General features: G+C 37.8%; 3 non-coding genes across 3 annotated transcripts; 2 read left to right on the top strand and 1 right to left on the bottom strand.

Annotated features, from left to right (window-relative positions):
- The first annotated feature begins 1,961 nt into the window (after positions 1-1,961).
- Positions 1,962-2,069, top strand: LOC112745750 (small nucleolar RNA R71). Its single transcript, XR_003173662.1, has one exon. It is a non-coding gene; the product is annotated as a small nucleolar RNA R71 (small nucleolar RNA).
- A 31,527-nt stretch (positions 2,070-33,596) lies between these two features.
- On the bottom strand, positions 33,597-33,700 carry LOC112746749 (small nucleolar RNA R71). The gene has a single exon (XR_003174616.1). It is a non-coding gene; the product is annotated as a small nucleolar RNA R71 (small nucleolar RNA).
- A 32,078-nt stretch (positions 33,701-65,778) lies between these two features.
- Positions 65,779-65,886, top strand: LOC112746711 (small nucleolar RNA R71). The gene has a single exon (XR_003174580.1). It is a non-coding gene; the product is annotated as a small nucleolar RNA R71 (small nucleolar RNA).
- The last annotated feature ends 6,203 nt before the right edge of the window (positions 65,887-72,089 follow it).

Raw genomic sequence — 72,089 nt, 5'->3', positions numbered from 1 at the left:
CAAGGAATGAATCCACCTTAGTGATGGTGGCGTTTCCTTCTTGAGAAACCAATGATGTCCTTGAGCTCTTCTATGTCTCTTCCTTATCTTTGTTGCTCCTCCCTCATTGCTTTTTGAACTTCTCTTATTTCATGAAGGATGATGGAGTGCTCTTGATGTTCCACCCTTAATTGTCCCATGTTGGAACTTAATTCTCCTAGGGAGGTGTTGATTTGCTCCCAATAGTTTTGTGGAGGAAAATGCATTTGAGGCATCTCCGGGATCTCATGGTGATGAGCTTCATGCGCCTCTTGAGCTCCATGAATGGGCTCTCTTGCTTGCTCCATCTTTCTCTTAGTGATGTGCTTGTCCTCTTTAATGAGGATATCTCCCTCTATGTCAAACTTAGAGTTTAACTGTGGGAGCTTTGTTTGACTCTGCTTTGAGAGAAGCTTTTTATGCTTCCTCTCCATGGATGCAGAGAGAGATCCTTGAGTTGTAAACACAAGGTTGTCCTCATTTAATTGAAGGATCAATTCTCCTCTGTCCACATCAATCACAGCTCTTGCTGTGGCTAGGAAAGGTCTTCCTAGGATGATGGATTCATCCTCTTTCTTTCCAGTATCCAGGACTATGAAATCAGCAGGGATGTAAAGGCCTTCAACTTTTACTAACACGTCCTCTACTTGTCCACAAGCCTGTTTTCTTGAATTGTCTGCCATCTCTAATGAGATTTTAGCAGCTTGTACCCCATAGATTCCCAGTTTCTCTATTACAGAGAGGGACATGAGGTTTATCCCTGAACCAAGGTCACACAGAGCCTTAAAGATCATGGTGCCTATAGTACAAGGTATTATGAACTTTCCAAGATCCTGTCTCTTCTGAGGCAATGTCAGTTGATCCAGATCACTTAGTTCATTGGTGAACAAGGGAGGTTCAACTTCCCAAGTTTTAATGCCAAATAATTTGGCATTCAGCTTCATGATTGCACCAAGGAAATTGGCAGCTTGCTCTTCAGTAACATCCTCATACTCTTCAGAAGAGGAATACTCATCAGAGCTCATGAATGGCATAAGGAGGTTCAATGGAATCTCTATGGTCTCTAGATGAGCCTCAGAGTCCTTTGGTTCCTCAGAGGGAAGCTCCTTATTGATCACTGAACGTCCCAGGAGGTCTTCCTCCTTGGGATTCACGTCCTCTCCTTCCCTTACAGGTTCGGCCATGGTGCTTATGTCAATGGCTTTGCACTCTCCTTTTGGATTCTCTTCTGTATTGCTTGGGAGAGTACTAGGAGGGATTTCAGTGATCCTTTTACTTAGCTGGCCCACTTGTGCTTCCAAATTTCTAATGGAAGACCTTGTTTCATTCATGAAACTCATAGTGGCCTTAGATAGATCAGAGACTAAGTTTGCTAAATTAGAGGTATTTTGTTCAGAGTTCTCTGTCTGTTGCTGAGTGGATGATGGAAAAGGTTTATTATTGTTAAACCTATTTCTTCCACCATTATTAAAGCCTTGTTGAGGCCTTTGATCCTTCCATGAGAGATTTGGATGATTTTTCCATGATGGATTATAGGTGTTTCCATATGGTTCACCCATGTAATTTACCTCTACTATTGCAGGGTTCTCAGGATCATAGGCTTCTTCTTCATAAGAAGCCTCTTGAGTACTGTTGGATGCAGCTTGCATTCCATTCAGACTCTGAGAAATCATATTCACTTGCTGAGTCAATATTTTGTTCTGAGCCAATATGGCATTCAGAGTATCAACTTCAAGAACTCCCTTCTTCTGAGGCGTCCCATTACTCACAGGATTCCTCTCAGAAGTGTACATGAACTGGTTATTAGCAACCATGTCAATGAGTTCTTGAGCTTCTGCAGGCGTTTTCTTTAGGTGAATGGATCCACCTGCAGAAGTATCCAATGACATCTTTGATAGCTCAGATAAACCATCATAGAATATATCCAGGATGGTCCATTCTGAAAGCATATCAGAAGGACACTTTTTGGTCAGCTGTTTGTATCTTTCCCAAGCTTCATAGAGGGATTCACCTTCTTTCTGTCTGAAGGTTTGAACATCCACTCTAAGCTTGCTCAGCTTTTGAGGAGGAAAGAACTTGGCTAAAAAAGCCGTGACCAGCTTATCCCAAGAGTTCAGGCTATCTTTGGGTTGAGAATCCAACCATACTCTAGCTCTGTCTCTTACGGCAAAAGGGAAAAGCATGAGCCTGTAGACTTCAGGATCTACTCCATTAGTCTTAACAGTATCACAGATCTGCAAGAATTCAGTTAAGAACTGAAAAGGATCTTCAGATGGAAGTCCATGAAACTTGCAGTTCTGCTGCATCAGAGAAACTAGCTGAGGTTTCAGCTCAAAGTTGTTTGCTCCAATGGTAGGAATGGAGATGCTTCTTCCATGTAAATTGGAATTAGGTGCAGTAAAGTCACCAAGCATTCTCCTTGCATTATTATTATTTTCGGCTGCCATATCCTCTTCTTGTTCGAAAATTCCTGACAGGTGCTTGCTGGATAGTTGTAATTTAGCTTCTCTTAATTTTCTCTTCAGAGTCCTTTCAGGTTCTGGATCTGCCTCAACAAGAATATTCTTGTCCTTGCTCCTGCTCATATGACAAAGAAGAGGGCACAGAAAAATAATAATAATAGGGATCCTTTTTACCACAGGTATAGAGGTTCCCCTGTGTGAGTAGAAGAAAAGAAGGAGATGAGAGAGAAAGAGAATTTTCAAAAATAATTTTTGAAAAAGAGTTAGTGATTTTTGAAAATTGTTTTTGAAAAAGGTTGGTAATTTTTGAAAATTAAAATAAAAAATTGAAATAATTAGTTAATTAAAAAGAAATTTTGAAAAAGAGGGAAGATATTTTCGAAAATTAGAGAGAGAGAGTTAGTTAGGTGGTTTTGAAAAAGATAAAAAACAAACAAAAAGTTAGTTAGTTAGTTGAAACAAATTTGAAAAGATAAGAAGTTAGGAAGTTAGAAAAGATATTTTGAAATCAAATTTTTGAAAAAGGTAAGATAAGAAGATATTTTTGAATACATATGATTGAAATTAGTTTTGAAAAAGATTTGATTTTTAAAATCACAATTAATGACTTGATTCACAAGAAATCACAAGATATGATTCTAGAACTTAAAGTTTGAATCTTTCCTAACAAGCAAGTAACAAACTTGAAAATTTTGAATCAAAACATTAATTGATGATGTTATTTTCGAAAATTATGTGATAAAGATAAGAAAAAGATTTTTGAAAAATATTTTTGAAATTTTTGAAAATAACTAAAAAAAAATTGAAAAAAGATTTGATTTTTGAAAAAGATTTTGAAAAAGATAAGATTTTTAAAATTCAAAATTCGATTTGACTCATAAAACCAACTAGATTTTAAAAATTTTTGAAAAAGTCAACTCAAATTTTCGAATTTATGAGAGAAAAGAGGGAAAGATATTTTTTTTATTTTTGAATTTTGAATGATGAGAGAGAAAAACATGAAAATGATGCAATGCATGAGATTTATGGATCAAAACAATGAATGCATGCAAGAATGCTATGAATGTCAAGATGAACACCAAGAATACTATGAAGATCATGATGAACATCAAGAACACATTTTTGAAAAATTTTTAATACAAAGAAAACATGCAAGACACCAAACTTAGAAATCTTTGATGCTTAGACTCTATGGATGCAAGAATGCATATGAAAAACATCATACAACACAAAATAAGAAAACATCAAGATCAAACAAGAAGACTTACCAAGAACAACTTGAAGATCATGAAGAACACTATGAATGCATGAATTTTTGAAAAATGCAAGATGAGTATGCAATTGACACCAAACTTATAACATGACACATGACTCAAACAAGAAACACAAAAATATTTTTTTGATTTTTATGATTTTCTAAATTTTTTGGAATTTTTTTTCGAAAATTGATTTGAAAAAGAAAATTAAGGATTTCAAAATCTTTAATATGAATTCCAGGAGTCTTGTACTCTTTAGTCTAAAGCTCCAATCTGAGGGTTAGACATGGCTTAATAGCCAGTCAAGCTTTAGAATGGATTTACATCCATTGAGGTGATTAGTTGAAGACCAATCCTAAAGGAGTTTGGGTATGGCTTTTCAGCCAGATAGGATTCAACATGTTACCATGAAACTGTAGAATTCATTCTTGAAAGTTTTGAAGCCATAGAATAATTTATTTTTGAAAAAATTATTTTTATTATTATATTTTTTTTTCGAAAACAAAAGAAAAATTTTTGAAAGATTTTTGAAAAATTTTTGAAAACAAAACAAAAAGAAAATTACCTAATCTGAGCAACAAGATGAACCATCAGTTGTCCATACTCGAACAATCCCCGGCAACGGCGCCAAAAACTTGGTATGCGAAATTGTTACTCAGGTTGTGAATTATTGTTCGAAACATATCTTCACAACTTCGCATAACTAACCAGCAAGTGCACTGGGTCGTCCAAGTAATACCTTACGTGAGTAAGGGTCGAATCCCACGGAGATTGTTGGTATGAAGCAAGCTATGGTCACCTTGTAAATCTCTGTCAGGCGGATATAAAATAGTTATGGAGTTTTCGAAAATAAATAATAAACTAAGGATAGAAATACTTATGTAAATCATTGGTGAGAATTTCAGATAAGCGTATGGAGATGCAATCGTTCCTCTGAACCTCCGCTTTCCTGCTGTCTTCATCCAATCAGTCTTACTTATTTCTATGGCTGGCTTTATGCAAGGGCATCACCGTTGTCAGTGGCTACATCCCCTCCTCTTGTGAAAATGGTCCAAGATGCCCTGTCACGGCACGGCTAATCATCTGAGGTTCCCGATCATGCTGGAATAGGATTCACCCTCCTTTTGCGTCTGTCACTATGCCCAGCACTCGCGAGTTTGAAGCTCATCACAGTCATTCAATCATTGAATCCTACTCAGAATACCACAGACAAGGTTTAGACTTTCCGGATTCTCTTGAATGCCGCCATCATTTTAGCTTACACCATGAAGATTCCGATTAAGAGATCTAAGAGACACTCATTCAATCTAAGGTAGAACGGAGGTGGTTGTCAGGCACGCGTTCATAGGGAATGATGATGATTGTCACGTTCATCTCATTCAGGTTGAAGTGCGAATGAATATCTTAGAAGCAAAATAAGATGAATTGAATAGAAAACAGTAGTACTTTGCATTAATCTTTGAGAAACAGCAGAGCTCCACACCTTAATCTATGGAGTGCAGAAACTCTACCGTTTGAAAATAAATAAGTGAAAGGTCCAGGCATGGCCGAATGGCCAGCCCCCAAAACGAGATCACAGGATCAAAATACAATCCAGGATGTCTAATACAATAGTAAAAAGTTCTATTTATAATAAACTAGCTACTAGGGTTTACAGAAGTAAGTAATTGATGCATAAATCCACTTCCGGGGCCCACTTGGTGTGTGCTTGGGCTGAGCTTGAGTTTTGCACGTGTAGAGGTCCTTCTTGGAGTTGAACGCTAGGTTGTAACGTATTTCTGGCGTTCAACTCTGGTTTGTGACTTGTTTCTGGCGTTTAACTCCAGACAGCAGTGTAGAACTGGCGTTCAACGCCCTTTTACGTCATCTAAACTCGGCCAAAGTATGGACTATTATACATTGCTGGAAAGCCCTGGATGTCTACTTTCCAACGCAATTGGAAACGCTTCATTTTGAGTTCTGTAGCTCCAGAAAATCCCCTTTGAGTTCAGGGAGGTTAGAATCCAACAGCATCAGCAGTCCTTCTTCAACCTCTGAATCTGATTTTTGCTCAAGTCCCTCAATTTCAGCCAGAAAATACTTGAAATCATAGAAAAACACACAAACTCATAGTAAAGTCCAGAAATTTGAATTTAACATAAAAACTAATGAAAACATCCCTAAAATTAACTAGATCCTACTAAAAACATACTAAAAACAATGCCAAAAAGCGTATAAATTATCCGCTCATCACTTAGTCATCCTCTTTCAGTTGTTCCTTTCTTGGCTTTCTGCTGCCTTGAGTTGAGATATTCAATGTCTTTCCACTCCTTAATTGAACAGCTTGGCATTCTTCTGTTATCTGTTTAGATAACTGCTGTCTTGTTTAATTTAATTATTTTTCCATACTCTGGTTAGCATATTTGGTTTCTTGCATCATCTCTTTAAATTATGTGAACTGTTTTGTTATAATAAGCAATTGCTGATTGATGCCAAGGCATCTTAGGCTAGTTTCACTAGCATTTTTCTGTTATTTTTAGTTGTTTTATGCAGTTTCTTGAGCCTTAAGTAATCATTTGGGCCAAATAGTCATGCTTGTCTTAAATCATTCAAACATGAAGATTTTGATGCAAATTCCATGAGTTTTTAGTTATATTCCTTGAATGCTATGAATGAAAGATTTCTCATGAAATTTTGCAAGACTTTGATGCAGTTGTTTGGATGATTTCAGGGAAGAAGAGGCTAGGCAAGGAAGCAACAAAATCAATAAAGGAAGCTTGAATATCACATGTGGAGTTTAAGTTCCAGTTTAAGCTTAAACTGGAGCTTAAACGCCAAAACCATGAGAGCTAAGGAAATGCTGAAAGTGGCGTTTAACCTCCAGTTTAACCTTAAACTGGAAGTTAAACGCCAGAATTAGAAATGCACCAGGGAGCATTTCCACGTTTAAGCTCCAGTTTAACCTTAAACTGGAGCTTAAACGTGTTCGACTATTTTTTCTCCTCCAGGGTTGTTTTCTCATTTCCACGTTTAAGCTTCAGTTTAACCTTAAATTGAAGCTTAAACGTGCTCGAGCTTGTGCCTCCAGGGAGTGCCAGCGTTTAAGCTCCAGTTTAAGCTTAAACTGGAGCTTAAACGTGTTATATGGAACAGCTTGACCATCCCTTCTTCAAACATAAATAACTTGAGCTACAAAACTCTAAATGAGGTGATTCAAAATGCATTGGAAAGAAGACATCTAGAGCTTTCCAAGCATATATGACATGCATGGTGGATACTAAAAATTGAGGGAGAAAACAGCCCCGTAATGTGCATAGAAGAGCATAGTACCAACATGCAATCAGGCCAGCTAACCTCTTCACCTTCCATGGAGTATAACTCGAGTTGTAGAATTCCAAATGATGCGCTTCTAGTTGCATTGGAAAGTAGACATCTAGAGCTTTCTAACGATGTATAGAAGTATGGGGTGGACAATGCAACTGAGCTCCCAAAATTGGCATTTTCGAGCACGTTTAAGTGACTTAAACGTTGGCTTAAACGCTGTCAAACCAACCAGCAACCTTGTCACCTTCAATCAAGCATAACTTGAGCTATAGAGATCCAATTGAGGTGCTTCCAGTTGCGTTAGAAAGCTGACATCCATAGCTTTCCAACGAGGTATAATAGTCTATATTTGGCATCAAATTGGCAAGGTTGACAAGAGAACAAAGTGACGACTCAAGAAAGGGGGGTGCAACGTTTGAGTGTAGTTTAATGGATCATTATCCTTTTTGGATCAATTATGTCACTCTACCCTTCAAGCAAGCAAGGCCCATCAACAACACCAAATCAAGGCCACAAGAATCATCTAGAATAGTTTATTTTCATTTGATTGTAATTTGCTTTGAATTTCATTTTCATTTTGTAATTTAGGGAGCCTATTTAAAGGCCTTAGTTTCTGCATTTGAGACACGGGGGGGGGGGATTGAAGGGGAATCCAGCCCCTGAGGGGGAACTTTTAGACGGAGAACTTTGGATCATTTTTCTTTGAGTTTTGTAATTGAATTCAGAGCTATGACTCACTAAACCCCTTTCATTGGGTTAGGGAGCTCTATTGTAATTCAATGAATCAATAATAGTTTTATCTTCTTCTTCAATCTTTTCTCTTGAATTTTGTTAGAAAGCTTCTCGATCTAATTCCATTGGGTAGTTGTCTTGGGAAAGAAACTACCCATAATTGGAATCCTTCGGAACCTTGGGAAAGGAATGGAGGATTCATGCTAGAGAAGCTTTCTCACAGTGAATTGGATTGGGGTTTGGATGGATATTGTGACATGTAATCCTACCAAATTGTGGTTCATGAAACTGTGTGGTATAATCAGTGATCGAGCATCATCTCTTCTTATGAACATTTAAACCAAGGGATTGGGAATTTGTTTGTTTTTAGAGAGAATTGGTGAGCCAAGGGATTGGGATCCAATCATATAAGATTGCCAAGCAAAATTCAATGAATGCATTGGTTGAGGAAGGGATAAAAGTTGTTGTGATTCGGAGATCTCAATATCTCCTAACACCCAATGAACTTCCCATTTCTGATTTACCACTTTCTCTTTACATTCTGCAATTAAATTCATGCAATCACCCCATCCCTTTTAATTTCAGCAATTTAGCTTCTCGCTCTTTAATTCATGCAATTTTACATTCCGCAATTCTCATCTAAATCTTGATTCCGCTCAACTAGAACATACTTCTAATCCGAATTGCTCACTCAACCAATCCTTGTGGGATTCGACCTCACTCTATTGTGAGTTTTTACTTGACGATAACCGGTGCACTTGCCGGAGGGAATTTTGCCGATCGTGCAATTTCCTAAATCGTAGCATATCAAGTTTATGCAGCACCAAGTTTATTGAGTTCAACAACTTGTTCTTGAGGACTAAGTTCAGTGGATACTGCTTTAGCTACTTCTTTCATGGAGGACCCATCACTTAAGTATAGGTATTGATTTCTAGCAACTGTATCAATGAGCTCTTGAGCCTTTTCAATTGTCTTTCTCATGTGTATAGATCCACCAGCTGAGTGATCTAGAGACATCTGGGCCTTTTCTTTAAGCCCGTAGTAGAAGATGTCTAACTGCATCCATTCTAAAAACATTTCAGAGGGGCATTTCCTTAGCATCCCTCTGTACCTCTCCCAGGCATTATATAGAGATTCATTATCCTCTTGATTAAAGCCTTGGTTGTCCAGCCTTAGCTGTGTCATCCTTTTTGGAGGGAAATATTGATTCAGGAATTTGTCTGATAACTGTTTCCATGTTCTTATGCTTGCTGTGGGTTAGTTATTTAACCACCTCTTAGCTTGATCTTTTACAGCAAATGGAAACAGTAATAATCTGTAGACATCCTGATCTACTTTCTTATCATGTACTGTATCAACAATTTGTAAGAACTGTGCTAGAAACTCAGTAGGTTCTTCCTGTGGAAGACCAGAATACTGGTAATTTTGCTGCACCATGACAATGAGCTGAGGATTTAGCTCAAAACTGCTGGCCTTGATGGGGGGTATACAGATACTACTCCCATAGGAAGCATTAGTGGGGTTAGCATATGACCCCAGAGTCCTTCTGGACTGTTCATTTCCACTTAGGTCCATGATGGAAAAGGGAGATGATGTGGATTGCAAATAAAGTATATTTTTGTTTTTATTTAATTTAATTAAGGATAAACCGAATAAAAAGAAAATAAGATAAAATAAAATAATTGGAAAATAGAATATAAGTTTCGAAAACAAAAAAAATTAAAATAAAATAAAATTAAATTAAAAAATTAAAAAAATTCGAATACTAAAGTGGCTAATTAATTAAAAAGAATTGAAAAATTTTGGATATGATTTTCGAAAATTGAAGAGAGAGAAAGTGGTTTGGGAGTTTTGAAAAAGATATGTCTTAAAATTAAAGATACTTGTAAAAATAAATAAATGAAAGAAAATATTTGAAAAAGATATGATTTTAAAATTTGAAGATTGAAACTTTCTCAACAAGGAAACACCAAACTTAAAATTTTTCAATCAAAATAATAAAATAGTACAAGTAATTCGAAAATTATGAATAAGAAAAAGATTTTGAAAAAATTTATAAAAGATTTTCGAAAAATAATAAAAGAAATTTGAAAAAAAATTGTTTTGAAAAAAGATTTAAGAAGATATATTTTTAAAATTGAAATTTTAACTTGCCTAACAAAAAACTACCAAAATTTTAAATTTTGACTAAGTCAACCTAAGGAATTCGAAAATAATGAGCAAAATAAGGGGAAAGATATTTTATTGAATTTTTGAATTTAATGAGGAAAGAGAAAAACAATAAAATGACACCAAACTTAGAATTTTTAGATCAAAACAAGGAAAATAAACAAGAACAACTTGAAGATTAAGAAAGAACTAAGAATATATAATTCAAAAAATTGAAAGAAAAATAAAATTATGCAATTGACACCAAACTTAAAATATGAAACTAAACTCAAACAGAAGACTAAATTATGAGGTTATTGGTTTTAAAAATTTTCGAAAATAATTTAGAAAAAGAAAATAAGGTTTTTAAAATTTTGACCAAAAACAATAATAGAAGACTCAATTTTAGTGGCTCTAAACCAAAAAAAGATAAATTTTTCCTAATCTAAGCAACAAGATAAACCGTCAGTTGTCTAAACTCGAACAATCCCCGGCAACGACGCCAAAAACTTGGTGCACGAAATTGTGATTACACTTTTCACAACTCCACACAACTAACCAGCAAGTGCACTGGGTCATCCAAGTAATACCTTACGTGAGTAAGGGTCGATCCCACGGAGATTGTCGGCTTGAAGCAAGCTATGGTTATTTTGTAAATCTTAGTCAGGAGATTCATGATGAGATTGATTGTATTTATGAATAATAAATAACATGAAATAAATAGTACTTGTGATTCAGTAATGAGAACCAGGCTGAGGTTTCAGAGATGCTCTGTCATCTGAATCTCTGCTTTCCTACTGTCTTCTTCTCCAAACACACATGGCTTCCTTCAATGGGAAGCTTTATGATCCTCTCGGATGAAAAATACCAGGTACGATCTCTTCACGGCTAATCAACTGTCGGATTTCTCGTCTCGGATGAAAAATACCATGTACAGCTACCGCACGGCTAATCATCTATCGGTTCCCACTAGCGTCGGAATAGGACCCTTGTCCTTTTGCACACTGTCACTGTACCCAACATTCGCAGGTTTAAAGCTCGTCACAGTTATCCCTTCCCAGATCCTACTCGGAATACCAAAGACAAGGTTTAGAGTTTCCGGATCCCAGGAATGCTGCCAATTGGTTCTAGCCTATACCACGAAGGTTCTAACCTCCGGACTCGGTCCGTAGATTAGAAACCCAAGAGATACGCACTCAAGCTGTCGCCCAATGACTACGTTCAGCTCAGATAGAATGGAAGTAGTTTTCAGGCACGAGTTCATAGAATTGAGAATAATGATGAGTGTCACGGATCATATCATTCTCATGCCGTAGAAGATAAAATATGAGGTGTAAAAAATGTCATATGTTCCAAAATGAATCTCTAAAAGTAGTTTTTATACTAAACTAGTAACTTAGGTTTACAGAAAATGAGTAACTAAGCGCAGATAGTGCAAAAATTCACTTCCGGGACCCACTTGGTGCGTGTCTGGGTTGAGCTTTCAAGCTTTCACGTGCATATGCCTAAGGTTGGAGTTAAACGCCACCCTGGGTGCCAAAATGGGCATTTAACGCCAAGAATTATGCCAGTTCTGGCGGTTTACGCTAGAAAGTTTTAGGCTGGCTTTCAACATCAGTTTGGGCGATCAAATGTCGAAAAAAGCATAGACTATTATATATTGATGGAAAGCCCAAGATGTCTACTTTCCAACGCAATTGAGAGCGCACCAATTGGGCTCTGAATCCAACAGCATCTGCAGTTCTTTTTCAGCCTCTGAATCAGATTTTTACTCAGGTCCCTCAATTTCAGCCAGAAAATACCTGAAATCATAAAAAAACACACAAACTCATAGCAAAGTCCTTAAATGTGATTTTTGAATAAAAACTACTAAAAATATAATAAAAAGTAATTAAATCATACTAAAAACTATGTAAAAACAATGCCAAAAAGGGTATAAATTATCTGCTCATCAGTGCTTAAGTGTGAAAACATGCTTTTTAGGCCCTTAATTGCTAATTTTGATTCACCTTTGACTCAACTAGATGCTTTGATATGTTTGTTAGTGAATTCAAATTGGAAAGGCTAGGAATGGGTCAAAGGGATGGAGAGGAAAAGCATGCAAGAGGAGAACTCATGAAGAAATAAGGATTTGGGATGCTGAGATCGACGCGCACGTGTAAAATGATGAGGTCGCATGGCAACGCATACGCGTACATGACGCGTACGTGTCGACTCTCGCATGTGACTCACTTAAAGGCAAAATGCTGGGGGCAAATTCTGGGCTTCCCAGCCCCAAATCCAACTCACTTTCTGAGCCTATTTACATGCAGAAGTCAAAGGGGATCACACACATTACACATTATATCACATTAGTTAGTTTAGTTTAGTTTTGGATGGAAAGTTAATTTCTAGAGAGAGAAGCTCTCTCTTCTCTCTAGAATTAGGATTAGGTTTAGGTTAATTTCTTAGATCTAGATCTATTTCTTCTCTTGCTTCAATTTTCCTTTTGCTTTATGAATTCCTATGTAAATCTCTATTTCTCTTTCAATGCAATTTATGATTTCTATGTCTTTTCATGTTGCTTTGATTTTCTATTATGGATCTATTGGCTTTGTAGTTAAATCTCTCTTTAATTCTTGCAATTCATGTTGTTTACCTTTATTGCCTTCTATGTGTTTGTTGAAATGCCTCTTTTAGTTATGAGTTAGATTTTGTTCCTTTTGGCCTAGGTAGAGTAATTGGTGACTCTTGAGTTATCAAACTCCTTTGTTGATTGATAATTAGAAGTTGCTAATTAACTTGAATGCCACTAAAGCTAGTCTTTCATCATGATTAGGCTAGGACTTGTGGAATTAAGTTGATTCATCCACTTGACTTTTCTTCATAGTTAGAGGTTAACTAAGTGGGAGAAATGGACAATTTTTATCACAATTGAGGAGGATAATGAGGATACGACTTCTAGTTCTCATACCTTGCCAAGAGCTTTGTTAGTGTTAGTTTATTTCCTTTGCCATTTATATTTCTTGTCTATTACCTCAAAAACCTCAAACATACTTCGTAACCAATAACAAGAACACTTTATTGTAATTCCTATGGAAAATAACCTGAGGTTTGAATACTTCAGTTATTTTTATAGGGGTTTGGTACTTGTGACAACCAAATTTTTGTGTGAAAGGATTCATTGTTGTTTTAGAAACTATACTTGCAACGAGATTTTATTTGTGAAATTCTAAACTATAAAAAATCCATTCATCAAAATGGCACCGTTGTCGGGGAATTGCAATGGTATTGTGTTATTGGATATTGTATATATGTGAATATTGTGAATAGCTTGATTTTTGGATTTCTTGTTAGTTTTTGCTAGCTTAAGGACTTTGTGTCATTATTTCTTATTATCTTTTGTTTCTATTTTCTCTTTTCATTATGAATTCTCACTTTGGCTATGAGTTTGGTTCTAACTATGTTGTAGGAAATGATGGCTACAATGAGGACATACACTAAGGATGGAACAATCAAAGTTGGGAGGAGCCATATGTATATGATCAATCCTCTTGGCAACAACCCCTACCAATGCACTATGAACAAGAGCCATTCTATGATACATACCAATCAAATGGCTATAGTGAGTCCCCTTGTGACTTTCAAGAACCACCACCATATGCCTATGAGCCATATCCTGAACATAATCCTCAACCACACTCACAAGCCCCTTTCCACCAAATACCTCCATATGACCCTAACCCATATACACCATACCAACCACCTTTCGAGCCATATAAGCCACATATAGAACCACCACTATTCCAACCTCAATACTTCTAAGAACCACTTCCTCCATACCATGACCAAGATGAGCCACCTCCAATGTGTGTAAATTTTCAACCTCAAGATGAATTCTATCTCCCACCACAACCCTCCATGGAAGAATATCAATGTCCATCTCTCAAGGAAACCATGGATCGGCTTCAAGAAATCGTCCATCAAAAGTTAGATGCATGGGACTCATACCACATGTCCACGGATGATTGCGGGAGAGTAATCGAAAAGGGTAGTTTGAAGGGGATCGTAGAATCTCAACTTGAGAACAATGCATGGGACTCATACCACATCACCACATCCTTATTATAATGAATTACTTTCCTACTATGAACCCTTCCCCCAAGACAATGAACCTTCTCATCCACCCCAACTTCCAATGGATGATATCCTTGGTCTTCTTCTTCAAGGGCAAGCAGAGATGAAAAGTGATGTACAATAATTCACGGCCGCCTTGGACGAGGTGGTAAACCGGTTAGCATCCCAATGCTTGGGAACCCAAAGTACTCCCATGGCTACATGTGAAGAATCCAAGGAAGAGCATAGCATGAAGGAGAGATTGGAAACTCTGGTGGGAAATGAGGGAAGTTGCTTTGTGTTGGAACAATGGGAGGAAGCTATAATTGTTAAAGAAGTGGTTGAAGACTTAGGAGATGCGGAACCTCCATGGGAACCTAGAGTTGAAGAAAATTCCTCCAAGATGATTGAATTTGATGCTATGGGGGAATGTGCATAACCTCCAAGGCATATTCCATATGAAGAATTGGACGAGATAGAGCAAGAATTGAGTTCCCTTGGTGATGAAGATCAAGCATCAAGTCTTAGTGGTGAAGAATCCTTTGAGCATGAAGAATCTTCCCCCAGTGGATTTGAAAGCGTTGTGGAGGTAAATTTCTCTCACCCTCCCATTTATAGTTCGAGTAAGGGAAAAGGTTTAGATAAAATTGTTGAACAAATGATTACATTTGAGGAATCTTGTGAAGAGGTGGAAGTCCTTAGAAGAAGAAGGACGGGAGTTGGATACGCTTTGTCAAGATCCTTGGAAGCCTCTTTACCTAAGTTGTCATCTACTCCTTTACTTGAGTGGGTAAAATTCATCTCTATTAGCTTTATTGTCCCACTTGAGTATGGCTTGCTTGAAATGGATGGTCAACTTAGGATGCTTTACGGGATGAAGTAGAAGAGAAAGATGTTTCGTGGTTGGCGTTGCAAATCAAGGCTCATTTTGGTTAATACTTCAAGGGTTAAATACAAGGGTTGGACTAGTGCTCAATTAGGTGGGTCTAGAAGGATGTTTGGTCACTTCATTGAGAATTCATCTTGCTTGCCACCCAGATGGACTAATAATGATCAACTTCAAGACGGGTGTGAAAATAAAGTGTGGGATCCTGGATTACAAGAAGCGGATCGACTTTGGGAGCCCCAAGCATGTGAAGAACTCCACCAAGATTTGGTGTAACTCATGAGAAATCTTGGGGCACAATGGAGAACCAAGCATTGGTGGGAGTTTCACGAAGAATTTAAGTGTGAAAACATGCTTTTTAGGCCCTTAATTGCTAATTTTGATTCACCTTTGACTCCACTAGATGCTTTGATTTGTTTGTTAGTGAATTCAGATTGGAAAGGCTAGGAATGGATCAAAGGGATGGAGAGGAAAAGCATGCAAGAGGAGAAATCATGAAGAAACAAGTATTTGGGATGCTGAGATCGACGCGCACGCGCAACAGACGCGCACGCATGAAATGATGAGGTCGCATGGCGACGTGTACGCGTACATAACACGTACGCGTGGAACGCGAATTGCCAATCAACGCGTACGCGTGACCCACGTGTACGCGTCGACGCTTGCACGTGACTCACTTAAAGGCAAAACGCTGGGGGCGAATTTTGGGCTTCCCAGGCCCAAATCCAACTCACTTTCTGAGCCTATTTACATGCAGAAGTAAAAGGGGATCACACACATTACACATTACATCACATTAGTTAGTTTAGTTTAGTTTTGGAGGGAAAGTTAGTTTCTAGGGAGAGAAGCTCTCTCTTCTCTCTAGAATTAGGATTAGGTTTAGGTTAATTTCTTAGATCTAGATCCACTTCTTCTCTTGCTTCAATTTTCCTTTTGCTTTATGAATTCTTATGTAGATCTCTATTTCTCTTTCAATGCAATTTATGATTTCCATTAGGTGGGTCTTTTAATGTTGCTTTGATTTTCTATTATGGATCTATTGGCTTTGTAGTTAGATCTCTCTTTAATTCTTGCAATTCATGTTGTTTACCTTTATTGCCTTCTATGTGTTTGTTGAAATGCCTCTTTTAGTTATGAGTTAGATTTTATTCCTCTTGGCCTAAGTAGAGTAATTGGTGACTCTTGAGTTATCAAACTCCTTTGTTGATTGATAATTAAAAGTTGCTAATTAACTTGAATGCCACTAAAGCTAGTCTTTCATCATGATTAGGCTAGGACTTGTGGAATCAAGTTGATTCATCCACTTGACTTTCCTTCATAGTTAGAGGTTAACTAAGTGGGAGCAATGGACAATTCTCATCACAATTGAGGAGGATAATGAGGATAGGACTTCTAGTTCTCATACCTTGCCAAGAGCATTGTTAGTGTTAGTTTATTTCCTTTGCCATTATATTTCTTGTCTATTACCTCAAAAACCCCAAACATACTTCATAACCAATAACAAGAACACTTTATTGCAATTCCTAGGGAGAACGACCAAATTGTTATTGTTATAGGGGCTTGTTACTTGTGACAACCAAATTTTTGTATGAAAGGATTCATTGTTGGTTTAGAAACTATACTTGCAACGAGATTTTATTTGTGAAATTCTAAACCGTCAAAAATCCATTCATAATGATGACATGTCATTTTGTGCATGTTTCACTAGGCATTTTTACCTGTTTTCATTAGGTTTCATGCATTTTCTTGCACAATAAGTAATTGATTGGAGTGGAATTCCATGTTTATCTTGATTCAATCAAATATTATTAATTTTATACAAAATCATGAGATTTATTTAAGAATTAAGTGATTATTATGAATGATGCAAAACGTTATGATTTTGGTGAGACTTTGATTGCATGTTTGATTGATGGCAGGTGAAAAGATGAAAAGAAAAAGCAGATAAATAAGCATTGCAGAAGAAAGCTGCGCTCAATTGAAGAACGCTACGCTCTCTAGTGACGCGCACGCGTAGGGCAACAATTCTGGAAGAACCACGCGCACGTGTGCATGACGCGTACGTGTGCATGACGCGTACGTGTGGGTATGATCAACGCTCGTTAAATAAAAGAGCGCTATGTTCTCTGAACGAGGGCCTGCAACAAAATTTAAATTTGGAGTTGAAGTTTTGCCACTGACGCGCACGCGTCGATGGAGCATCTGGGAAGAAGAACGCAAACGCATGGATGGCGCAGAAGCTGGGAATTACTATTTTGACATCCACGCGCACGCACAAAGGACGAGCGCGCGCAAAGGACGCGCACGTGTGAGGAGCGCTCATGACGCGAACGTAGCGCTCATTTAAAGAACGCAACCAAGGACGCGGACGCATGCTTGATACGCGCAAGCATGGCTGAGGCTGAAGATAGTATTGACGCGCACGGATATGTTACGCGTACGCGTCGATGTGCAAAAATGCAAGGGACGCGCATGCACAAGGGACGCACGCTTTGATGAATGAGCGTTGCGCTCTCTTTGAGAACGCTACGTTCTCCTGAAGCTGCAACCAAGTACCTTTTCTGACTCACTTCATCAAAGGCCAAAAAGTCCACTCCAAGTACTTGATAACTGAATTGGAAAGTGTATAAATAGAGGATAATTTGATTTCATTAGGATCTTCTTTCTTTTACCTTTTCTTTTAGTTCTTCTCTTTAGGAGTTCTTTAAAATTTTAGATATGATTTTGGATTTCTTTCTATTCTTCAAGTTTCTTCAATTTTTCTTTCCTATTTTGGTACTAGAGCAATGATGAACTAAACCCCAATTTCATTAGCGGGAGGAGCTCTATTGTAATTCCAATGAATCAATGAAATTCTTCTTTTTCTCTATTTATGTGTGTAGCTATTGGGTATCTTCTGTTTTGATTTTGAATTACTCACTCCAGAAGGGGGTTTAATTCAGTAAATGCTTGTGTGAGCCTTCGAAAGAGGAATCACTTGCATTAGAATTGGAGCTCTATCCTTTACTACTCTCTTGATCAACACCATTCGGGAGGAATTGTGATCCTGAGAGTTAGTGTGGCTTATGGATGAGAGAAATGCACTAACCTCTTCTCATGACAATTAGATCAAGGAATGGGCAAGATTGATTGTGATTAGAGAGATTGGATTACCAAGGAATTAGGATTCAATCAATTTCAATCCGCCATAGATCTACTCAAATGATTGAGAAAGGAGTTGAGACCCAATTGATTCATGATGGATTACAATATCTCCAATCCCTGATGAATCAATTCCTTTGAATTTTCTTCAATTTAGATCTCTCTGATTTACTGTAATTTACATTGTTCATTTCTATTTTGATTTCCCAGCACCCAAATCCCTTTATAATTTATGCAACTTAAGTTTCCTTGTCATTTAAATTTCTACACTTTTACTTTCCTGAAATTTAAGATTCAGATATTTACCTTTCTTGCAATTTAAGTTTCATCTCTTTTAATTTCTTGCACTTTAAGTTTCAGCCATTTAAGCTTCCTGCAATTTACTTTTCTGTCAATCTACATTCTGCGCTCTAGTTTTCTTGCAATTTACATTCTGTCAATCAAACTTCACTCAATTCATCAATATTAGCTTAACTAAATTCATCACCATACTAAAATTGCTTAATCCATCAATCCCTGTGGGATCGACCTCACTTTTGTGAGTTTTACTACTTGATGCGACCCGATACACTTGTCGATGAGTTTGTGTGGAATCGATTTTCCCTCATCAAGTTTTTGGCACCGTTGCCGGGGATTGATTTAGATTGACAATGATTAAGTAGGTGATAATCTAGATTAAGCATTTTTTTTCTTTGTTTTTGCTAAGCATATTAGCTATTTGTAATTTTTTTCTGCTAACTTTAACTTTACTCTAGCAATAGAGTGTTCTGTCTTTGTTTTCCTTTGGTTTGTAAGTGTTGTATGCCAGGAGGGAGAAGAGGTGCATCTACTTCTTTTGATTCTGAGCCAGAGAGAACATTCTTGAGATTGAGAAGAGAAGCAAGAGGGAAGGGAGTGATTGGAGAATAAGAATCAGAAGGGGAAGATCAAGAGATGGAGGGTAATTTCCCTAATCCACCAGAAGAGGTGGCCAACAACAATGGCCAACCTCCAAGGAGAGTTCTAGCATCATACACCTTCCCCAATCCAAGAAACTGTGGGAGCAGTATACTCACTCCTAATGTTCATGCAAATAACTTTGAGTTGAAGTCTCAACTTATCACTTTGGTGCAAAAGAATTGCTCCTATGGAGGAGGTCCCCTTGACGATCCGAGCCAGCACCTATCTGTCTTCCTAAGGATATGTGAAACTGTCAAAACAAATGGTGTGCATCCAGATATCTACAAGTTGCTACTGTTTCCATTTTCTTTAAGGGATAAGGTATCTCAATGGTTGGAGACACTCGCCAAAGAAAGCATTAACACTTGGGATGATTTGGTGAACAAATTCCTAGCCAAGTTCTACCCACCTCAAAGGATCATGAGATTGAAGACAAAAGTGCAAACATTCACTCAAATGGATGGAGAATCACTGTATGAGGCATGGGAGAGATACAAAGCTCTAATTAGGAAATGTCCACCTGAAATGTTTAGTGAATGGGACAGACTTCAGAATTTCTATGAGGGGTTGACTCTAAAAGCTCAAGAGTCCCTGGATTACTCTGCAGGAGGTTCACTATAGCTAATGAAGACAGCTGAGAAAGCCCAGATCTCATAGACACTATGACCAACAATTAATACTTTTATGCTCATCAAAGGCAACGCCAACCAGCTCCAAAGAAATGTGTATTAGAACTTGAAGGAGTGGACACTATCTTGGCACAGAACAAGTTGATGCACCAGCAAATCCAATAGCAAATGGAGATGATGGAAAAGAGGATAGATGGTCTTCAAATGGCTGTAGTGAACACAGCAGGCCAACCTTCAAATGGATGGAGCCAAAGTGAAGAAGCTTTTGAGAAAAGCAACTGTGAGCAGCAAACAGAGCAAGTTCAATACATGCATTACACCTCAAGCTCTTTTCAGAATGACTTCTATGGGGATACTTATAATCCATCATGGAGGAATCATCCCAACTTGAGGTGGAAGGATAATCAGAATTCATGGCAGAAGAACCACAATTCCAACAACTCCTGCAACACAAATAGCCAAAATCATTCATCCAATAACACTAACCAATATAGAAAACCACAAAACTCATATCAGCAACCCTACAACAACTCACAAATTCACCAAAATAACTTCTCCACACCACCTTTCAACTGCCAGAACAACCACATCAACAACCCAAATAACTTCCAGCAACAACCATCATGTTCCAACATACCACCCATTGACCATCAGGAAACCAGGATCTCAACTCTTGAAGCAACATTACAAGCACTTGCTCAGACTACACAAAGTCTAGCCAAAGGGCAAGAGAGTCTAATCAAAGGACAAGAGCGACAAGAGGCCACCATGAGAAATCTTGAAAGACAAGTAGGGCAATTGGCCAGACAAGCTGAACGGCCAACTAATGTTTTTCCAAGTGATACAATCCCCAATCCAAGGGAGGAATGTAAAGCTGTGCAACTAAGGAGTGGAAGGACTGCGGGAAATGACAAAGGTGCTGACAAGAAACAAGCAGAAGAGGATAAGAATAATCAAGAATATTCCAAGAAGGAGGAAGAGCAACAAACTCCAAGGAAGGGAAAACAAATTATGGAAGAGTAAGTATAGGAGAAGAAAAGGGAGGTGAAGCCATATATTCCACCTCTGCCATATCCTCAGAGGTTGAAAAAGGAGGTCAAGGACCAACAGTTTCCCAAGTTCCTAGAGATTTTTAAAAAGCTGGAAATTAACCTACCACTTGCTGAAGCATTATAGCAGATGCCTTTATATACAAAATTCCTCAAAGAACTCATTAATAAGAAGAGAAGCTGGAATAAAAAGGAGATAGTGGTCTTGACGCAAGAGTGCAGTGTAGTAATTCAAAAAGGTCTCCCCTCAAAGACCCTGGGAGCTTCATCATATCATGCACCATAGGCAATATGACATTGGAAAAAGCTCTCTGTGACTTAGGTGCCAGCATCAATTTGATGCCTCTCTCACTAATAAAAAGGCTTGCAATAGAAGTCAAACCCATGAGAATGTCACTTCAAATGGCGGATAGATCACTCAAAATACCCAATGGGGTTCTGGAGAACTTATTGGTTAAGGTTAGAGGATTCATCTTCCTTGCCGATTTTGTCATTTTGGACATGGAAGAAGAAAGACACAACTCAATTATCTTGGGTAGACCTTTCTTAGCAACAGCAAGAGCTATCATTGATGTGGCGAAAGGGGGAATGATCCTCAGGGTGTATGATGAACAAATGATCATTAATGTCTTTAAGGCCATGCAATATCCCCCTGAGAAGGAAAAGCATATGAGGGTGGAAATGATAGAAAAATTGGAGGAAGAGATACTTGAAGCCAATGGTCAGGAGGAACAAGAAGAGGAAATAGAAGTAGAACAAAATGTCTCAGAAGAACAAGCAACTGAAATCTCTTTTGAAAGCAAGAAAGTGGAGGTGCCAAAGCAAGAGTTGAAGCCCCTCCCTCCTCATCTCAAATATGCATACCTTGGTGAAGAGGGTAGTCTTCAAGTGATCATCAATTCATCCTTGAGCACACAAAATGAAACCAAACTGATTGAGGTGCTGAAGACTCACAAGACAGCTTTAGGATGGACAATTGATGACATCAAGGGCATTAGCCCTGCTATTTGCATGCATAAGATCCTGCTAGAAAAGGACTCAAGAACTTGGGTACAACCCCAAAGAAGGCTTAACCCAACCATAAAGGAAGTGGTTCAAAAAGAAGTGAAGCTATGGAATACTGGAATCATATACCCAATCTCTGATAGCTCTTGGGTAAGCCCAGTTCAAGTGCTGCCAAAGAAAGGTGGCATGACTGTCATCTTTAATGAGAAGAATAAACTCATTCCCACAAGGACAGTGACAGGGTGGAGAATGTGCATTGACTATAGAAGACTGAATGATGCCACAAGGAAAGATCACTTTCCTCTCCCCTTCATTGATCAGATGCTGGAAAGATTGGCTGGCCATGCCTACTATTGCTTCTATTAGATGCTCTCGTTCTTTATGGGCAATGCGTTCGAAAGAGTTTCATTCATGCTCTAATTTTATGAGTTTTATCTTGACCTTGGATTCTCTTTTTCTACAAACCGCTATATTTTTTTCTAATCCTTAAAGTGTCAAACGGTTTTCCTTTCAGCACCCTTCAATGTATTTACCTCCTCATCTGCTTGTAATCTTAACGATTCTCTCGAAATCTTGTGGACGCCGTCCTTGTCGCTTGTCCTTCTTTTCTCAGGTCTTGTGCCCTTCTGAATAAACTCGAAGATTGCTTTAGAGTCACATGTGACCTTTAGGTGTAGCAAACAAAACATTAGTCTCTATAGAATGCATGTTTGTGAACATGAAAGGGTGGATCGGTAAGTGTGTAACATTATGAGGAGTGTGGTAGTTTTGTTCCTTGTAAAAGTTTGCGGGTGTTAGGCTTGTGACCGGTTATAGGGTTGTAAAGAGGTGGATGGAGTTGGGAAGTTGAAATTCTGAAGTGGGTACAATATCTGTGAGTGAACATTATATCCGTTGCTTTAATACCGCCCTGCCTTGTAACCTTTGGCCACTTTAACTACTATCTTACTTTTGCAAATGCCTATCTTGAAAAGCTTGCACCCTATTGTGTTTCTCTGAGTTTTTGCAAAGTTTTGAAACCATATAACCTTTTGCATCGAGCCTTCTTGTATCTCCTGCCTTGTACCACACATTTTCTTCCTTATATGTATATTCAAGTTATAAGGCCTGTATTTGGAAGATTATATATATGCCAAGATTTCTTATTATTCTAAAAAGTATTTAAAAAGTAAAGTTCTAAGACTATGTATTTTCATATGTATTACTTTAAAATTTCGAGGATGAAAATTTTTATAAGGTGGTTGGAATGTAAGACCTAGACCTTTTGAAAAACCTTAATATGAATTGATTTCAAATCATATATTTATTTACTGTTTTAATTTCAGAAATTATTTTATTGAAAATAATTAAAGGCAGTTTTGATTAATTGGATTTGAAGTGAATTAAGGTTTTTATCCAAACTCTATAATTTAAGGAAATTCAAAAACAATGAGGTTTGACTATATAAAATAGAATTTTATCGGATTTCATAATTATTGAATTATTTTATATATTTAAATTACAAAATTAGCAATTACAGAATAACAAGAATTTTTATATGATTTATTTTAAATAAGTGATAACTCCATAATATAATACTTTAAGTTTTAGAAATAAAGAAAATTAATTATATTATCTTATAATTTCAATTAGAGCATTTGATTGAGATCAATTAGTATTTTGATACAACAAATAACATTTTTAACTAGTTTTAAGGATTAAATTAGATTTCAAAATAATTCTCTATAACCCCTAATTTTTATTAAAATTACCAAGAATACCATTATACCTAATTTTACCCAAAACAAACCCTACTCTAACCAGATTGAACCCTAACTCCCCTAATTCAAGCAGCATCCACAGACCCATTATCCTAGACACACACGCAAAAACAAAAGGAAAAGAAAGAAAGAAAGAAGATCAGTAAGGGGAGAAGGGAAGGCGGCGAGGTGGGTGTCATTGCCACCGTCGCTGTCACTACTAACAGAAAAAGAGGGGATCCGAGAGAGGGAAAGGAAGAGAAGCCGCGCTGCTGATAAACTCCAATTTTAGAGTTTATCTTGTGTAGGATATAGGGGGTTTTATCAATATTCTTTCACACTTATTCATATAAAATGCATAGTTTTGTGTCTTATTCCTAATTTTACTTCATAGTTGAAAATATACTTCTTTAACCTTAAATATAACATGTTTTAATCTTTTTCTATTGCCATTCTATGTCGTGATATGTTTGTTAAGTGATTTCAGAGTTTATAGAGGCAAGAATGGTCTAGAAGAGAGAAAGGAAGCATGCACAAGTGGAAGGAGCATGAAAAAGAGAGCTTTGGAGCATTCGTATCGACGCGCACGCGTGGGAGCTTGGTTTTGGGATTGGCGCGCAGAAGTTGACGCATCCGCGTGGCTGAGCAAAAATCCCATCGACGCGTACGTATGCCCGACGTGTACGCGTGGTTTGCAAAACTCAGCCGACGTGTACGCGTGGTCGACACGCACGTGTGACGCTCGGCTCGTGACTTCATTAGTGAAATCGTGGCTAGCGATTTCTGAGGAGCTTCGGGCCCAATTTGAGCTAAATTCTGGAGGGAAAAGACCTAAGGAACCAAGGATTGGGGGGATTCACACATTAGGGAATTTATTAGCTAGTTTTTGAGTTTATGTTTTCTAGAGAGAGAAACTCTCACTTCTCTCTAGGTTTTAGCCTCTCAATTTCAATTTCACTTGGATCCTTTGGTTAGATCTGTTTTGAATTCAATTTTACATTGCTTTAATTTGTAGATCTCATTCTTCTACTCTCATTTTAGTATTCTTGTTACTTTAGTTATTTTGGATCTTGGATTCGGATCTTGTCTACATTGATTTCTATTAATGCATTGAGGAATTTCATGTTAATTGTTGTTAATTACTTGATTGTGGTTAATTGTTTGTAGTAGATAACCTTGATTTGATTTTTCTTCTCAATTTCACAATGTCTTTCATTATTGCTCATCAAGTGTTTGAGAAATCGTCAACTATAGTTATGGAGTAGATTTTCACTCTTGGCTTGGGGGTTGGGTAATTGGAGACACTTGAATTTTCAAAGTCTCTTGTTGATTGACAATTAGAAATTGCTAGTTGGTTTGAATGCTACTAAAGCTAGTCATTCCTTAGGATTTGACTAGGACTTGTGGACTCAAATTATAACGACCCAATTTTCAATACGCCTAGGACATACCAGAAACTGAGTGCTACCAATTTGTCATCCTAATTATTATCTATTATTTATTATATGAGCCTGATTCGTTATTAAAAGCATAGTTAGTTAGCGAGGTACTTTTTTTTTGAAAATGTGTGAATTAATAAACAGAATCATTTATAATCAATTCACAAATAATAACAGATAAAACAATTATAATCAACCACACATAAATACATCACAAGTAGCTAGCAACATTCGGTGATACAGCCTTTATTAGAATATAGACTATTAGTTAGAACACCCCTAGATATAGCTAGATAATAACTATATACATATACATACATACAACATCCCAGGCCCTGACCTGTTCAAGAAGTCCCTAAGCTGGCACCCAGGCTAGTCTAGACTCTATACTCACTTAGTCCCTCTAAACTACTAAACTGAGGGAAAGTACGTTCTAAGTCTTCACAACTCAAGTCAGGTGGAACGTCATCAAAAGATGGAACATCATCTACTATTCCTCTGCACGATCAGACGTTGCCATATGACGTCTCTCTGGTACCTTATCAGGTAGCCACACAACAGGAGTCTCGTACACAGGATTTAGGCTAAACTTTGTAGAAAAGCGGGGTGCAGACGTTGGCTGGCCTCATAGTATATACATATAAACAGGTAACGGAGTTCACTCTAGGCTCAGAAGACTATTTAGAGTGGAATATTTTTTGTGAACGATCGTCAGCGAACTACGGAAGGGTACTCATGCTTCCATCTGAAGGGGGAAGGGTGAGAGAAGGGGTAAGAACTGGGGAGTTCTTAGTAGGGCCGGGGTTATTAGTTACGTTCATTAATTCCGTGTTGTTTAGCAGATAAATAGCAGAATATCGAGAAGCAGTAGACAAAAGAAATAGATAAATAGAGAAAGTAAAGAAAACAGAAAGGAAAACACAAACAAAAGAATACAAGAAAACAAAACACAGACACAGAGAATAGAATAAAAACAAAGAAGGCATACATTCAAACAACAATCATAACAGAGGAAATGCGCAACCAAATATGATGCATGTCTAGCCCTAGCCCAGGTAATGAGCTCATCTGTCGGTTACATACCCGCTTCCGACGTTACCCGGAGTCCTTTGACCAGGTAGGGCTTCCCTGTTGGCAATGCCCCTCGCAAGAGTCCTTTGACTTGTGAGGCAAACCACTGCAAGAGTCCTTTGACTTGCAGGGCGGCAGTAGCAACCCACTGCAAGAGTCCTTTGACTTGCATGGCGGAGCTAGTTAACTTATATCTGCCCAACACACTCTCTGTAAGAGTCCTTTGACTTACAAGAGCATACATACACTCTCACTGTAAGAGTCCTTTGACTTACAGGAGTATATGCTAGTCGTGTGTTCTCGATACCTCTATAAGAGTCCTCTGACTTACAGAATAGCATTATAGCTAAGTATCCTAGGAAAGCACTCTCAGTGGTCGTACCACCATCTATCTGACTGCCTTCACGCAGTAGATCATCACATAATTATTCTCATTATCATCATCACTTTTACATTCTTATGCAGTACCTCTTTCTTTCTCTGTTCAATCATGCTATACAAACTTTACAGCTTTTACTTTTACAACATCGTAACTCAAACCATTTCTCTTTATCACATTACTCTTTTCTCTTTGTCTTTTTACTCTGCTCTGATTACTCTTTTCTCTGTATCTCTTTACTTTTCTCTGGTTACTCTGTTCTCTGTGTTTCTTTACTCTGCTTTGATTTCTCTTCATAACATATGTATTTAAAGCTTATGTAAATTTCGGTATGAATAGTTAGTCTGTCCCAAGTATAGGTTCATTAAGTCTATACTGAAATAGTTTGACTTTTCATATAACACCTAACCCTTGTCGCAACTCAAGTACTAACTAAGTTGCCCTAGTTCGTTCACTAGTCTCTGTCTGTTTTTCTGTTATTAAAACATTACAGACTTTTTCTTTGTTTTTTTTTCTTTTTATCTTTTCTCTAAATTTTTATCTTTCATTTATCTTTGCCTCACTAATATGTTCTTACCACTCCCTAAGTGTTTTATGAAGGTAATTATGATATTCTGCGCTTAAAGTTGTCTTTCTAAAGCTTTTACAGAAAACTGCCTTTTCCGCATTATTTTATTATTTTTATTAAAATATTATTTTTAATTAAATATTATTATTTAATATTTTATTATTATTTATTATTTTATCATTAATTTTTCGAAAATTACCCCTTTTTAACTTTTAACCTTTAAAAATTCACTTTTTACCACCCGTAACTTTTAATATTTCTACTTTAACCACCCTAACTTTCAAAAATTACAAAATAACCCCTCAAACCCCAAAATATTTACTTCCTTGCCCTTTCTAAGATCTAAAAGGTGTTCTTCAATGTTCTTCACCACACTCAAAGTGTTCTTCATGTTCTTCATAAATTCTTCAGATTCTTTCTCTATTTTTACCCGTTTTTTCAGTCTTTTCAGCAACCGATTTTTACCATAATTCAAAATAAAATTGCAGCCACTAAAACCCCATATTTTCTACATGATTTCAACACAAATTGATCCTGAATTTAAGCTTAGGGTTTCGTTTTCCCAGCTGCCCCAAGAATATGAACTTTAAAGCTTGAATTTCATCAAATTTTATCAAAATTTCACCAAATTTTCACCAAGAATCAATCATATATGCAACCAATTTTTAGCACATCCAATTTATACAACATTCACACAACTCAAACACAAATAATCAAGATTAATTTCGTGACACCCTACCTTGATTTGCTGCTCCGAATTCGGTTAGACTTTCAGGTGGAACTTAAGCACTTTTTCCTCCTAAAACACATCAAGAACAACTTTAAATACACAAACTTTCAACTGACCAAATCTCCCTCAGCACGTTAGGAAGAGATATCTCACCTTAGACTTGCTGAAAATTAATGTTTCTTGGCCCTCAAGTCAAGTTAAGCATGATTCCTAAGGAAGAACATCAAGAAAACACATGTTTTGCATGGTTTTCCTTGAAAACCGAATTGAAGAGGGAGGGAGACAGCCATCTCACCTTATTTCCAGCCTTGATAAGTCACATGGTTATGTAGAGGAAGAAGAGAGGATCATTTTGGTGAAATCGGACTTTTGATTTGAGTTTTAGTTAAGAAGAAATCAAGCTTTGAAGATTAAGTGTTCATGAAGTTTTCTCTCTTTTCTCTCCTTTCAATTTCGGCCAAAATGATGAAATGAGACAGCCTTGGAGGTCTTGGGGGTGTAAGGTGAGTTGTGATTGGTTGGCTTGGAGGTGGGTTAAAATAATATTAAAATATCTCAGGTGTATAACTACTAAAACTAGATGTATCGGAACACTTGTAAAAACATCTCTAAAAATTATTTTCTGAGCTACTAGCATAAATGACACTAGTAACATATTTATTATGAGAATAAAACATGTATAATGAGGCCTTAGCATTGCTAAAGTCATCAGAAGTGCTGGTGCTAAGCTGCACCAGTAAACCGTAAACCTGGTTAAACCGATTTTCTGTTTTTAACTAAAACTGACCAGGTAACCTTATAATATCATTCAAGAAGCTTCTAATACTCATATAATGATGATATTATCATATTATCTCTCTTCTCTCATGAATCGAGTCCGGTTCATCAAATTGAGACTATTTACGAAAAACCGAATCAAAACTCCTAACCGATACGGTTCAAAAACTAGGTTCTTCGTGACTGCGTTATCGAGCTTGCCTCAGAAAAGGTTCTAGCTTAAGGATGACATAATGACAATGAGTATCGAGATACTTGTTGATATAGAAGAGGTGTTCTCTTTACTGATCTTCCAGAGAAATTCGTGCCTTTAAAAAAGATCTCGCGTACTCGAAAATCAGGGTTGTTACATTCTACCCTCCTAAAAAAAATTTTGCCCTCAAAATTTCAGCCGCGTGCAAGAATCCATCTTCAAGCAGTCTATTTCCTTCAAGCCATCCTGACGAAGATATCAGTTCGTTCCTTACAGCATCTAAATATCACATAGCCATGGCCATGGAGATCATAACAGCTATAAGAATAGTTGTGCCTCACACGAATTTGTCGTTCGAAACTCGATTAAAACATGCCTATTCACAGTCATTGAGGTCTTATCCACACCAAACAATCAACATTAAGGTGATCAGTCTTAATATCTCAAGTTAGGCACGAACATTCCCAAAATGAGCACTCATAGACATTCATGCCAAATGTATCTTGAAAATACCCTAACAGCATGAGACACACAAGCAGAGTATGCAATGAAGCATAGTCAGTCCACTCCCCAGGCTCTACTGCGAACGAACTGCTCTGATACCAAGTTGTAACGACCCAATTTTCAGTACGCCTAGGACATACCAGAAACTGAGTGCTACCAATTTGTCATCCTAATTATTATCTATTATTTATTATATGAGCTTGATTCGTTGTTAAAAGCATAGTTAGTTAGCGAGGTACTTTTTTTTTTAAAAATGTGTGAATTAATAAACAGAATCATTTATAATCAATTCACAAATAATAACAGATAAAACAATTATAATCAACCACACATAAATACATCACAAGTAGCTAGCAACATTCGGTGATCCAGCCTTTATTAGAATATAGACTGTTAGTTAGAACACCCCTAGATATAGCTAGATAATAACTATAAACATATACATACATACAACATCCCAGGCCCTGACCTGTTCAAGAAGTCTCTAAGCTGGCACCCAGGCTAGTCTAGACTCTATACTCACTTAGTCCCTCTAAACTACTAAACTGAGGGAAAGTACGTTCTAAGTCTTCACAACTCAAGTCAGGTGGAACGTCATCAAAAGATGGAACATCATCTACTATTCCTCTGCACGATCAGACTTTGCCATATGACGTCTCTCTGGTACCTCATCAGGTAGCCACACAACAGGAGTCTCGTACACAGGATTTAGGCTAAAGTTTGTAGAAAAGCGGGGTGCAGACGTTGGCTGGCCTCATAGGATATACATATAAATAGGTAACGGAGTTCACTCTAGACTCAGAAGACTATTTAGAGTGGAATCTTTTTTGTGAACGATCATCAGCGAACTACGGAAGGGTACTCATGCTTCCATCTGAAGGGGGAAGGGTGAGAGAAGGGGTAAGAACTGGGGAGTTCTTAGTAGGGCCGGGGTTATTAGTTACGTTCATTAATTCCGTGTTGTTTAGCAGATAAATAGCAGAATATCAAGAAGCAGTAGACAAAAGAAACAGATAAATAGAGAAAGTAAAGAAAACAGAAAGCAAAACACAAACAAAAGAATACAAGAAAACAAAACACAGACACAAAGAATAGAATAAAAACAAAGAAGGCATACATTCAAACAACAATCATAACAGAGGAAATGTGCAACCAAATATGATGCATGTCTAGCCCTAGCGCAGGTAATGAGCTCATCTGTCGGTTACATACCCGCTCCCGACGTTACCCGGAGTCCTTTGACCAGGTAGGGCTTCCCTGTTGGCAATGCCCGTCGCAAGAGTCCTTTGACTTGTGAGGCAAACCACTGCAAGAGTCCTTTGACTTGCAGGGCGGCAGTAGTGTTGCCAGGGCATTTTGGCCAGTTTCACTTACCTTTTCTTTACTGTTTTTAGGATAGTTTCATGCATTTCTTTAGGAAATAAGCTAGTTTTGGGTAAATATTTACTTATGCCTTGACTCAAGCATACATTGTGCATTTTACATGATTTCATGAGGATTTTGCATAAGTTTAGTGACAAATATTATGTTGCATTACTCATGACTTGGACTAGAGCTTTGATGCACTTTGTTGCTTGATTTTAGGACCAAAAAGAAGCAAGAAAAGGAGAGGTAACTTGCAAAGATTAATGAGAAAAGTGGTTGCCAATAACACTCTCAAAAAGCCATCAATGCCCACGTTAGAGAGTCACGTTAACCAAGTTAACGTGAACTCTAACGTGGAGAAAAGAAGTTGAGCCAACGTTAGTGACACTCAACATTGTCACTAACGTTGGCACTTACTCATAAGTGGCCACGTTAGAAGCCACGTTAACCTAGTTAACGTGGCCTCTAACGTTAAGGGGGAGGGAGAGAAGCCAACGTTAGTGACACTCAACATTGTCACTAACGTTGGCCTATGGTGCTAAGTACCACGTTAACTCCCACATTAACTTGGTTAACATGGGAACTAACGTAGAGAATGAAGAGTTGTCGACAACGTTAGTGACACTCAACATTGTCACTAACGTTGAAGCAACCACACAACCCCCAAGATTCACGTTAACTTCCACGTTAACTTGGTTAACGTGGAAGCTAACGATGAGAAATGAAAGATGAGCCAACGTTAGTAACACTCAACATTGTCACTAACGTTGGGATGGCTAAAAGATGGCCACGTTAGAAGCCACGTTAACCTAGTTAACGTGGACTCTAACGTGAGACCTAGGGGCACATTGGAACGTTAGTAACAATGTTGAATGTCACTAACGTTCTCGAAGGATGGCAAAGGCCACGTTAGAAGCCACGTTAACCTAGTTAACGTGAGCTTTAACTTGAAGCAAGAAGGGGCACACTGGAACGTTAGTGACAATGTTGAGTGTCACTAACGTTCTCGAAGGTTGACAAGGCAACGTTAAAAGCCACGTTAACCTAGTTAACGTGGGTTTTTAACGTAAGGCAAAAGGGGTGCATTGGAACGTTAGTGACAATGTTAAGTGTCACTAACGTTCCCGAACTTGGACTTTCACTAAATGATTAACACTCCTTACGCCCTGAGCTTAAGTCTCTGCCCACTCCGCACTTTCTCTCTGCAAGTAAAGCCAAGCCCAAATAAAGAAAGGAACTGCTTCAAACTCAAGATCCAAAGGCCCAAGACTTGAAGAGTGAACTAGAAGCTGAGAAGAGTAGTATATATAGGAGTAGCTTTGAATTGTAAAGGAGTTCTAGAGGCTGAAGAACCACTCTCTGTATTTACTTTCTTTGAAATTTCTAGTTTTATGATGTATTCTCCATCTTTGTTTTCATTTTCAAGAGCTATGAACAACTAAACCCCTTTCATTAGGTTAGGGAGCTCTGTTGTAATTTGATGGATCAATACTAATTTTCATTGTTCTTCTTCTTTCTTTCCTCTTGATTTTACTTGAAAGCTTTCGATCTTCATCCAATTGAGTAGTTATCTTGGAAGAGAAGCTATTCAAACTTGGATCTCTTTTGAACATTGGAAGAGGAATGAAGAGATCAAGATAGAAATGCTTTCTCATGCTGGACCAAATTGGGTTTGGATGGGTATGTGACTGTAACCCTCTCAATACTTGGTTTGGGAAATGCATGTGGTATAATCAGTGACCATACTTCATCTCTTCTCATGAGCAATTGACCAAGGAATTCGCTATTGATCAAGATTTGAGAGATTGAATTGCAAGGAATTATAATTCAATCACTTAAGATTGCCAAGGAGATCAATGAGTGCATTGATTGAGGAAGAGATGAAAATGAACTTGATCCGGAGAATTGCAACATCTCCTAAGCCCAATGAACTCCCCATCTCTAATCTCACCCATTCTCTTTAATTTCTGCGATTTACTTTTATGAGCAAATCCCCCATTCCCATTTACAATTCTGCAATTTATTTTCAGTCATTTACTTCCAGTCCTTTAATTCTAGCATTTACTTTTCTGTTATTTACATTCCCGCTATTTTATTTACTGCAACTCTCAACCCAAATTCTAGATTCGCTCAACTAGAACATTCTTCGAATTAAAGTTGCATGATCAATCAATCCCTGTGGGATTCGACCTCACTCTATTGTGAGTTTTTACTTGACGACAACTTCGGTACACTTGCCGAAGGGAGATTTGTTGAGAGACAAGTTTTCTGTGCATCAAGTTTATGGCGCCGTTGCCGGGGATTGATTGTGCATCAACAATGATTAGATTGGAAGATCACTAGATTGAACATTTTATTTTGTGTATTTCATTTTCTGTTTGAGTGATTTACTTTTTGTTTTAGTTAAACTTCTTCCCTTCTCCCTCTACTCTTTTGTTTTTCTTTGTTATTTTCAATTCTGTTTGCTAACCCACTAACTGTTTGATATATTGCATCACCCACAACTAACATCAATTCTGACACAAATACTGTCTGCACCTATATTCTCTGCTTGTACTTGTTGGTTGTATGACAGGGAGAAGAAGCGGGGCTTCAACTTCCTTTGATTCTGAACTAGAGAGAACCTTCCTTAGACTAAGGAGGGAGGCAAAAGGAGAACGAGTAGTTGGTGCTGAAGAAGAAGAGGAACAGTTTGAGGAATACTTTGAACAAAACATGGAAGAAAACATGGAAAATCATCATGAAGAAGAGATTCACAACCATGGCAGAGGAGGTGGAGCAAATCATGCTGGGGAGGATAGAAGAGTTTTGGGCTCTTACATTAATCCAAACCCAAGCAATTGTGGAAGTAGCATCCAAAAACCAACAATCCATGCCAACAACTTTGAACTTAAACCACAACTCATCACCCTTGTTCAGAACAACTGTTCGTTTGGAGGAGGTGTTCAAGAAGATCCCAACCAACATTTGACCACCTTCCTGAGAATATGTGACACAGTAAAATCTAATGGTGTTCATCCTGACGCCTATAGATTGCTCTTATTTCCCTTCTCACTCAGAGACAAGGCAGCCAAGTGGCTGGAATCCTTCCCAAGGGAGAGCTTGACAACTTGGGAGGATGTGGTAAACAAATTCTTAGCAAGATTCTACCCTCCTCAACGAATCAATAGGCTGAGAGCTGAGGTTCAAACCTTCAGGCAACAGGATGGTGAGACTCTGTATGAAGCATGAGAGAGGTTCAAAGACTTAACAAGGAGGTGTCCACCTGACATGTTCAACGAATGGGTCCAGCTGCACATTTTCTATGAAGGGCTCTCTTATGAGTCAAAGAAGGCAGTAGACCATTCATCTGGAGGGTCCTTGAACAAGAAGAAGACCATTGAGGAAGCCATAGATGTTATTGAAACAGTAGCAGAAAACGACTACTTCTATGCTTCCGAAAGAGGGAACACAAGAGGAGTAATGGAGCTAAACAATGTAGACGCTCTGTTGGCCCAAAACAAGCTCATTACCCAGCAGCTGGCTGACCTCACCAAGAAGATGGAGATGAACCAAGTAGCAGCAATCTCCACTTAATCAACAACACAAGAAGGAGTAAACCAAGAAGCAGAAGGGAGTCAGGAGCAAGCCAACTACATTAGGAATTCACCAAGGAAAAACTATGATCCATACTCCAAGACTTACAACCCTGGATGGAGAAATCACCCGAACTTTGGGTGGGGAAGTGAGCAAGATCAAAACCAAGACCAGAGACGTTACAACTCCAACAACAATGCAGCTCACCAACAATTCACCCAGAGGACATCTCAACACCCCCACAACAACACTTCTCCACATACTTATCAAAACCAAAACAGCACATCTGCTCCGAACCACTCATCAATTGATGACAGGCTCTCTAAGATTGAAGCCTTACTAGAAGGAATAAGCCAAGAGATTCAAGAAAATAAGGTGTTCAAGGAGGAGGTGCGAGCCAATATCAAGAACTAGGGAGAGACCATTAGGAAGCTGGAATTCCAGGTGGGATATTTAGCTGAGAAGATTCCCAAACCTACTGATAGCTTCCCAAGTGACACTGAGAAAAACCCCAAGGGAGAAGCAAAGAAAGTAAGATGGGAAGATTGCAAAATGGTCACTACAAGTGATCAAGAGATTGAAGACAAGCAAGGCAGAATGTGCAAACAACCTAAAGACAACTCAACTAAGGAGGAGGATAGAGATCACAAAGAACCAGAAATCTCACAACAAGAGCTGCTGAAGCTCTATGCACCATTCCCTCAACTGCTCAATGGTGCTGTGGGAAAAAGAATATACTCAAGGTTCCTAGACTTGCTTGCATCTCTGCATGTGAACATACCATTCATCAAGGAAATTCAACAAATGCCTCCATTCATCAAATATATGAAGGAACTTCTTCCCAGGAAAAGCTCACTCAAGGGAGGGCAGACTATAGTGATGGACAAGGAATGTAGTGCCGTTATTCAACCTGAGTTGCCTACAAAAAGAAGAGACCCAGGAAGTTTTCATATACCTTGTGCCATAGGAGAAAACATGTTCGACAGAGCACTATCTGATTTAGGGGCCAGCATCAACCTACTGCCCTTATCCCTGGTGAAGAGGCTGCAGATCAATGAGATAATGCCCACAGATGTCATTATCAGACTGGCTGACAAAACTCAAAAGCAAGCAATAGGAGTGGTGGAAAATGTGTTGCTAAAGGTTGGGAAGTACTTTCTCCCAACAGACTTTGTCATTCTGGACATGGAAGAAAGTCACACTCACCCAATCATATTGGGAAGACCATTTCTAGCTACGGCCAGAGCACTTATCGATGTAGAGAAAGGGGAGCTAATATTGAGAATCCATGATGAACAACTCAGCTTCAATGTTTTCAACTTCTCACAAGAGACAGATCAAGAGGACAAGGAACTAAGCATAAACGATAAGGAGACACTGAAGGAGGAGACAAGCACTGAAGCACAGCTAGTTCATTCTGAAACCCCCTCAATTGATAAACAAGGAAAACAGCAACTGCCACAGCTCAAGGAAAAACTGGAGGAACCCAAACCTCTAGAGGCAGGTGAAGACAGCATCACAACTCCTTGGAGAAAAGAGGTCACCAAGGGGAAGGCAACCTCAAAAGAAACAAAGAAGAAGGTACCAAGGAGATGGAGGAACAAGAAGATCCCTACGGAAGACTTCTCTCCAGGGGATAGAGTTATCTTAGCCTACTTCCCAGATATTCCCCCTAATCTCCCTACTGTGCCATCTCAATTACCCAAGGTCTTCACTATCAACAGAGTTCTTTCCCTGGAACATGTGGAAATCATTGATCCAACCAATGGATACAAGTCCACAGCAAGAGGGGAGGACTTTAAGCACTACCAACCACTGTGATGAAAGAAAAACGTCAAGCTAGTGACGCTAAAGAAGCGCTTTATTGGAGACAACCCATGTTTTATATGATTTCAGATGATAATGAATAAGTCAATCTTTATGAGCTTTAATCCAAACTTAACAAAAAATTGGTGAAAATCTTCTTATGCAGAGTATAGTGAGGAACAAGTTTGGTGGAAGTACAAGTACTCAAGAGAGACACAATGAGGATAAAGAAGGATGGGAGCATGGACATCCACATGAATGAAAGGTGGTGGAGTTCTTTTTAGTCCATCTTTTCTATGCTTTAAATAAGGAAGATCTTATATGAAATAGAACATGCTTCCATGTTATGTTTAAACTTTTTTTAATTCTGTCTTTTAAGTTTTTCCTTCTGAAGAGGTCCATGATTTCTGGTTTAAATGTCACTGCACCATCACTTAACCTACTTGTAAGCTTGTCCCTTTAAATCAAATAAAAAGAGAATGAGTATAGTTGTAAAAGACCAGAGTGGAGTTTATATTGTGGAAGTGCATTCATGAATCTTTGGGGTAGTCATAAGTTAGCTAAGTTGGTTCAAGCACAAGGCTAGGAGGACAACTATCTATCCTGAATACTTTGCTTTAGATACACTCATGAGACTAAGTTAATAACAAGATCCTAATAAGAGAAAAGGAAAAGAACAATGGAAGTGAAAAACAAAAGAAAAAGAGTAAGAAATAAGGCTAGGCATCAATGGTTTTAAGCTTGAGGCAAGTGTCTGTGGTGCTCCTGAGTGAGGGATCTACTTCGATGAATAAGCTCTTAGGGGTGCCTTATCACTTGGTAACTTGGGTTAACTAACTCGGGATTATCAGCTGAAAGTCCACTATCAAGAGTAACCTTCACTGCAGAACACTTAGTAACCCAAAGAGGTGCTGGACACCAAGGTCTCAAGAAAAGAAAATAAATAAACTAAATGCCTGTAGTGTGTATGTATGGGGGATAGGCTTGAGGGAGTAAGTCCTTAGGGGTGTCTCAACACCTAGCACCTTGAACCAACTGGTTCGGGAGTGTTGGATGAAAGCTTATCTTAAAGAGTTGCCCCCTTACAGAGCACTTAGCTTAAATAACACAAACAACCCTTGTAATAACAATAAAAGGATTAATGAATAAAAGTCTCATGGGATATGAACAAAGTGGGTGTTTTGGGACAGGATAAAGGTCTGAAAGCTAGTAATGGAATGAACCTAAGTTGCTATGCATGAAACCACCATAAAATCAGTAATATGACTTCCACAAGGATGACTCATTCCTCTGGAGATTCATTTCATCATTCTCTTGTTCCAGTACTTGATTAGGGACAAGCAAGCTTTAAGTTTGGTGTTGTGATGTCAGGGCATTTTGGCCAGTTTCACTGACCTTTTCTTTATTGTTTTTAGGATAGTTTCATGCATTTCTTTAGGAAATAAGCTAGTTTTGGGTAAATATTCACTTATGCCTTGACTCAAGCATACATTGTGCATTTTACATGATTTCATGAGGATTTTGCATAAGTTTAGTGACAAATATTATGTTGCATTACTCATGACTTGGACTAGAGCTTTAATGCACTTTGTTGCTTGATTTTAGGACCAAAAAGAAGCAAGAAAAGGAGAGGTAACTTGCAAAGATTAATGAGAAAAGTGGTTGCCAATAACACTCTCAAAAAGCCATCAATGCCCACGTTAGAGAGTCACATTAACCAAGTTAACGTGAACTCTAACGTGGAGAAAAGAAGTTGAGCCAACGTTAGTGACACTCAACATTGTCACTAACGTTGGCACTTACTCATAAGTGGCCACGTTAGAAGCCACGTTAACCTAGTTAACGTGGCCTCTAACGTTAAGGGGGAGGGAGAGAAGCCAACGTTAGTGACACTCAACATTGTCACTAACGTTGGCCTATGGTGCTAAGTACCACGTTAACTCCCACATTAACTTGGTTAACGTGGGAACTAACGTAGAGAATGAAGAGTTGTCGACAACGTTAGTGACACTCAACATTGTCACTAACGTTGAAGCAACCACACAACCCCCAAGATTCACGTTAACTTCCACGTTAACTTGGTTAACGTGGAAGCTAACGATGAGAAATGAAAGATGAGCCAACGTTAGTAACACTCAACATTGTCACTAACGTTGGGATGGCTAAAAGATGGCCACGTTAGAAGCCACGTTAACCTAGTTAACGTGGACTCTAACGTGAGACCTAGGGGCACATTGGAACGTTAGTGACAATGTTGAATGTCACTAACGTTCTCGAAGGATGGCAAAGGCCACGTTAGAAGACACGTTATCCTAGTTAACGTGAGCTTTAACGTGAAGCAAGAAGGGGCACACTGGAACGTTAGTGACAATGTTGAGTGTCACTAACGTTCTCGAAGGTTGACAAGGCAACATTAAAAGCCACGTTAACCTAGTTAACGTGGGTTTTTAACGTAAGGCAAAAGGGGTGGATTGGAACGTTAGTGACAATGTTAATTGTCACTAACGTTCCCGAACTTGGACTTTCACTAAATGATTAACACTCCTTACGCCCTGAGCTTAAGTCTCTGCCCACTCCGCACTTTCTCTCTGCAAGTAAAGCCAAGCCCAAATAAAGAAAGGAACTGCTTCAAACTCAAGATCCAAAGGCCCAAGACTTGAAGAGTGAACTAGAAGCTGAGAAGAGTAGTATATATAGGAATAGCTTTGAATTGTAAAGGAGTTCTGGAGGCTGAAGAACCACTCTCTGTATTTACTTTCTTTGCAATTTCTAGTTTTATGATGTATTCTCCATCTTTGTTTTCATTTTCAAGAGCTATGAACAACTAAACCCCTTTCATTGGGTTAGGGAGCTCTGTTGTAATTTGATGGATCAACACTAATTTTCATTGTTCTTCTTCTATCTTTCCTCTTGATTTTACTTGAAAGCTTTCGATCTTCATCCAATTGAGTAGTTATCTTGGAAGAGAAGCTATTCAAACTTGGATCTCTTTTGAACTTTGGAAGAGGAATGAAGAGATCAAGCTAGAAATGCTTTCTCATGCTGGACCAAATTGTGTTTGGATGGGTATGTGACTATAACCCTCTCAATACTTGGTTTTGGAAATGCATGTGGTATAATCAGTGACCATACTTCATCTCTTCTCATGAGCAATTGACCAAGGAATTGACTATTGATCAAGATTTGAGAGATTGAATTGCAAGGAATTGTAATTCAATCACTTAAGATTGCCAAGGAGATCAATGAGTGCATTGATTGAGGAAGAGATGAAAATGAACTTGATCCGGAGAATTGCAACATCTCCTAAGCCCAATGAACTCCCCATCTCTAATCTCACCCATTCTCTTTAATTTCTGCGATTTACTTTTATGAGCAAATCCCCCATTCCCATTTACAATTCTGCAATTTATTTTCAGTCATTTACTTCCAGTCCTTTAATTCTAGCATTTACTTTTCTGTTATTTACATTCCCGCTATTTTATTTTCTGCAACTCTCAACCCAAATTCTGGATTCGCTCAAATAGAACATTCTTCTAATTAAAGTTGCTTGATCAATCAATCCTTGTGGGATTCGACCTCACTCTATTGTGAGTTTTTACTTGACGACAACTTCGGTACACTTGCCGAAGGGAGATTTGTTGAGAGACAAGTTTTCCGTGCATCAAGTAGCAACCCACTGCAAGAGTCCTTTGACTTGCATGGCGGAGCTAGTTAACTTATATCTGCCCAACAAACTCTCTGTAAGAGTCCTTTGACTTACAAGAGCATACACACACTCTCACTGTAAGAGTCCTTTGACTTACAGGAGTATATGCTAGTCGTGTGTTCTCGATACCTCTGTAAGAGTCCTCTAACTTACAGAATAGCATTATAGCTAAGTATCCCAGGAAAGCAGTCTCAGTGGTCGTACCACCATCTATCTGACTGCCTTCACGCAGCAGATCATCACATAATTAATCTCATTATCATCATCACTTTCACATTCTTATGCAGTACCTCTTTCTTTCTCTGTTCAATCATGCTATACAAACTTTACAGCTTTTACTTTTACAACATCGTAACTCAAACCATTTCTCTTTATCACAATACTCTTTTCTCTTTGTCTTTTTACTCTGCTCTGATTACTCTTTTCTCTGTATCTCTTTACTTTTCTCTGGTTACTCTGTTCTCTGTGTTTCTTTACTCTGCTTTGATTTCTCTTCATAACATATGTATTTAAAGCTTATGTAAATTTCGGTATGAATAGTTAGTCTGTCCCAAGTATAGGTTCATTAAGTCTATACTGAAACAGTTTGACTTTTCATATAACACCTAACCCTTGTCGCAACTCAAGTACTAACTAAGTTGCCATAGTTCGTTCACTAGTCTCTGTCTATTTTTCTGTCATTAAAACTTTACAGACTTTTTCTTTATTTTTTTTTCTTTTTATCTTTTCTTTAAATTTTTATCTTTCATTTATCTTTGCCTCACTAATATGTTCTTACCACTCCCTAAGTGTTTTATGAAGGTAATTATGATATTCTGCGCTTAAAGTTGTCTTTCTAAAGCTTTTACAGAAAACTACCTTTTCCGCATTATTTTATTATTTTTATTAAAATATTATTTTTAATTAAATATTATTATTTAATATATTATTATTATTTATTATTTTATCATTAATTTTTCAAAAATTACCCCTTTTTAACTTTTAACCTTTAAAAATTCACTTTTTACCACCCGTAACTTTTAATATTTCTACTTTAACCACCCTAACTTTCAGAAATTACAAAATAACCCCTCAAACAACAAAATATTTACTTCCTTGCCCTTTCTAAGATCTAAAAGGTGTTCTTCAATGTTCTTCACCACACTCAAAGTGTTCTTCATGTTCTTCATAAATTCTTCAGATTCTTTCTCTGTTTTTACCCATTTTTTCAGTCTTTTCAGCAACCGATTTTTACCATAATTCAAAATAAAATTGCAGCCACTAAAACCTCATCTTTTCTACATGATTTCAACACAAATTGATCCTGAATTTAAGCTTAGGGTTTCGTTTTCCCAGCTGCCCCAAGAATATGAATTTTAAAGCTTGAATTTCATCAAATTTCATCAAAATTTCACCAAATTTTCACCAAGAATCAATCATATATGCAACCAATTTTTAGCACATCCAATTTATACAACATTCACACAACTCAAACACAAATAATCAAGATTAATTTCGTGACACCCTACCTTGATTTGCTGCTCCGAATTCGGTTAGACTTTCAGGTGGTCCTTAAGCACTTTTTCCTCCTAAAACACATCAAGAACAACTTTAAATCCACAAACTCTCAACTGACCAAATCTCCCTCAGCACATTAGGAAGAGATATCTCACCTTATACTTGCTGAAAATTAATGTTTCTTGGCCCTCAAGTCAAGTTAAGCATGATTCCTAAGGAAGAACATCAAGAAAACACATGTTTTGCATGGTTTTCCTTGAAAACCGAATTGAAGAGGGAGGGAGACAGCCATCTCACCTTATTTCCAGCCTTGATAAGTCACATGGTTATGTAGAGAAAGAAGAGAGGATCATTTTTGTGAAATCGGACTTTTGATTTGAGTTTTAGTTCAGAAGAAATCAAGCTTTGAAGATTAAGTGTTCATGAAGTTTTCTCTCTTTTCTCTCCTTTCAATTTCGGCCAAAATGATGAAATGAGACAGCCTTGGAGGTCTTGGGGGTGTAAGGTGAGTTGTGATTGGTTGGCTTGGAGGTGGGTTAAAATAATATTAAAATATCTCAGGTGTATAACTACTAAAACTAGATGTATCGGAACACTTGTAAAAACATCTCTAAAAATTATTTTCTGAGCTACTAGCATAAATGACACTAGTAACATATTTATTATGAGAATAAAACATGTATAATGAGGCCTTAGCATTGCTAAAGTCATCAGAAGTGCTGGTGCTAAGCTGCACCAGTAAACCGTAAACCCGGTTAAACCGATTTTCTGTTTTTAACTAAAACTGACCAGGTAACCTTATAATATCATTCAAGAAGCTTCTAATACTCATATAATGATGATATTATCATATTATCTCTCTTCTCTCATGAATCGAGTCCGGTTCATCAAATTGAGACTATTTACGAAAAACCGAATCAAAACTCCTAACCGATACGGTTCAAAAACTAGGTTCTTCGTGACTGCGTTATCGAGCTTGCCTCAGAAAAGGTTCTAGCTTAAGGATGACATAATGACAATGAGTATCGAGATACTTGTTGATATAGAAGTGGTGTTCTCTTTACTGATCTTCCAGAGAAATTCGTGCCTTTAAGAAAGATCTTGCGTACTCGAAAATCAAGGTTGTTACATTCTACCCTCCTAAAAGAAAATTTTGCCCTCAAAATTTCAGCCGCGTGCAAGAATCCATCTCCAAGCAGTCTATTTCCTTCAAGCCATCCTGACGAAGATATCAGTTCGTTCCTTACAGCATCTAAATATCACATAGCCATGCCCATGGAGATCATAACAGCTATAAGAATAGTTGTGCCTCACACGAATTTGTCGTTCGAAACTCGATTAAACCATGCCTATTCACAGTCATTGAGGTCTTATCCACACCAAACAATCAACATTAAGGTGATCAGTCTTAATATCTCAAGTTAGGCATGAACATTCCCAAAATGAGCACTCATAGACATTCATGCCAAATGTATCTTGAAGATACCCTAACAGCATGAGACACACAAGCAGAGTATGCAATAAAGCATAGTCAGTCCACTCCCCAGGCTCTACTGGGAACGAACTGCTCTGATACCCAATTGTAACGACCCAATTTTCAGTACGCCTAGGACATACCAGAAACTGAGTGCTACCAATTTGTCATCCTAATTATTATCTATTATTTATTATATGAGCCTGATTCGATGTTAAAAGCATAGTTAGTTAGCGAGGTACTTTTTTTTTTGAAAACGTGTGAATTAATAAACAGAATCATTTATAATCAATTCACAAATAATAACAGATAAAACAATTATAATCAACCACACATAAATACATCACAAGTAGCTAGCAACATTCGGTGATCCAGCCTTTATTAGAATATAGACTGTTAGTTAGAACACCCCTAGATATAGCTAGATAATAACTATATACATATACATACATACAACATCCCATGCCCTGACCTGTTCAAGAAGTCCCTAAGCTGGCACCCAGGCTAGTCTAGACTCTATACTCACTTAGTCCCTCTAAACTACTAAACTGAGGGAAAGTACGTTCTAAGTCTTCACAACTCAAGTCAGGTGGAACGTCATCAAAAGATGGAACATCATCTACTATTCCTCTGCACGATCAGACGTTGCCATAGGACGTCTCTCTGGTACCTCATCAGGTAGCCACACAATAGGAGTCTCGTACACAGGATTTAGGCTAAAGTTTGTAGAAAAGCGGGGTGCAGACGTTGGCTGGCCTCATAGTATATACATATAAACAGGTAACGGAGTTCACTCTAGACTCAGAAGACTATTTAGAGTGGAATCTTTTTTGTGAACGATCGTCAGCGAACTACGGAAGGGTACTCATGCTTCCATCTGAAGGGGGAAGGGTGAGAGAAGGGGTAAGAACTGGGGAGTTCTTAGTAGGGCCGGGGTTATTAGTTACGTTCATTAATTCCGTGTTGTTTAGCAGATAAATAGCAGAATATCGAGAAGCAGTAGAAAAAAGAAACAGATAAATAGAGAAAGTAAAGAAAACAGAAAGCAAAATACAAACAAAAGAATACAAGAAAACAAAACACAGACACAGAGAATAGAATAAAAACAAAGAAGGCATACATTCAAACAACAATCATAACAGAAGAAATGCGCAACCAAATATGATGCATGTCTAGCCCTAGCGCAGGTAATGAGCTCATCTGTCGGTTACATACCCGCTCCCGACGTTACCCGGAGTCCTTTGACCAGGTAGGGCTTCCCTGTTGGCAATGCCCCTCGTAAGAGTCCTTTGACTTGTGAGGCAAACCACTGCAAGAGTCCTTTGACTTGCATGGCGGAGTTAGTTAACTTATATCTGCCCAACACACTCTCTGTAAGAGTCCTTTGACTTACAAGAGCATTTACACACTCTCACTGTAAGAGTCCTTTGACTTACAGGAGTATATGCTAGTCGTGTGTTCTCGATACCTCTGTAAGAGTCCTCTGACTTACAGAATAGCATTGTAGCTAAGTATCCTAGGAAAGCACTCTTAGTGGTCGTACAACCATCTATCTGACTGCCTTCACACAGCAGATCATCACATAATTATTCTCATTATCATCATCACTTTCACATTCTTATGCAGTACCTCTTTCTTTCTCTGTTCAATCATGCTATACAAACTTTACAGCTTTTACTTTTACAACATCGTAACTCAAACCATTTCTCATTATCACATTACTCTTTTCTCTTTGTCTTTTTACTCTGCTCTGATTACTTTTTTCTCTGTATCTCTTTACTTTTCTCTGGTTACTCTGTTCTCTGTGTTTCTTTACTCTGCTTTGATTTCTCTTCATAACATATGTATTTAAAGCTTATGTAAATTTCGGTATGAATAGTTAGTCTGTCCCAAGTATAGGTTCATTAAGTCTATACTGAAACAGTTTGACTTTTCATATAACACCTAACCCTTGTCGCAACTCAAGTACTAACTAAGTTGCCCTAGTTCGTTCACTAGTCTCTGTCTGTTTTTCTGTCATTAAAACTTTACAGACTTTTTCTTTGTTTTTTTTTCTTTTTATCTTTTCTTTAAATTTTTATCTTTCATTTATCTTTGCCTCATTAATATGTTCTTACCACTCCCTAAGTGTTTTATGAAGGTAATTATGAGATTCTGCGCTTAAAGTTGTCTTTCTAAAGCTTTTATAGAAAACTGCCTTTTTCTCATTATTTTATTATTTTTATTAAAATATTATTTTTAATTAAATATTATTATTTAATATTTTATTATTATTTATTATTTTATCATTAATTTTTCGAAAATTACCCCTTTTTAACTTTTAACCTTTAAAAATTCACTTTTTACCACCCGTAACTTTTAATATTTCTACTTTAACCACCCTAACTTTCAGAAATTACAAAATAACCCCTCAAACACCAAAATATTTACTTCCTTGCCCTTTCTAAGATCTAAAAGGTGTTCTTCAATGTTCTTCACCACACTCAAAGTGTTCTTCATGTTCTTCATAAATTCTTCAGATTCTTTCTCTGTTTTTACCCGTTTTTTTAGTCTTTTCAGCAACTGATTTTTACCATAATTCAAAATAAAATTGCAGCCACTAAAACCCCATCTTTTCTACATGATTTCAACACAAATTGATCCTTAATTTAAGCTTAGGGTTTCGTTTTCCGAGCTGCCTCAAGAATATGAATTTTAAAGCTTGAATTTCATCAAATTTCATCAAAATTTCACCAAATTTTCACCAAGAATCAATCATATATGCAACCAATTTTTAGCACATCCAATTTATACAACATTCTCACAAATCAAAAACAAATAATCAAGATTAATTTCGTGACACCCTACCTTGATTTGCTGCTCCAAATTCGGTTAGACTTTCAGGTGGTCCTTAAGCACTTTTTCCTCCTAAAACACATCAAGAACAACTTTAAATCCACAAACTCTCAACTGACCAAATCTCCCTCAACATGTTAGGAAGAGATATCGCACCTTAGACTTGCTGAAAATTAATGTTTCTTGGCCCTCAAGTCAAGTTAAGCGTGATTCCTAAGGAAGAACATCAAGAAAACACATGTTTTGCATGGTTTTCTTTGAAAACCGAATTGAAGAGGGAGGGAGACAGCCATCTCACCTTATTTCTAGCCTTGATAAGTCACATGGTTATGTAGAGGAGGAAGAGAGGATCATTTTAGTGAAATCGGACTTTTGATTTGAGTTTTAGTTCAGAAGAAATCAAGCTTTGAAGATTAAGTGTTCATGAAGTTTTCTCTCTTTTCTCTCCTTTCAATTTCGGCCAAAATGATGAAATGAGACAGCCTTGGAGGTCTTGGGGGTGTAAGGTGAGTTGTGATTGGTTGGCTTGGAGGTGGGTTAAAATAATATTAAAATATCTCAGGTGTATAACTACTAAAACTAGATGTATCGGAACACTTGTAAAAACATCTCTAAAAATTATTTTCTGAGCTACTAGCATAAATAACACTAGTAACATATTTATTATGAAAATAAAACATGTATAATGAGGCCTTAGCATTGCTAAAGTCATCAGAATTGCTGGTGCTAAGCTGCACCAGTAAACCGTAAACCCGGTTAAACCGATTTTCTGTTTTTAACTAAAACTGACCAGGTAACCTTATAATATCATTCAAGAAGCTTCTAATACTCATATAATGATGATATTATCATATTATCTCTCTTCTCTCATGAATCGAGTCCGGTTCATCAAATTGAGACTATTTACGAAAAACCGAATCAAAACTCCTAACCGATACGGTTCAAAAACTAGGTTCTTCGTGACTACGTTATCGAGCTTGCCTCAGAAAAGGTTCTAGCTTAAGGATGACATAATGACAATGAGTATCGAGATACTTGTTGATATAGAAGAGGTGTTCTCTTTACTGATCTTCCAGAGAAATTCGTGCCTTTAAAAAAGATCTCGCGTACTCGAAAATCAGGGTTGTTACACAAATTGATTATCTCCACTTGTCTTTCCTTTATAGTTAGAAATTAACTAAGTGGAGAAATAGCCAATTATTGTCACAATTGATGGAGGCAATGATGATAGGAATTCCAATTCTCACCCCTAGCCAAGATTTTATATTGATTGATTGTCATTTGCCCTTATTAGTTTAATTTGTTGATTGCTCATTGCTTTAATTCATGTTTATTTACTTTTCTTGTACTCAACTTCAAAATACCAAGAGAACTCCTAACCAATGATGTGCATCTTAGGGCAACTCCTAGGGAGAACAACCTGGGATTCTACTCCCGGTTATTGATTTTGAATTGTGGTGACTGGAACACAGAATCGTGATCTCACACTTTTCTCACAACTCCATGCAATTAACCAGTAAGTGCACTGGGTCGTCCAAGTAATAAACCTTACGTGAGTAAGGGTCAATCCCACGGAGATTGTCGGCTTCAAGCAAGCTAAGGTCATCCTTGTAAATCTTAGTCAGGCAGATTCAAATGGTTATGAGGTTTTGATAATTAAAATATAAATAAAATATAAAAGAAAATAAAGTTACTTATGTAATTCACTGGTGGAAATTTCAGATAAGCGTCTGGAGATGCTTTGTTGCTTCTGAACCTCTACTTTCCTATTGCCTTCTTCCAACCATGCGTTACTTCCTTCCATCGCAAGCTGTATGATCCTCTCAGTGAAAATGGTCCTCTACAGTTTCTGCACGGCTAATCAACTGTCGGATTTCTCATATCGGATGAAAAATACCAGGTACAGCTACCGCATGCCTAATCATCTATCGGTTCCCGCTAGCGTCGGGTCACTTACGCCCAACATTCGCAGGTTTGAAGCTCGTCACAGTCATCCCTTCTCGGATCCTATTTGGAATACCACAGACAAGGTTTAGACTTTCCAGATCCAAGGAATGCTACCAAACGTTCTAACCTATACCACGAATATACTAATCTCATGGACTCAGTCCGTGTATTAGATATCCAAAATAATATACTCCGGCTGTCGTCCAATGACTACGTTGAACATTATGTAGACTACTTTGTGGTTGTCAAGCACGTGGATCTTGGCTAAGAGAGTTGTAACAACCCTGATTTTCGAGTACGTGAGATCTTTTCTAAAAGTACGGATTTCTCCAGAAGATCAGTAAAGGGAACACCTCTGATATATCATCAAGCATCTCAATCCTCATTGTCATTATGTCATCCTTAAGCTAGAACCTCTTCTGAGGCAAACTCGATAATGCAATCGCAAAGAACCTAATTTTTGAACCGTATCGGTTGGCAGTTTTGATTCTGATTTTCGTAAATAGTCTCTGTTTGACGAACCGGACTCGATTCATGAGAGGAGAGAGATAATAGTATAATATTATCATTATATTAGTATTAGAAAATGCTTGAATGATATTATAAGGTTACCTGGTCTGTTTTAGTTAAAAACAGAAAATTAGTTTAACCGGGTTCACAGTTTACTGGTGCAGCTTAGCACCAGCACTCTCTGCTGACTTTAGCAATGCTAAGGCCTCATCATACATGTTCTATTCTCATAATAAATATGTTACTAGTGTCATTTATGCTAGTAGCTCAGAAAATAATTTTTAGAGATATTTTTACGAGTGTTCCGATACATTTAGTTTTAGTAGTTATACACCTGAGATATTTTAATATTATTTTAACCTACCTCCAAGCCAACCAATCACAACTCACCTTATACCTCCAAGACCTCCAAGGCTGTCTCATTTCATCATTTTGGCCGAAAATAACAAGAGAGAAACTTTCATGAACACTTAATCTTCAAAGCTTGATTTCTTCTGAACTAAAACTCAAATCAAAACTCTGATTTCACCAAAATGATTCTCTCTTCTTCTTCTACATAACCATGTGACTTATCAAGGCTGGAAATAAGGTGAGATGGCTGTCTCCCTCCCTCTTTAATTCGGTTCTCAAGGAAACATGCTTAAACAAGTGTTTTCTTGATGTTCTTCCTTAGATCTCTTGCTTAGCTTGACTTGTGGGCTAAAGATCTTTGATTTCCTGCATGTTTAAGGTGAGGATAACCTTCCTAAGATGCTGCTGAAGTTCGTTTAGTTGATGGTTTAGAGTTTTAAAGTTGTTCTTGATCTGTTTTAGGAGGAAACAGTGCTTTAAGAACACTTCAAAGAGTAACCAGATTTGGAGCAGCAAATCAAGGTAGAGTTTGACGAATTTAATCTTGATTGATTATGTTTGAGTTGTGTGATTATGATATGGTTTGGCTGTGCTTGAAATTGATTTTTTTATGAGTAATTCTTGTTGAAATTTTGGTGCAAAATTTGATGAGAATTGATGAAATTCAAGCTATGAATGTGTGTTCTTGGGGCTGCTGGAAAATAAAACCCTAGAGCTTAAATTTAGGTTCAATTTGTGTTAAAATCATGTAGAAAAGATGGGGTTTTAGTGGTTGGGAATTTATTTTGAATTTTGGTAAAAATCGGTTGCTGAAAAGACTGAAAAACGGGTAAAAACAGAGAAAGAATCTGAAGAATAAATGAAGAACATAAAGAACACTTTGAGTGTGATGAAGAACATTGAAGAACACCTTTTAGATCTTAGAAAGGGCAGGGAAGTAAATATTTTGGTGTTTGAGGGGTTATTTTGTAATTTCTGAAAGTTAGGGTGGTTAAAGTAGAAATATTAAAAGTTACGGGTGGTAAAAAGTGAATTTATAAAGTAAAACGTTAAAGGAAGGTAATTTTCGAAAATATATTAATAAAATAATAAATAATAATAAAATATTAAATAATAATATTTAATTAAAAATAATATTTTAATAAAAATAATAAAATAATGCGAAAAAGACAGTTTTCTGTAAAAGCTTTAGAAAGATAACTTTAAGTGCAGAATCTCATAATTATCTTCATAAAACACTTAGGGAGAGGTAAGAACATGTTAGTGAGGCAAAGATAAAAAAAAAATAAAAAGTTAAAGAAAAGATAAAAACCAAAGAAAACGTCTGTAAAATTTTAATGACAGAAAAACAGACAAAGATTAGTGAACGAACTAGGGAAACATAGTTAGTCCTTGAGTTGCGACTAGGGTTAGGTATTATATGAAAAGTTAAACTATTTCAGTATAGACTTAATGAACCTATACTTGGGACAGGCTAACTATTCATACCAAAATTTACATAAGCTTTAAATACATACGTTAAGCAGAGTAATCAGATAAAAGTAAAGAGATACAGAGAAGAGAGTAATCAGAGCAGAGTAAAGAAACAAAGAGAAAAGAGTAGTATGATAAAAAGAAGAGGACCTGTTGAAGGGTCATTTGTTGCTTGAAGCAACCCAAGAGATGCTTGTTTGTTTATTTGTTGCATTAAGGCAACTCCAGAGTTATTTATTTGTTCATCTGCTGCATTGAGGCAGTCAGATAGATGGTGTTGAGACCACTGAGAATGCTTTCCTACGGTACAGATCCATACTTTATTTCTGTAAGGCAGAGGGGTTATTTCCTGCTTTAGAAGTACCGCGACCACCTGTTCCATTTCTGTAGTGGCAGAGGGGTTATTTCCTGTATACAGAAGGTGTGTCGGTATACATCCCTGCAATGGCAGATGTGTTATTTCTTGCGTGCAGTGGACCCTGTGGTGGCAGAGGGGTTATTTCCTATACACAGGGGTATAGCCAACAGGAAAGCCATACCCGTTTCAGCTGCTTCGGGTTACGTCGGGAGCGGGTAGAAACCGACAAATGAGCTCATTACCTGCACTAGGGCTAGACATGCATCATACTTGGTTGTGCATTTTCTCTATTATGATTGTTGCATGAATGTATGCGTTCCTTGTTTGTATTCTATTCTCTGTGTTTGTGTTCGTGTTATTTTCTTGTATTCTTCTGTTTGTGTTTTGCTATCTGTTTTCTCTATCTTCTCTATTTATCTGTATTTTCTAGTTACTGCTTCTCTGTATTCTGTTATTAGTCTGCTAAACAACATAGAATTAATGAACATAACTAATAACCCCGGCCCTTCTCTCTCCTTTTCTATTATTAGTCTGCTAAACAACATAGTATTTTCTATTTTCTTACCCCTTCTCTCTCCTTTCCCCCTTCAGATGGAAGTGAGAGTACCTTACCGTAGTTCGTTGATGATGGTTCTGCAAAGAGGATTTCGCTCTAGATAGTCTTCTGAGTCTAGGGTGAATATCGTTCTCAATTTATATGTATATACTGTGAGACCAGCCAATGTCTACACCCCGTTTATACGTGAACTTTAACCTAAATCCTGTGTACGAGACTCCTGCTGTGTGGCTACTTGATGAGGTACCAGAGAGACGTCTTATGGAAATGTCCGATCGTGCAGAGGAGTAGCAAATTATGTTCTACCTTTTGATGACGTTCCACCTGACTTGAGTTTTGAAGGCTTAGAAAGTATTTTCCCTCGCTTTAGAAGTTTAGAGGGACTAGGTGAGTATAGAGTCTAGGCTAGCCTAGGTGCCAGCTTAGGGACCTCTTGAACAGGTCAGGACCTGGGATGTTGTATGTATGAATATGTATATAGTTATTATCTAGCTATATCTAGGGGTGTTCTAACTAAAGGTCTATAATCTAATAAAGGCTGGATCACTGAATATTGCTAGCTACTTGTGATGTATTTATGTGTGGTTGCTTATAACTATTTTATCTGTTATCAGTTGTGAGTTGATTATGAATGATTCCATCTATTAATCCAAACGTTTAAAAAAAAATATACCTCGCAAATTAAGTACGCTTTTAGCAACGAATCAGGCTCATATGATAAATAATAGATAATAATTAGGAAGACAAATTGGTAGCACTCAGTTTTCGATATGATCTAGACATACTGAAAATTGGGTCGTTACACAAGTAACGAAGATTCGATGATTGTCACGGGTCACCCCTTTATTTTGACTTAACTGAATTAAGTACGAGAGTATATCCTGGAGAAGAAGTAGGCGTGAATTGAATAGAAAAATAATAGTAATTGCATTAATTCATGAAAAACAGCAGAGCTCGACACCTTAATCTATGGGGTGTAGAAACTCCTCCGTAGAAAATACATAAGTGAAAAAGGTCTAGGCATGGTTGAATGGCCAGCCTCCATGCCAAAGGTCTAAGGACTAAACGTCCAGAGATAAAAAGCTATATAATAAATCTCTAAAAGTAGTTTTTATACTAAAATAGTAACCTAGGTTTATAGAAAATGAGTAACTAAGTGCAAATAGTGCAGAAATCTACTTCCGGGGCCCACTTGGTGTGTGCTTGGGCTGAGCATTGAAGCTTTTTCGTGCATAGGCTGTTCCTAGAGTTAAACGCCAGATTTGGTGCCAGTTTGGGCGTTTAACTCCAATTCTGGTGCCAGTTTGGGCATTTTATGCCAAGATGTTTTAGGCTGAGATTGAACGTCAGTTTGGGCCATCAAATATCGGAAAAAGTATGGTCTATTATATATTGCTGGAAAGCCCAGGATGTCTAATATCCAACGCAATTGGGTTTTTGTAGCTCCAGAAACTCAACTTCGAGTGCAGCAGGGTCAGAATCCAACAGTATCTGCAGTCCTTTTTCAGCCTCTGAATTAGATTTTTGCTCAGGTCCCTCAATTTCAGCCAGAAAATACCTGAAATCACAGAAAAACACACAAACTCATAGTAAATTTTAGAAACATGATTTTTGAATAAAAACTAATAAAAATATAATAAAAAGTAACTAAAACATACTAAAAACTATGTAAAAACAATGCCAAAAAGGGTATAAATTATCCGCTCATCACAACACCAAACTTAAATTGTTGCTTGTCCCCAAGCAACTAAAAACAAAATAGGATAAAAAGAAGAGAATATACAATGAGTTCCAAACTTATCAACGAACTTTGTTCCAATTAGATGAGTGGGGCTAGTAGCCTTTTTGCTTCTGAACAGTTTTGGCATCTCACTTTATCCTTTAAAGTTTAGAATGATTGGCATCCATAGGAACTTAGAATTCAGATAGTGTTATTGATTCTCTTAGTTCAGTATGTTGATTCTTGAACACAGCTACTTTATGAGTCTTGGCTGTGACCCTAAGCATTTTGTTTTCCAGTATTACCACCGGATACATAAATGCCACAGACACATAACTGGGTGAACCTTTTCAAATTGTGACTCAGCTTTGCTAGAGTCCCCAGTTAGAGGTGCCCAGAGCTCTTAAGCACACTCTTTTTGCTTTGGACCATGACTTTAACCGCTCAGTCTCAAACTTTTCACTTGACACCTTCACGCCACAAGCACATGGTTAGGGACAGCTTAGTTTAGCCGCTTAGGCCAGGATTTTATTCCTTTGGGCCCTCTTATCTATTAATGCTCAAAGCCTTGGATCCTTTTTACCCTTGCCTTTTAGTTTAAAGGGCTATTGACTTTTTCTGCTTGCTTTTTCTTTTTCTTTCTTTTTTTTTCACCCTATTATTTTTTTTGCCATTTTTTTCTTCTTTTTTTTTCGCAAGCTTTGTGTTCACTGCTTTTTCTTGCTTCAAGAATCAATTTTATGATTTTTTAGATTATCAATAAAATTTTTCCTTTTTTCATTATTCTTTCAAGAGCCAAAAATTTTAACATTCATAAACAACAATATCACAAATATGCAATGTTCAAGCATTCATTCAGAAAAACAAAAAGTATTGCCACCACATCAAAATAATTAAACTAATTTCAAGATAGAATTCGAAATCATGCACTTCTTGTTCTTTTGCAAATAAAAACATTTTTCATTTAAGAAAGGTGAAGGATTCATAGGACATTCATAGCTTTAGGACATAGACACTAGACAATAATGATCATGTAATAAAGACACAAACATAGACAAACAATAAAGCATATAATTCGAAAAACAGGAAAATAAGAACAAGGAAATTATAGAACGGGTCCACCTTAGTGATGGCGGCTAGTTCTTCCTCTTAAAGATCTTTTGGAGTGCTTGAGCTCCTCTATGTCTCTTCCTTGCCTTTTTTTCTCCTCCCTCATGGCCATTTGGTCCTCTCTAATTTCATGGAGGATGATGGAATGCTCTTGGTGCTCCATCCTTAGTTGTCCCATGTTGGAACTTAATTATCCTAAGGAGGTGTTGATTTGCTCCCAATAGTTTTGTGGAGGAAAATGCATCCCTTGAGGAATCTCAGGGATTTCTAGATGAGGAACTTCCTCATGCTCTTGTTGAGGTCCATAAGTAGGCTCTCTTGTTTGCTCCTTCCTCTTCTTAGTGATGGGCTTGTCCTCATCAATAAGGATGTCTTCCTCTATGACAATTCCAGCTGAATTGCATAGGGTACAAATGAGATGAGGGAAGGCTAACCTTGCCAAAGTAGAGGGCTTGTCCACCACCTTGTAGAGTTCTAGGGATATAATCTCATGAACTTCTACTTCCTCCCCATTCATGATACTATGGATCATGATAGCCCGGTTTATTGTAACTTCAGACCGATTGCTAGAAGGAATGATAGAGCGTTGGATGAACTCTAACCATTCCCTAGCCACGGGTTTAAGGTCAAGCCTTCTTAGTTGAACCGGCTTGCCTCTTGACTCTATCTTCCATTGAGTTCCTTCCATACAGATGTCCATAAGGACTTGGTCCAACCTTTGATCAAATTTGACCCTTCTTGTGAAAGGGTGAGGATTTCCTTGCATCATTGGCAAGTTAAATACTAACCTCACATTTTCCAGACTGAAATCCAAGTAATTCCCTCGAACCATTGTGAGCCAATTCTTTGGGTTTGGGTTCATACTTTGATCATGGTTCTTAGTGATCCATGCATTGGCATAGAACTCTTGAACCATTAAGATCCCGACTTGTTGAATGGGGTTTGTGAGAGTTTTCCAAACTCTTCTTTGAATCTCATGTCGGATCTCCGGATATTCACTCTTTTTGAGCTTGAAGGGGACCTCGGGGATCACCTTCTTCTTGGCCACAACTTTATAGAAGTGGTCTTGATGGACCTTTGAGATGAATCTCTCCATCTCCCAAAACTCGAAGGTGGAAGCAATTGCCTTTCCTTTCCTCTTTTTAGAGGTTTCTCCAGCCTTAGGTGCCATTAATGGTTATGGAAAAACAAAAAAGCTTAGCTTTTCCCACACCAAACTTAGAATGGTTGCTCGTCCTCGACCAAAAGAAGAAAGAAATGAGTAGAAGAAGAAGAAATGAACGAGATGGAGGTGAGGAGTGGGTTCGGCCAAGGGGGTTAAGTGTGTATGAAGTGTGAAATTGAAGGTTGTAAGGAGGGGTATTTATAGGGTAAGGGAGAGAGGGAATTAGGTCATGAAGGGGATGGGTTTGGGAGGGAAATTGTTTAAATTTGAATGGTGAGGTAGGTGGGGTTTTATGATGGATGGATGTGAGTGGTGAAGAGAATATGGGGAAGAGGGTAAGATGTGATAGGTGAAGGGTATTTGGGAAAGAGTTATTGATCGAATTGGTCAAGAGTATTTGGGGAAGAGTGTTATGGAAAGGTGTGGGGAGGAGAGAAGAAGATGTGGGGTAGGTGGGGATCTTGTGGGGTCCACAGGTCCTGAGGTGTCAAGGAATTCTGCTCCCTGCACCATTCTGGCATTCAAACGCCCATTGTGTGCCAATTCTGGCGTTAAACACTAGCTCTGCTACCTTTTCTGGCGTTAAACGCCAGTTCTACTACCTTTCATGGAGTTAAACGCCAGTTCTGCTACCTTTCCTGCGTTAAACGCCAGTCTGCTGCCCATTTCTGGCGTTAAACGCCCAGAGTGCTGCCCATTTTGGCATTTAACGCCCAGAATGCTGCCAGGCTGGGCATTAAACGCCCATTCTGCTATCCTTACTGGCGTTTAAATGCCAGTAAGCCTGTGCTCCAGGGTGTGCTATTTTTCATGCTATTTTTCATTTTGCTTTAATTTTGCAGTTATTTTTATGACTTCTCATGAACATCAACCTAAAGAAAACATAAAATAACAATGGAAAATAATTAAATATAATTAAATAACATTGGGTTGCCTCCCAACAAGCACTTCTTTAATGTCAATAGCTTGACAGTGAGCTCTTAGAGAGCTTCATAGAGACTCAGAGCTTAATGGTGGCCTCCCAACACCAAACTTAGAAGTTGAGTGTGGGGGATCTGTTTGACTCTACATTGAGAGAAGCTTTTCATGCTTCCTTTCCATGGTTACAGAAGAAGATCCTTGAGCCTTAAACACAAGGTAGTCCTCATTCAGTTGAAGGACTAACTCTCCTCTGTCCACATCAATCACAGCTCTTGTTGTGGCTAGGAAGGGTCTTTCAAGGATAATGGATTCATCTTCATCCTTCTCAGTGTCTAGGATTATGAAATCAGGAGGGATGTACAGGCCTTCAACCTTGACTAAGACATCCTCTACAAGTCCATAAGCCTGTTTCCTTGAATTATCTGTCAATTCTAATGAGATTTTAGCAGCTTGTACCTCAAAGATCCCTAGTTTCTCCATTACAGAGAGTGGCATGAGGTTTATACTTGAACCAAGGTCACACAGAGCCTTCTTAAAGGTCATGGTGCCTATGATGCAAGGTATTAAGAATTTTTTGGGATCCAGTTTCTTCTAAGGTAACTTTAGTTGCCCCAAAGCATTCAGTTCATTAATGAGCAATGGAGGTTCATCCTCCCAAGTTTTATTACCAAATAACTTGGCATTCAACTTCATGATTGCTCCTAGGTACTGAGCAACTTGCTCTTCAATAATATCTTCATCTTTTTCAGAGGAAGAATATTCATCAGAGCTCATGAATGGTAATAGTAAGTTCAGTGGAATCTCTACGGTCTCTATATGAGCCTCAGATTCCTTTGGTTCCTCAAGAGGGAACTCCTTAGTGGCCAGTGGATGTCCATTGAGGTCTTCCTCATTGGAAATCACTGCCTTTTGACTCTCTCCAGGTTCGGCCATGTTGGACGTATTTATGGCCTTGCACTCTCTTTTTGGATTCTCTTCTGTATTGCTTGGGAGAGTACTTGGAGGAGTTTCAGTCACTCTTTTACTCAGTTGACCTACTTGTGCCTCCAAATTTCTGATGGAGGACCTTGTTTCAGTCATGAAATTGAGAGTGGTCTTAGATAGATCAGAGACTATGGTTGCTAAGTCAAAGTGGCTCTTCTTAGAATTCTCTGTCTATTGCTCAGAAGATGATGGAAAGGGCTTGCTATTGCCAAACCTATTTCTCCCACCATTATTATTGAAGCCTTGATTAGGCTTCTGTTGATCCTTCCATGAGAAATTAGGGTGATTTCTCCATAAAGGATTATAGGTTTTTCCATAGGATTTTCCTATGTAATTCACCTCTTCCATTGCAGGATTCTCAGGGTCATAAGCTTCTCCTTCAGGGGAGACTTCTTTAGTACTTCCTGATGCAGCTCGCATTTCAGTTAAACTCTGAGAAATCATGTTGGCTTGCTGAGTCAATATTTTATTCTGATCCAATATGGCATTCAAAGTATCAATCTCAAGAACTCATTTCTTCTGAGTCATCCCATTATTCACAGGATTTCTTTCAGAAGTGTACATGAACTGGTTATTTGCAACCATCTCAATGAGTTCCTGGGATTCTGCAGGCGTCTTCTTCAGATGAAGAGATCCACCAGCAGAGTGGTCCAATGACATAGTGGAGAATTCAGACAGACTATCATAGAATATACATAGGATGCTCCATTATGAAAGCATGTCAGAAGGACACCTTCTAATCAATTGCTTGTATCTTTCCCAAGCTTCATAGAGGGATTCACCTTCCTTCATTTTGAAGGTTTGGACTTTCACTCTAAGCTTGCTCAATTTTTGAGGTGGAAAGAATTTGGCCAAGAAGGCATTGACCAACTTTTCCCAAGAGTTCAGGCTTTCTTTAGGTTGCGAGTCCAACCATGTCCTAGCTCTGTCTCTTACAACAAAGGGGAAAAGCATAAGTTTGTAGACCTCAGGATTAACCCCATTGGTCTTAACAGTGTCACAGATTTGTAAGAATTCAGCTAAGAACTGATGAGGATCTTCCAATGGAAGTCCATGAAACTTGCAATTCTGCTGCATTAGAGAAACTAATTGAGGCTTAAGCTCAAAGTTGTTTGCTCCAATTGCAGGAATTGAGATGCTTCTGCCATAGAAGTCAGAAGTTGGTGCAATAAAGTCACCAAGTACCTTCCTTGTATCCCACCATTATTGTTATTTTTGGCTACCATCTCTACTTCTTCAAAAATTTCTGTTAGGTCCTCTCCAGAGTGTTGTACTTTAGCTTCTCTTAGCTTTCTCTTTAGAGTCCTTTCAGGTTCAGGATCAGCTTCAAGAAGAATGTTCTTATCCTTGTTCCTGCTCATATGAAAAAGAAGAGAACAGAAAAGAAGAGGAATCCTCTATGTCACCGTATAGAGATTCCTTTATGTGAGTAGAAGAATAGAAGAATAGAATGAAGAAGGGAGAAGAAGAAGAATTCGAACACAGAGAGAAGGAGAGGGTTCGAATTTTTAAGAAGAGGAGAAGTGTTAGTATATAAATAAAATAAAAGGAAAGAGATGAGAGAGAGAGAGAGTATTATTCGAATTTTAATTATAAGAAAAGAAAAATATTTTTCTATTTATTTTAATTATTGGTTAGTATTCGAAAATTAAGAGAAGAAATAAAATAAAATTTGAAAACTAAATAAATTAATTAATTAAAAAGATTTTTAAAAAAGTGGTTAGTGAATTTCGAAAATTAGAGAGAGAAAAGTAGTTAAGTGGTTTTGAAAAAGATATGAGTGAAATAGAAAACTTTTAAAATCAAACAAAAAGTCAAGTAGTTAATTGAAAAAGATTTGAAAATCAATTTTGAAAAGATAAGAAGTTAGAAAAAGATTTTGAAATTAAATTTTGAAAAATATATGATTGAAAATTCATTTTGAAAAATATTTGAAAAGGAAATTAAAAAGATTTGATTTTTGAAATTAAAGTTGATTACTTGACTAACAAGAAACTAAAAGATATGATTCTAGAATTTAAAGATTGATCCTTTCTTAATAGGCAAGTAACAACTTGAAAATTTTTGAATCTAAACATTAAATGTTAGCAATTAATTCGAAAATCATGAAATAAAAATAAGAAAAATATTTTGAAAATTTATTTAAGAAAGAATTCGAAAATATTAAAAGAAATTTGAAAAAGATTTTAAAAGATAGAATTTTTAATTTGAAATTTTGACTTGACTAACAAGAAACAACTAAATTTTAAAACTTTTTGACTAAATCAATTCAAAATTTCGAAATTTATAAGTGAAATAAGGGAAAGATATCTTTTTGATTTTTGAATTTTTAATGAGGAGAGAGAAAAACAAAAAAAATGACACAAAACATAAAAGTTTAAGATCAAAACAACAAATGCATGCAAGAACACTTTGAATGTCAAGATGAACACCAATAACACTTTGAAGATCATGATGAACATTAAGAACATAATTTTGAAAATTTTTAAGAAAAGAAAGACATGCAAGACACCGAACTTAGAAATTTTTAAACTATAGACACTAATAATTCGAAAATGCATATGAAAAACAAGAAAAGACACAGAACAAGAAAATGTAAAGATTAAACAAAGAAATTCATCAAGAACAACTTGAAGATCATGAAGAACACATGCATGAATTTTTCAAAATTTTAAGATAATTAAAACATGCAATTGACACCAAACTTAAAATTTGACACAAGACTCAAACAAGAAATACAAAATATTTTTGGTTTTTATGATTTTATTAAATTTTTTTTTTGTAATTTTCGAAAATTATTTTGGAAAAAGAAAATAAAAATTTCAAATTTCTTAATATGAATTCCAGGAATCATGCAATGTTATTCTAAAGCTCGGGTCCAAAGGATTAGACATGGCTTAATAGCCAGCCAAGCTTTAAGTGAAAGCTTCGGTCTAAAAGATTTGACATGGCCAAATGACCAGCCAAGCTTTAGCATAAAACATACAAGCATGTCAATGAGAAGTGGAAGCCCCAGTCCAAAAGATTAGACATGGCTTAACAACCAGCCAGGCTTCAACATATCTTATGAAACTTTAGAATTCGTTCTTAAAAATTCTGAAGAACATAAAATAATAAAATTTTTTCGAAAATAAATAAAAATTAAAAAGCTTAAACATAAAATAAAATTACCTAATCTAAGCAACAAGATGAACCGTCAGTTGTCCAAACTCGAACAATCCTTGGCAACGGCGCCAAAAACTTGGTACACGGAATCATGATCTCACACTTTACTCACAACTCTATGCAATTAACCAGCAAGTGCACTGGGTCGTCCAAGTAATAAACCTTACATGAGTAAGGGTCGATCCCACGGAGATTGTCGGCTTGAAGCAAGCTATGGTCATCCTTATAAATCTCAGTCAGGTGGATTCAAATGGTTATGAGGTTTTAATAATTAAAATATAAATAAAACATAAAATAAAATAAAGTTACTTATGTAATTCACTGGTGGAAATTTCAGATAAGCGTCTGGAGATGCTTTGTTGCTTCTGAACCTCTGCTTTTCTATTGCCTTCTTCCAACCATGCGTTACTTCCTTCTATGGCAAGCTGTATGATCCTCTCAGTGAAAATGGTCCTCTATGGTTTCTGCACGGCTAATCAATGGTGCACGAAATTGTGATGTCCAGGCTCGAACAATCCTTGGCAACGTGAGCAACTTGGTACGCGTAATCGTGATTACACTTTAATTATGTAAAATTCATGGCTCTTTCTTGTCTCTGGCAATGGCGCCAAGAACATGGTGCCAATGCCATGGTTCACAACTTCGATACAACTAACCAGCAAGTGCACTGGGTCATCCAAGTAATACCTTACGTGAGTAAGGGTCGAATCCCACGGAGATTGTTGGTATGAAGCAAGCTATGGTCACCTTGCAAATCTCAGTCAGGCAGATATAAATTGATAATGATGTTTTCGAATAATAAATAATAGAATAGGGATAGAAATACTTATGTAATTCATTGGTGAGAATTTCAGATAAGCGAATAGAGATGCTTTTCGTTCCTCTGAACCTCTGCTTTCCTGCTATCTTCATCCAATCAGTCTTACTCCTTTCCATGGCTGGCTTTATGTGATACATCACCACTGTCAATGGCTACTTTCGGTCATCTCTCGGGAAAATGATCCAATGCCCTGTCACGGTACGGCTAATCGTCTGGAGGCATCACCCTTGCCAATGGCTTCATGTTATCCTCTCAGTGAATAATATGCTCACGCACCCTGTCACGGCACGGCTATTCATCTGTCGGTTCTCGATCATGCTGGAATAGGATTTACTATCCTTTTGCGTCTGTCACTAACGCCCTACAATCGCGAGTTAGGAGCTCGTCACAGTCATTCAATCATTGAATCCTACTCGGAATACCACAGACAAGGTTTAGACTTTGCGGATTCTCTTGAATGCCGCCATCATTCTAGCTTACGCCACGAAGATTCTGGTTAGGAGATCTAAGAGATATTCATTCTAGCTTATTTCATGTAGAACAGAAGTATTTGTCAGGCACGCATTCATAAGGGAGAAGGATGATGAGCGTCACACATAATCATCACCTTCATCACGTTCTTGGGTGCGAATGGATATCTTAGAAGCGAAATAAGATGAATTGAATAGAAAACAGTAGTACTTTGCATTAATCTTTGAGAAACAGCAGAGCTCCACATCTTAATCTATGGAGTGTAGAAACTCTACCGTTAAAAATACATAAGTGAAAGGTCCAGGCATGGCCGAATGGCCAGCCCCTCTGATCTAAGAACCAGGCGTCCAAAGATGTCTAATACAATAGTAAGAGGTCCTATTTATAATAAACTAGTCACTAGGGTTTACATGAGGAAGTAATTGATGCATAAATCCACTTCCGGGGCCCACTTGGTGTGTGTTTGGGCTGAGCTTGAGTGTGGCACATGTAGAGGTCCTCCTTGGAGTTGAACGCCAGTTTTAGTGCCAGTTTGGGCGTTCAACTCTGGTTTTGGCTCCTTTTCTGGCGCTGGACGCCAGATTTGGGTAGAAAGCTGGCGTTGAACGCCATTTTACATCGTCTATTCTTGGCCAAAGTATGAACTATTATATATTTCTGGATAGCCCTGGATGTCTACTTTCCAACGCAATTGGAATCGCGCCATTTCGAGTCCTGTAGCTCCAGAAAATCCACTTTGAGTACAGGGAGGTCAGAATCCAACAGCATCAGCAGTCCTTCTTCAACCTCTGAATCTGATTTCTACTCAAGTCCCTCAATTTCAGCCAGAAAATACCTGAAATCACAGAAAAACACACAAACTCATAGTAAAGTCCAGAAATGTGAATTTAACATAAAAACTGATGAAAACATCCCTAAAAGTAACTAGATCCTACTAAAAACATACTAAAAACAATGCCAAAAAGCGTATAAATTATCCGCTCATCACAACACCAAACTTAAATTGTTGCTTGTCCCCAAGCAACTGAAAATCTAATAGGATAAAAAGAAGAGAATATACTATAAATTCCAAACTATCAATGAAACATAGCTACAATTAAATGAGCGGGACTTATAGCTTTTTGCCTCTTGAATAGTTTTGGCATCTCACTTTCTCCATTGAGGTTCAGAATGATTGGCATCTATAGGAACTCAGAGTTCAGATAGTGTTATTGATTCTCCTAGTTCAGTATGATGATTCTTGAACACAGCTTCTTTATGAGTCTTGGCCGTGGCTCTAAGCACTTTGTTTTCCCGTATTACCACCGAATACATAAATGCCACAGACACATAATTGGGTGAACCTTTTCAGATTGTGACTCAGCTTTGCTAAAGTCCCCAATTAGAGGTGTCCAGGGTTCTTAAGCACACTCTCTTTTTTTGCTTTGGACCTTGACTTTAACCACTCAGTCTCAAGTTTTCACTTGACACCTTCACGCCACATGCACATGGTTAGGGACAGCTTGGTTTAGTCGCTTAGACCAGGATTTTATTCCTTTAGGCCCTCCTATCCACTGATGCTCAAAGCCTTGGGATCCTTTTTATTTACCCTTGCCTTTTGGTTTTAAGGGTTACTGGCTTTTTGCTCTTGCCTCTTGGTTTTAAGAGCTTTTGGCTTTTTTTTTTTTTTTTGCTTGCTTTTTCTTTCTATTTTTTTTCGCCTATTTTTTTTTCTTTTTTTTTTTTCTGCAAGCTTTGTTCTTTGCTGCTTTTTCTTGCTTCAAGAATCATTTTTATGATTTTTCAGATTATCAAATAACATGTCTCCTAGTCATCATTCTTTCAAGAGCCAACATATTTAACATTCTTAAACAACAACTTCAAAAGACACATGCACTGTTCAAGCATACATTCAGAAAACAAGAAGCATTGTCACCACATCAATATAATTAAACTAAGTTCAAGGATAAATTCAAAACTCACGTACTTCTTGTTCTTTTGAATAAAAACATTTTTCATTCAAGAGAGGTGATGGATTCATAGGAAATTCATAACTTTAAGACAAAGTTACTAACTACTAATGATCATGTAATGAAGATACAAACATAGATAAGCACATAACATAGAAAACGAAAAATAGAAGAAATAAGAGCAAGGAATGAATCCACCTTAGTGATGGTGGCGTTTCCTTCTTGAGGAACCAATGATGTCCTTGAGCTCATCTATGTCTCTTCCTTGTCTTTGTTGCTCCTCCGTCATTGCTTTTTGATCTTCTCTAATTTCATGAAGGATGATGGAGTGCTCTTGATGTTCCACCCTTAATTGTCCCATGTTGGAACTTAATTCTCCTAGGGAGGTGTTGATTTGCTCCTGATATTTATGTGGAGGGAAATGCATCCCCTGAGGTATCTCAGGGATTTCTTGATTTGCAGCCACATGTTCTACCACTGAGCTATAGACCCTTGAGATGAATCTTTCCATCTCCCATGACTCGGAGGTAGGAGCCTTTGTCTTCCCTTCCCCTCTTTTAGAGGTTTAGGTGCCATCAATGGTAATGGAAAAACAAAAAAGCTTATGCTTTTACCACACCAAACTTAGAATGTTGCTCGCCCTCGAGCAAAAGAAGAAGGAATAGAAGAAGAAGAAGATATGGAGGAGATGGAGGGATGTGTGTATGGATGTGAGTGGTGGATGGAAAACAGAAGGGATGGTCATGAATGGAGAGATAGAGGGTGAGGTGGGTGGGGATCCTGTGAGATTCACAGATCCTGAGATGATCCTGTGGGTCCACAGATCCTGAGGTGTCAAGGCATTTACATCCCTGCACCAATTTAGGCATGCAAAATGCCCTTGCACATAACTCTGGGCGTTCAGCGCCAGGTTGGTGCCCATTTTGGGCGTTCAACGCCCATTTGCTGCCATTTCTAGCGTTGAACGCCAGAACCATGCTTGTTCTGGGTGTTCAGCGCCAGGATGCTGCCCATTTTGGGCGTTCAGCGCCAGAACCATGCTCTGTTCTGGCGTTTGAACGCCAGACAGATGCTCCTCCAGGGTGTGATTTTTCTTCTGCTGTTTTTGATTCCGTTTTTAATATTTTTGTTTATTTTGTGACTCCACATGATCATGAACCTATAAAGACATATAACTAAGAAAAATATAGTTAGATAAATAAAAATTGGGTTGCCTCCCAACAAGCGCTTCTTTAATGTCAATAGCTTGACAGTGGGCTCTCATGGAGCCTCACAGATGTTCAGAGCATTGTTGAGACTCTCCAACACCAAACTTAGAGTTTGGATATGGGAGTTCAACACCAAACTTAGAGTTTAGTTGTGGCCTCCCAACACCAAACTTAGAGTTTGACTGTGGGGGCTTTGGTTGACTCTGCTTTGAGAGAAGCTTTTCATGCTTCCTCTCCATGGTTGCAGAGAGAGATCCTTGAGTTTTAAACACAAGGGAGTCCTCATTCATTTGGAGGACTAATTCTCATCTGTCAACATCAATCACAGCTCTTGCTGTGGCCAGGAAAGGTCTTCCTAGGATAATGGATTCATCCTCTTCCTTTCTAGTATCCAGGACTATGAAATCAGCAGGGATGTAAAGGCCCTCAACCTTTACTAACACGTCCTCTACTTGTCCATAAGCCTGTTTTCTTGAATTGTCTGCCATCTCTAATGAGATTTTAGCAGCTTGCACCCCATAGATTCCTAGTTTCTCTATTACAGAGAGGGGCATGAGGTTTATTCCTGAACCAAGGTCACACAGAGCCTTAAAGATCATGGTGCCTATGGTACAGGGTATTATGAACTTTCCAGGATCCTGTCTCTTCTGAGGCAATGTCGGTTGATCCAGATCACTTAGTTCATTGATGAACAAGGGAAGTTCAACTTCCCAAGTATCAATACTAAATAATTTGGCATTCAGCTTCATGATTGCACCAAGGAGCTTGGCAGCTTGCTCTTCAGTAACATCCTCATTCTCTTCAGAAGAGGAATACTCATCAGAGCTCATGAAGAGCATAAGGAGGTTCAATGGAATCTCTATGGTCTCTAGATGAGCCTCAGAGTCCTTTGGTTCCTCAGAGGGAAGCTCCTTATTGGTCACTGGACGTCCCAGGAGGTCTTCCTCCTTGGGATTAACGTCCTCTCCTTCCCTTACAGGTTCGGCCATGGTGCTTATGTCAATGGCCTTGCACTCTCCTTTTGGATTCTCTTCTGCATTGCTTGGGAGAGTACTAGGAGGGATTTCAGTGATCCTTTTACTCAGCTGGCCCACTTGTGCTTCCAGATTTCTAATGGAAGATCTTGTTTCATTCATGAAACTTACAGTGGCCTTAGATAGATCAGAGACTAAGTTTGCTAAATTAGAAGTATTTTGTTCAGAGTTCTCTGTCTGTTGCTGAGTGGATAATGGAAAAGGCTTGCTATTGCTAAACCTGTTTCTTCCACCATTATTAAAGCCTTGTTGAGGCTTTTGATCCTTCCATGAGAAATTTGGATGATTTCTCCATGATGAGTTATAGGTGTTTCCATAAGGTTCACCCAAGTAATTCACCTCTGCTATTGCAGGGTTCTCAGGATCATAAGCTTCTTCTGCATAAGAAGCCTCTTGAGTACTGTTGGATGCAGCTTGCATTCCATGCAGACTCTGAGAGATCATATTGACTTGCTGAGTCAATATTTTATTCTGAGCCAATATGGCATTCAGAGTATCAATCTCAAGAACTCCCTTCTTCATAGGCGTCCCATTATTCACAGGATTCCTTTCAGAAGTGTACATGAATTGGTTATTTGCAACCATGTCAATGAGTTCTTGAGCTTCTGCAGGTGTTTTCTTTAGGTGAATGGATCCACCTGCAGAAGTATCCAATGACATCTTAGATAACTCAGACAGACCATCATAGAATATATCCAGGATGGTCCATTCTGAAAGCATGTCAGAAGGACACTTTTTAGTCAACTGTTTGTATCTTTCCCAAGCTTCATAGAGGGATTCACCTTCTTTCTGTCTGAAGGTTTGAATATCAGCTCTAAGCTTGCTCAGCTTTTGAGGAGGAAAGTACTTTGCTAAGAAAGCCGTGACCAGCTTATCCCAAGAGTTCAGGCTGTCTTTGGGATGAGAATCCAACCATAATCTAGCTCTGTCTCTTACAGCAAAAGGGAAAAGCATGAGCCTGTAGACTTCAGGATCTACTCCATTAGTCTTAACAGTATCACATATCTGCAAGAATTCAGTTAAGAACTGAAAAGGATCTTCAGATGGAAGTCCATGAAACTTGCAGTTCTGCTGCATCAGAGAAACTAATTGAGGTTTCAGCTCAAAGTTGTTTGCTCCAATGGCAGGAATGGAGATGCTTCTTCCATGTAAATTGGAATTAGGTGCAGTAAAGTCACCAAGCATCTTCCTTACATTATTATTATTTTTTGCTACCATCTCCTCTTCCTGTTCAAAAATTTCTGAAAGGTTATCTCTGGATTGTTGTATTTTAGCTTCTCTTAATTTTTTCTTCAGAGTCCTTTCAGGTTCTGGATCTGCTTTAACAAAAATGTTCTTGTCCTTGCTCATGCTCATATGACAAAGAAGAGGGCACAGAAAAAATAGTAATAATAATATGGATCCTTTATACCACAGTATAGGGATCCTTGTGTTAGTAGAAGAAAAGAAGGGAAGAAAATCTGAACTCAGAGAGAGAGGGGGTTCGGATTTTTGGAGAGTTGAAGGAAAGATGTTAGTATATCAATAAACAAATAGAAGAAGATGAGAGGGGGAAGTGAATTTTCGAAAACAATTTTTGAAAAAGAGTTAGTGATTTTCGAAAATAGTTTTTGAAAAAGGTTAGTATTTTTTTTGAAAAATTTTTAAAATAAAAAATAAAAATAATTAGTTAATAAAAAAGAAATTTTTGAAAAAGAGGGAAGATATTTTCGAAAATTAGAGAGAGAGAGAGTTAGTTAGGTAGTTTTGAAAAAGTTAAGAAACAAACAAAAAGTTAGTTAGTTAGTTGAAACAAATTTGAAAATATAAGAAGTTGGGAAGTTAGAGAAGATATTTTGAAATCAAATTTTGAAAAAGATAAGATAAGAAGATATTTTTGAAAAGATATGATAGAAATTAGTTTTTGAAAAAGATTTGAATTTTTAAAATCACAATTAATGACTTGATTCACAAGAAATCACAAGATATGATTCTAGAACTTAAAGTTTGAATCTTTCTTAACAAGCAAGTAACAAACTTGAAATTTTTGAATCAAAACATTAATTGATTATGTTATTTTCGAAAATTTGATATAAAAATAAGAAAAATATTTTTGGAATTTTCGAAAATAACTAAGAATTTGAAAAAGATTTGATTTTTGAAAAAGATTTTGAAAAAGATAAGATTTTCAAATTGAAAATTTGATTTGACTCATGAGAAAAAATTTGATTTTAAAAATTTTTGAAAAAGTCAATCCAAATTTTCTAATTTGATGAGAGAAAAAGGGAAAGATATTTTTTTTTTGATTTTTTGGAATTTTTATGATGAGAGAGAAAAACACTAAAAAGATGCAATGCATGAAATTTTTAGATCAAAACATGTGATGTATGCAAGAATGCTATGAATGTCAAGATGAACACCAAGAACACTATGAATGTCAAGATGAACATCATAGACACAATTTTGAAAAATTTTTAATGCAAAGAAAACATGTAAGACACCAAACTTAGAAATCTTTCATGTTTAGACTCTAAGAAACGAAAAATGCACATGTAAAACAAGAAAAGACACAAAACATGAAAACATCAAGATCAAACAAGAAGACTTACCAAGAACAACTTGAAGATCATGAAGAACACTATGAATGCATGGAAATTTTCGAAAAATGCAAGATGTACATGCAATTGACACAAAACTTATAACATGACACATGACTCAAACAAGAAACATGAAATATTTTTTATTTTTTTTATTTTCTAAATATTTTTTTGGATTTTTATTTTATATTTTTTTTCGAAAAATTATTTTGAAAAAGAAAAATAAGGATTCCAAAATTTTTAATATGAATTCCAGGAATCTTATGCTCTAAAGCTCCAATCAAAGGGTCAGGCATGGCTTAATAGCCAGCCAAGCTTTAGTATGTAACTCAGACATGACACGCCTGACATTCCTTACATTCAACAGCCAATTGGCTAAGAAAGATAAAGAAGCTCTTCTCTTGAGTATAAGAATTGAGACATGGCTTTACAGCCAGCCAGGCTTCAACATGCTTCATGAAATACTAGAATTCATTCTTCAAAATTTTGAAGCCATAGAATAATTTATTTTTGAAAACATTTTTTTTTCGAAAACAAAGGAGAAAATTTTTTTGAAAGGCTTTTGAAAAATTTTTGAAAACAAAACAAAAAGAAAAATTACCTGATCTGAGCAACAAGATGAACCGTCAGTTGTCCAAACTCGAACAATCCCCGACAACGGCGCCAAAAACTTGGTGCACGAAATTGTGATGTCCAGGCTCGAACAATCCCTGGCAACGTGAGCAACTTGGTACACGTAATCGTGATTACACTTTAATTATGTAAAATTCATGGCTCTTTCTTGTCTCTGGCAATGGCGCCAAGAACATGGTGCCAATGCCATGGTTCACAACTTCGATACAACTAACCAGCAAGTGCACTGGGTCGTCCAAGTAATACCTTACGTGAGTAAGGGTCGAATCCCACGGAGATTATTGGTATGAAGCAAGCTATGGTCACCTTGCAAATCTCAGTCAGGCAGATATAAATTGATAATGATGTTTTCGAATAATAAATAATAGAATAGGGATAGAAATACTTATGTAATTCATTGGTGAGAATTTCAGATAAGCGAATAGAGATGCTTTTCGTTCCTCTGAACCTCTGCTTTCCTGCTATCTTCATCCAATCAGTCTTACTCCTTTCCATGGCTGGCTTTATGTGATACATCACCACTGTCAATGGCTACTTTCGGTCATCTCTCGGGAAAATGATCCAATGCCCTGTCACGGCATGGCTAATCGTCTGGAGGCATCACCCTTGCCAATGGCTTCATCTTATCCTCTCAGTGAATAATATGCTCACGCACCCTGTCACGGCACGGCTATTCATCTGTCGGTTCTCGATCATGCTGGAATAGGATTTACTATCCTTTTGCGTCTGTCACTAACGCCCTGCAATCGCGAGTTAGGAGCTCGTCACAGTCATTCAATCATTGAATCCTACTCGGAATACCACAGACAAGGTTTAGACTTTCCGGATTCTCTTGAATGCCGCCATCATTCTAGCTTACGCCACGAAGATTCTGGTTAGGAGATCTAAGAGATATTCATTCTAGCTTATTTCATGTAGAACAGAAGTGTTTGTCAGGCACGCGTTCATAAGGGAGAAGGATGATGAGCGTCACACATAATCATCACCTTTATCACGTTCTTGGGTGCGAATGGATATCCTAGAAGCGAAATAAGATGAATTGAATAGAAAACAGTAGTACTTTGCATTAATCTTTGAGAAACAGCAGAGCTCCACACCTTAATCTATGGAGTGTAGAAACTCTACCGTTAAAAATACATAAGTGAAAGGTCCAGGAATGGCCGAATGGCCAGCCCCTCTGATCTAAGAACCAGGCGTCCAAAGATGTCTAATACAATAGTAAGAGGTCCTATTTATAATAAACTAGTCACTAGGGTTTACATGAGTAAGTAATTGATGCATAAATCCACTTCCGGGGCCTACTTGGTGTGTGTTTGGGCTGAGCTTAAGTGTGGCACGTGTAGAGGTCCTCCTTGGAGTTGAACGCCAGTTTTAGTGCCAGTTTGGGCGTTCAACTCTGGTTTTGGCTCCTTTTCTGGCGCTGGACGCCAGATTTGGGTAGAAAGCTGGCATTGAACGCCAGTTTACGTCATCTATTCTTGGCCAAAGTATGGACTATTATACATTGCTGGATAGCCCTGGATGTCTACTTTCCAACGCAATTGGAATCGCGCCATTTCGAGTTTTGTAGCTCTAGAAAATCCACTTTGAGTGCAGGGAGGTCAGAATCCAACAGCATCAGCAGTCCTTCTTCAACCTCTGAATCTGATTTCTGCTCAAGTCCCTCAATTTCAGCCAGAAAATACCTGAAATCACAGAAAAACACACAAACTCATAGTAAAGTCCAGAAATGTGAATTTAACATAAAAACTGATGAAAACATCCCTAAAAGTAACTAGATCCTACTAAAAACATACTAAAAACAATGCCAAAAAGCGTATAAATTATCCGCTCATCAATCAACTGTCGGATTTCTCGTCTCGGATGAAAAATACCAGGTACAGCTACAGCATGGCTAATCATCTGTCGGTTCCCGCTAGCATCGGAATAGGATCCATTGATCCTTTTGCATACTGTCACTTGCGCCCAACGTTCGCAGGTTTGAAGCTCGTCATAGTCATCCCTTCCCGGATCCTACTCGGAATACCACAGACAAGGTTTAGACTTTCCGGATCGCAAGAATGCTGTCAATTGTTCTAGCCTATACCACAAAGATACTAATCTCACGGACTCGGTCTGTGTATTAGATATCCAAGAGAATATACTCCGGCTGTCGTCCAATGACTACGTTGAACATCATGTAGACCACTTTGTGGTTGTCAGGCACGCGGATCTTGGCTAAGTGAGTAACAAAGATTGGGTGATTGTCACGGGTCACCCCTTCATTCTGGCTTAACTGAATTAAGTACGAGAGTATATCTTGGAGAAGAAGTAGGCGTTAATTGAATAGAAAAACAATAGTAATTGCATTAATCCATGAAAAACAGCAGAGCTCCATACCTTAATCTATGGGGTGTAGAAACTCCACTGTAGAAAATACATAAGTGAAAAGGGTCTAGGCATGGCCGAATGGCTAGCTTCCATGCCAAAGGTCTAAGGACTAAACGACCAGAGATAAAAACCTATATAATAAATCTCTAAAAGTAGTTTTTATACTAAACTAGTAACCTAGGTTTACAGAAAATGAGTAACTAAGTGCAGATAGTGCAGAAATCCACTTTCGGGGCCCACTTGGTGTGTGCTTGGGCTGAGCATTGAAGCTTTTTCATGCATAGGCTGTTCCTAGAGTTAAACGCCAGCTTTGGTGCCAGTTTGGGCGTTTAACTCCAATTCTGGTGCCAGTTTGGTCGTTTTACGCCAAGATGTTTTAGGCTGACTTTGAACGCCAGTTTGGGCCAGCAAATCTCGGGCAAAGTATGGACTATTATATATTGATGGAAATCCCAGGATCTCTACTTTCCAACGCGATTGAGAGGGCATAAATTGGGCTTCTGTAGCTCCAGAAACTCCACTTTGAGTGCAACAGGGTCAGAATCCAACAGTATCTGCAGTCCTTTTTCAGCCTCTGAATCAGATTTTTGCTCAGGTCCCTCAATTTCAGCCAGAAAATACCTGAAATCATAGAAAAATACACAAACTCATAGTAAAGTCCAGAAATGTGATTTTTGAATAAAAAATAACAAAAATATAATAAAAAGTAACTAAAACATACTAAAAACTATGTAAAAACAATGCCAAAAAGGCTATAAATTATCCACTCATCAATGACACATTTTCTAAATTTAGTGTGGGATAGCTTGTTGGTTTAGACTATACTCAAAACGGAAATTTATTGGTAAATTCTAGATCAACATAAAATCTCGCATCAACTGCCGATGCACTACGCCTCGCCGTCACAGCCGCGTTGCCGTCATGCACAAGGGGAGAAGAAGGAGAGCGACGGGGAGAAGAGGAAGGGATGGCACCGTGACTGGGCTCGCCGCCGTTGCGTCACAGTCGCAGGAGCTTCCAGTTCTGCCGCCTCCAAGCACGAGCCAGTAAGAGAGGAAGACGTCGCCACCGCTGTTTGCGTTGTCATCTCCTGTCCGCGCCGTCGCCGTTCGCAAAGAGAGAGAGACGCGCGGCGAAGGAGTTGCTGCCGTGGAGAAGCCACCGTGTTCTGCTGTCGCCACCAGATTTGCCACTGCCAAAGCTTCTGGTCGAGCCTCCGTTCCTGGGAAAAACTACCGTAAGGTTTTAAGTATTGGGTTTTGTTTCGTTTGAGTTTTCGGAAACATTACAATTATTGCATGTTAGTTTCAGTTCCCGTTGCCTAAGTCCAGTTGATAAACCCCCTTTTTAGGGTTTATCTTGTGTTGAATTTAGAGCATTTTGATAACCTTTTCTCACATTTATTCAATGAAATAGCATGATTTTGTGATTGTCTCTTTATTTGTT

Source organism: Arachis hypogaea, chromosome 14 (assembly GCF_003086295.3).
Source record: "Arachis hypogaea cultivar Tifrunner chromosome 14, arahy.Tifrunner.gnm2.J5K5, whole genome shotgun sequence".
Classification (NCBI taxonomy): domain Eukaryota; kingdom Viridiplantae; phylum Streptophyta; class Magnoliopsida; order Fabales; family Fabaceae; genus Arachis; species Arachis hypogaea.
Note: the sequence above shows the minus strand (reverse complement) of the source record. Positions and strands in the feature narration are given on the sequence as shown.